Source organism: Vigna radiata, chromosome 7 (assembly GCF_000741045.1).
Source record: "Vigna radiata var. radiata cultivar VC1973A chromosome 7, Vradiata_ver6, whole genome shotgun sequence".
NCBI classification, from domain to species: Eukaryota; Viridiplantae; Streptophyta; class Magnoliopsida; order Fabales; family Fabaceae; genus Vigna; species Vigna radiata.
The window spans coordinates 39,037,169-39,109,257 of NC_028357.1; the positions used below are offsets into that span (position 1 = coordinate 39,037,169).

Consider the following 72,089-nt stretch of genomic DNA (forward strand, 5'->3'; position numbering starts at 1 on the left):
TGTAGCCCAGTCGACGTCACTTTTTCACGGGATCCGACATTTATTCGACATCTAAAGCTGAATCAGTTGACGTTTGATTTTCAGTCAATGACGTAGACGCCAGTGCTCTTGCTAGCCGACGTCTAAGCTCCTGGGAATTTGATGGGCANCATTAATTGCAGCCTAGTAGACGTCGGTCCCCTGAAAATCTGACGTCAATGAACTGTCTTATCACATACCTTAGGCAATTGGACGTCAGGTTGCGGCGGGTGCGACGTCTATGATGTCATAGACGTTGCCTGACATCGAAACTGACGTTTAGTTTTCCAATTTATTTACGATAATGCCACCGTACAGTAATTGACGTCGGATTTTCACGAAATCGACGTTTTAGGAGTGACGTTAAACCGCGTTTTTGCACTAGTGGGTGGAGATGAGATAAAAATTTTACACCCATAAGTATATATGATTGATGGAATTTTCTCTTAAATATGAAATAACGAAATTCGTTTCCAGTTTTATCATACTCGAAAGTTATTAAAATATTACAAAAAAAAAAATTGAATATGTGAACCTTAATCTCAATGTCATTGTGTTATTATTTTATTTAGTATTTACTCATTTTTTATAATTATATTTTTATTATTTTTAGTTTGTTTCAAAACTCAAACTAAAAATTTGATAATATATAGTTTTAGTATACTTATATATAAATGGATTCCTTTACACATTTTCTTTTCGATCTTAGTTTTTAAGTGATTGTTATTTTAAACTAAAATAATTATGTTTCTATTGAATTGTTTTAATTATTTTTTAGATTTAAATAATTATTTTATTATTTTATTCTTTTAAATTATTTTTAAAAAATTAAATAAACTATTTACAATAAGAAAATACGACACCTTCCACTTGTAATTATAAAAAACATAATGTTTAATTTAAAAAGTATATATATGTCAACTTGATATTTTTTGTATAGAGAATACTCCTTCACAATTTTCTCACGTTATACTCCTTCACATCTCTTAGCTAATTAATCTCAATTTTCTTTTAATTTTATGTTTTTGTATTTTTCTACTTTGTTTAATATCTTCATTTATTGTAGTCATTCTTATCAATACTATGTAAGCATGTTTTTACTTCATTTTGTCAAGCTTCTTTAATTTAATAGAATTGTCTACTTTTCATAATAAAGGATTGTCATGTTTTATATACTACTCTTTTATAAATGTCAAATCAGAAAACTAATTTAAATTCCAATATTTAGAAAATTTTCAGTAAGATAATTAATAAATTTTGCTTTGTATTCAAATTAACTAATAGTTTACTTGATAATAAATAGGTTAACTGATTTTTGAGGTTTTTTATTTTTTTAAGTTTCAAATCAATTTTTTACTTATTTGTTATTTTAATATTACTCATTTGTAAAAAATTGATGTAATTGGAAATTGGTTAAACAACATTAAAAATATGTTTATGTGGGATGCTGATATAATTTTTTTAAACTATGTGGCATTGGCATGGAATTTCTCATTTTTAAAAAAAAAAAGATTTGAAAAAAAAATTTGTTGAACTCTTAATCTGTTGCTTCTTTCTTTCATGTTTGTTTGCACATTATAAACTCGGTAAAATTTGACTTTTTCAATTTTTCTTTCTATGTTGTACATAAGCCCTAAAAGAATGACTAGTGGTTTCGTTGAGAAAAGTTTACTAGTGTAGAAACACTATATAACGTCGGTTAATTTGGACTTTTTACGTCACTTTCACATCCGACGTCTATACGGGTGACGTCTATAGGACGTCGCAATTCCTCAGAACCGAAATCCATATAAACGTTTGCTTATAATCACACTGACGTCTAATTACTCTATATAGACGTCCACCTTTGCTTAAACCGACGTCAACATGAATATACATTGAGGTTGAAAATGACACTAACCGACGTTTATGTTCTTATAGACGTCGGACCAGGCACTAACCGACGTCTAACAACGGCGTTATGTTTTAGTGCAGTTTTGATCCAGACTTTCGATAGCATTGTGTAACACTCTCTTCTCGCTAGTTTCGAATCTTCTAAGACATTCAACCCAAAACCGAACCTGGGTCCATGACTACTTCCCATTATTCAACCGCAAAAGAAAAAAATTGCGGTGACACGAGAACTAGACAAGGACCCAAGTTCCATTTTGGGTCGGAAGCCTTAGAAAACTCAAAAGATTGTCATTCTTCTTGTGAGGAAACCAGCAAAGGGAGAATGTTGCACTATGTTACCCAAAGAGAGGATCAAAACTGCACTAAAACACAACACAAAGAAAGCAAATTTTAATCAGTTGAACGAAGAGATAATCGATAAAAAACTAAAGAAAGTTTAAACGGTAAGCATAAAAATAAATCACGCACCTGGGATGCAAGAGAGAAAAAGGAGAGGACGAAGACAATGATGTTATGAGAAACGACAATGCAATGCCGCAAGAGATAAAAAGTAGAGGTGCGCAAGGGAGTAAAAGAAGAGGAGAAGCAGAGAAAAAGGAGAAGAGATGAAGACACGATCAGAAACTGAATGGCGAGAAGAGTCTGCGGTCTATTTAAAATGAAATGGGGCGTCGGTTGCTCCAGAAACCGACGTCTATATACGTCGGTGTTTCAGGGGATCCGACGTCTATAGACGTCGGTGTCTCAGGGGATCCGACGACTATTCTACGTCAAGAAGCTGAAAAGATTGACGTTTAATTTCCTGTCAGGGGTAGTTCACGTTAGTGCCCCTCCTAGCCGACGTCTAAAACCTCCGAATTTGGTGAAAATAATCAATTACAGGAACTTAGACATTGCTTACGATCATAACCGACGTCTAAATTGAAGAATTTTTGTCTTCCCGCCTTCCAGACAGGCCTTAGACGTCGCCGTTTGACTATGTGACGTCTAAGCGCCTGGGAATTAGGTGAACAACATTAATTGTAGCCCAGTCGACGTCGAGTTTTCAGGGGATCCGACGTCTAAAGCTGAACCAGTTGACGTTTGATTTCCTGTCAGTGACTTGAACGTCGGTGCCCTTTTCTAGCCGACGTCGAATTGACTGTCTTATCACATACCTCAGGGTCTTTGACGTCGGTTTGCGGCAGGTGCGACGTCTATGATGTCATAGACGTCGCCTAACATCGAAACTGACGTCTAGTTTACTAATATATTTACGATAATGCCACCGTGCAGTATTAGACGTCGGTTTTTCAAGAAACCGACGTCTAATGGGTGACGTTAAACAACGTTTTTGCACTAGTGGTTATTCCTTATTAATAAACATAACCCAAAAAAACCCTAAAATGGATGCACAATCTAAATTTAACGTGTATACACAGCTGTTAACAATAAATTAAAGTATTTTGATATATGTTTTTGACATGCAAACTCATCGAAAGTATATATCTGTTGTGAATTTTAGACACTTTAAAGTCTAACTTTAAAGAATTATCATCTAACGACACATAAGGTTAGTCCTCTTCGTGTTTATGACCAAACACATTTATTTCTAACTTGAAATCAATTAATGGCATACATTCATAAAATTATCAATACCAATGAAAAAAAATCCTTAAATAATTTTCCTTACCTTTGATAAAAGTCCAAATAATTCAAAGTCCTTATAACGTCTTCAAATACACAAGGATAAACATAATCATAAAATGTCATTAAAATTATTAACCAATAGATAATCTTATAGATGACTTATAACGTCTTCAAATACACAAGCATAAACATAATCATAAAATGTCATTAAAATTATTAACCAATAGATAATCTTATAGATAACTTTAAAGAAACATGTAAATGATATTTTGCCCACATACAAAGAAAGAACCAACTTAAATTTAAAAAACGAATAGAAAACTAACTTATTCAAACTGAAAAATTGATCGATCAGAAATAAAAAGTTTACCACAACGATCATTTGAGCAGTCTTCAATCTTTAAATAGATAAGCAAAAAATTAAATAATATAAAAAGAAACTCTAAAAAAATATTTATAAAAATATGTAATTTTAAATAATGAAACCCTTTTTTTATAGAAACTCTATTATACATTAAATTTTGTAATATTAAAATAATAGATTCTCTCTATTTAAACACGGTGAAATTTAAAACTCTGATTTTTTTATATATTTTTACCATCTCAATCAAATAAGATAAATTTTAAATAAAATTACCGCAGTACTATTTTAAAAAGTGTTGTTCATAATCAAATCCATTAAAAGAATAATTAAATACATATCTAGAAAATCGATATTCTATTAAAACAGAGATTTTTAGATTCATTGAATAATTTTTCTTTAAATCTAAATGGCTTAGATTAAATTGTGATTGAAAATTTTGAAACCAATTCAAAAAGAACCGGATCAAAATTAATTATTTGAACGTTATATTTCATAAAAAAATAATATAAAAATTATTTTTTGTAAAGTTGTGACAAATGAACAATACAATATTATATGGCAGTTTTGAAGAGAAAAATGTTAAAGTAAAATAAATAAAAAAATTAGTAGAAATTAGTTTTGATATTAATATAGAAATGTGTGGAGAAAATTTCTTAAGTTATGAGAGATAAACCATAGGATTATTTAGTATTTCTACCAAAATGTATAAAAAATACAAGTCAATCACCTCTTTTATTTGTCTTTCTGGGTGTAGAAATTATGTCTTTATATTTTTTGTGTGCATGAAAAAGTTTATTATATATAAACAAATTGTTTAATAAAAAATAATTGAATTGAAATGCATTGCCAACCCTCCTAATATGTAGGCATAACTTGTTTTAGTATAGCTCCCTATAATTCTCAATTTATATTATTGTAATATAGTTATTTAAGTGTAATTGTATTGCGGATGAAAGTATAATTTATCATTATATTACATGATAAATATTATATTAATGGAGATAAAAAATATATTACAGGTTTATCTATAATTTATAAGAGAGCGTGGTGTAATATTTATTTGAATATATGAGAAAGAAGTGTGTGATATAGAAAGGTTTGCATGTTGGTGCAGCGGAGTGTGGATGATATATCTATATATATATAAGGTGGTTCACACTCTTGGTCATTCACCACAACTCAACTTCTTAAGGGCCTCATTCTTTGTCTTCCTCTTTCAGAACTAAGATGTCATCTCAATTCTGCTCTCTCTTTCTGCCGTTATCTGCGTCCTCAACCATCCTCACTTTTGATCTTTTCATCGCTGTTATGTCCCTAGTCGCCATTTTTGGCTACTGGTTGGTTCCTGGTGGTCTTGCTTGGGCTCTCTCCAAGTTCAGACAGGGAAATCCTCTCACCAACAAACCTGCCATTCCCGGACCTTCTGGTTTTCCGCTGCTGGGTCTTCTTTCTGCTTTCACAGGGCCTCTTACTCACAGAGTCCTTGCCAAGCTTGCTCACACCTTTGATGCCAAGCCTTTGATGGCATTCTCGGTGGGGTTTACTCGTTTCATAATCTCTTCTCATCCTGACACGGCCAAAGGAATCTTGAGCAGTTCAGCTTTCGCCGACCGTCCTATCAAGGAGTCTGCTTACGAGCTCCTCTTCCACCGTGCAATGGGGTTTGCCCCGTACGGTGAGTACTGGAGGAACCTGAGGAGGATTTCCGCCACTCACATGTTCTCTCCAAAGAGAATCGCCGCCTCCGGCGGGTTCCGGGCTGAAGTTGGGGCCCAGATGGTGAAAGACATCATGGAGCTGATGAGGAGAGATGGTGAGGTAGAGGTGAGAAAGGTGTTGCATTTGGGGTCCTTGAATAACGTGATGATGAGCGTGTTTGGGAAGAGTTATGTGTTTGGTGAGGGTGGTGATGGGTGTGAGCTTGAGGAGTTGGTGAGTGAGGGGTATGAATTACTTGGGATGTTTAACTGGAGTGACCACTTTCCACTTTTGGGTAGGTTGGATTTACAAGGTGTGAGGAAGAGGTGTAGGAGTTTGGTGGAGAGAGTTAATGTTTTTGTGGGAAAAATCATAGCGGAGCACAGGGAGAAGAGGGCTGCTGCAGGTGAGGATAAGGCGAAGGATAGTGAGAGCTCCGGCGACTTTGTTGACGTGCTTTTGGATTTGGAGGAAGAGAACAGGCTTCAACACTCTGATATGGTTGCTGTTTTGTGGGTAAGTTTTAGCGATTTAAATGTTTGTGATGTTGTTGTTGTTGTTTGGATTGAAAAGACGAAGCTTGGTTGCATTTCAGGAAATGATATTTAGGGGGACTGATACAGTGGCAATACTGGTAGAATGGATTCTTGCGAGGATGGTTATACACCCTGAAATCCAAGCTGAGGCTCAAAGAGAAATAGATTGTGTTGTTGGGTGTGAGCGGAGTGTGAGTGATGATGACCTTGGGAAGCTTCCTTACGTGAGGGCCATAGTGAAGGAAACTCTGAGGATGCACCCACCGGGTCCTCTACTGTCATGGGCGAGGTATTCCATCCATGACACAGAAATTGGGAAGCACTTTGTTCCAGCTGGAACCACAGCTATGGTTAACATGTGGGCCATCAGTCATGACAAAGAAGTGTGGTCTGAACCGGAAGAGTTCAAACCGGAGCGTTTTCTGAGGGAGGAGGTGCAAATGATGGGGTCTGATATGAGGTTGGCACCTTTCGGGTCTGGGAGAAGGGTTTGCCCTGGGAAAGCCATGGGTGTGGCGACCGTTGAGCTTTGGGTTGCCATGTTGCTACAAAAGCTTAAATGGATGGCTTCTGACTCTGGTGTGGATCTCTCTGAATGCTTGGAACTGTCTATGAAAATGAAATGCTCTCTCATCACCAAAGTTTTTCCAAGACCTCCTTCTTTAACCCATTCTCCTTCATCAATCAATCAATCAATCAACCCAACCTAAACCCTTGGATTGGAGTATCCCACAGTTTTACTCCTCTTAATAATTACCACTTCTTTCCCATCCATCAAAAACATGTCATAAAATACAAACGCTCATCTTATAAATGCAACTTGTCTATTATTCTTCTCAAATTTACATCATACATAATAAATTATCTACATTATTATTAAATCTATTGCATATTATCAAGGATGCAATACTACTAAGTACATATCATATCATTTTTAAGTCAAGAGTTCTTCAAATTTCTTTGTTTCCATTCATTTTGCATTCACAGATGCAATATCGCATTAATTATATTTCTTTATTAATTATATCCTTCTGAATTTTCTAATCCTTAATTAATTTATACACAGAGACTAACTCATTGAAATAAGGAATTATAAATTGGATTATTAGAATGAACAGAGTTTATTGTATTTGTTATTCTTGTAAATAATCTTGAAAAAAAAATTATATAATATTTAAAATTTATATTGATTAAGACAATATTTATAAAACAAGTTTAATTATCATCAAGGCAAGTTTAAAAAAAACAAGTAAACAAAAATTTATACAAAAATTTATTTTCCTTTGTTTCTTAGTTAGATTTCGTTTAGAAAATTCTTTATATATTGGTTTCTTTTCAATTGTGTGACTTGTTCAATGCTTACAGAGTTCATTTAGATTTTTAATGGCATTGCATTTTTCCTTTTAACACAAATTTAAACATATATTTTTTCTTTTTATGATTTTAAAAAAACACAAATATTAATTTCATTCAGTCAAATAATTTACAATACAGTTTATATTATTTATTTTTTCACATGAATATTATTATCAATTTTAAATGTTCTGTCGTATCATGATATTTATACAACTATTTCTTCATATGATACAAAGATAGTGTATTTTTAAATATTAAATATTTGATAATATTATTTTTTTTTAATATTTTTATTTCTTTACAAAAAGATATTTGATCAATATTTAAAACAATAAAAATAAGATATAAGATATACAACATCAAAGAATTGGAAAATACATACAAAATGGTTATGATATATGAACAAGACCAGTTTAAAAGTATATAAATAAATTAAATTTAATTTAAAAAAAAAGTTATGTTTAAATTCTATTTCATAATATAGCATTAAAACTTATTTTAATTAGATTTTTTATTTGTTGGTGTAGTATATATGTGGCAGAAATAAATTAAAGTTTGTTAGATTTTTTATTAATGCGATAAGAATTAGAAATTAAAGAAATAGAAAAAGCATAAAAATTATAAATGGAGTTGGTCACTTCTAAAAGTTAATTATGAATAGAATAGAGAGAGAGAAAGTTGGCCAGCAATCTAGCATGCGTGATGAAGGTTACATAATTGCTATCAAATCACTGAATTCCGTATACATCATCATGGCTGCATCATTTTTTCCCCTCACTTTTTATAAGTGTAGTCAATTGTGGGGATACTATATTATCTGTTTTTTTTTTTAAAATTTATCTTCAGTTAATTTATATCTTTCAAAACTTTAATTAAAATTAATAATTTTGTTAATAAGTATGCTAAGAATTTCAGCTTTTTCCCCTAGTTTATCGTGATCTCGCAGAAGCTTTAAAATGATTGAGGAATAAGAAGCTAAGAATTATATATGTAAAAGCTTTGCTCCTTTTCCACCCATAAAGAAAAATATGCAAATAGGATTTGAATATCCAAAGAAATTAATAATATCTCTTTCTATATGCATCAAATCTAAGTGTTTTAGTCTTTCCTTCATTTTTTTATTAACTGATTCTCTCTCTTGATAGTACTCTATATTCCTTTCTGCCTTCTCAAATCACACCCATCATCAACACATTCCGTACTCCACCAAAAATGCTACATATATATATATTCCCTTAAAGTTATGCTACCATGTGTTGTTTTAAAGTCATCTATGGTATAAAAAAAAGTAATGCTATGGTAGAAATTACATGAACTAGCCTAAGAATGACTAGATTTTGGTAAATACTAGAAATATAACATTTGTTTTTCTTAAATCTTGTAGGGTTTAAGAAAATTACTCAAACGTTGAGGGACGGTGACATCATAGTCCAGTGACAAAGTAACTTACAACAAGCTTTAACTTAGCATTTTAGAACATTGCGTACACCTAGCACTATGCTGACGTTTTGACTTTAATTCGTGCTTTTTTTTTATTTTATTTTTTATGAAATCTAAGATGAGAGAACAAGCAAAAACCGTACAACAGATCACTTGTCAATGTTGGTAAGAATGCTGCAAATTCTGTAAAACTTTATAGGCATAACAAATATTGGAAGTTATTAGACAGTCATATTTTGGGTAGTAATTAAGCTTCTTAGTAAGATGTATGTCCAAAAGAAAATGTTGAGATTATGAAATAAAGTTTCAGTTGAAGATGCCGCGAAAAGGTAGATGGAGATCTGGCAGTGGCATAAAATTGTGAAAGAAGATTGAGTGGATCGAATTAGAATGAAGATTATCTAAGCCTTTAAGTAGAAAATTAAAGTTAAATCCTGGAAGTAATTGCTTTGTGATTCAGTGAGTCGAAAAGCAAAAAAGAAATAAAAGAAGATGAATTTAAAATCCTGCGCCGCCTCCTCAACTAGGAAAAACATAAGGTTTTAAAAGCATATGAACGAATCATCATCCTCCACCACCCATCCAACCTACATAACAATAAAAAACAACACCAATGGATAAATTCTATGTTTCTTATATATCACACAAGAGATTGTAAAGAACCTAATTCTCAATTCTCATGCCATTGCATGCATATATATACATGTGGATCATTTATTAATAAATGTGTAACAATCATACTTGCCTGTTGGATGCTTCTCCAACATATGCTTTAAGATCTTAAAGAAACATTTAGAGCAAAAGCACATTCTTTCCAATGTGCTCTCCCTAATTTATGCACCACACAAATAATTGGTTTGGTTTTGAGTATAATAAAAACAAAAATATACTTTTACATATACGTTATGTTGAAAATTTAAATACGAGTCTAAATTCTACTTTGAATAATAGTAAGAAAAAAACAGAACTATATATAAAGATAAAGATGTATTAACCAATTACTTTTTAAGATTTTGGATAAAGAATCGTGTTAATATTTTATATATAAAGTGTATAATATAGACCAACAATTCAACGAAAATTCTAAGATGAGTGGTCAGTTAACTCATCTAAACCTTAGAACTATAAAAGACTGATCGGTCACCAAACACGTTGATGACCGATCGGTCTCTTACATATCAAAATAATATGATTAATTAGGCAAAACTTGTTTATGAAATATTGGACCGGACCAACCTTAACCAAAAACTTATTTCGAAATTTTCAAATACAGAGATAAGGTAAGAAGGTAGGTGAATTACATTTATTGAGTATTTAACTTAGTTGTGATAATCGATCGATACTGAACCCTAACTTGAACGTCAGAGTGTTTTTAGCAGGTATCTCCGCTCAAATTTAAACTCTACTAAAGATGATTCGACAAGACATAAGAAAATAAAATAAAATTATAACAAATGATTAAATCAAATTATAAAGGTATAATCATCGAATTACAAAAATAATAAAGTTGAGATGTTATTGATATTGTAGAATGCACGTTCTCCCTTGATAAATCTAACACATTATTTTATATTCATTTTAGAATATCATTATTATGACATGAAGAATTTGGCTAACCAATAATTGTGTGAATGGGGACAAGTGTTGGGATATCGGGTAGGGCAAAAGCCGCAAATTGAGTGACTACTTTAATGGCTAAAGGCATTATTTTAGTTGTTTTGACTGTCTTAAAGCTTCATACTTAGTTAATAGAAATCTTGTATTGTACACAGAAAATGAGAGGCTAGTTCTGTAGGATTTGTGCTAAGTGCAACTACAATGATCGTGACATGTTGGAGACCTTAATCACGCATCATCACCTGCTTCACAGGGTTATGTTGCCTCTTTAATTTTACTTTTTTTCTTCCATTTTATAATTTATATATAAAAAAAAATCTTAAATATAGAGAAAAAATTAATAGAAAGAATAGTTAGATAGATAGATATAATCAAATACTTAAAATGTAAGTTAGGTATATTGATTGTAAAACACGGTTGCGACGGGACAAGTGTATGCATATAGATCATTGATATGTATTAGACTTAATTAAATTCCTCATTACTCACATAAATAAACGATTGAAAAAAAATCTCTATGCGCCCATGTTGCTTAATTACGCATGCTTATATTTATCCACTAATGGTAGCCCAAAAATTCGACACGTTAGTCTAATTTATATTCATATTTTAATTTAATATAATTTTTAATTTGTTATTAACTCCAAAGTTATTATAAACTTTTTGGTTTAGTTAAGTTTTAAATTTATGATAAGTTTGGTTACATTAGATGAGTTCTTAATCGTTTTTTTTTTGTGTGATCACATTTTTAGGGAATGCAGAGATAAAAGTGAAGGATTTCAAGATAAATTTGTAAATGATTTGATGAATGTCATAGATAAAAAAAATTTAATAAATGAATTTGTTAGATTACAGTTTTATATATTTATAGTTGAAATTAATATAAAATAAAATATAAGAATAATAATTATTGTTATTATTAGTTTTAGTATTATTATTAGTTTTAGTATTATACGTTTCCCTTAATTAGTTAAGAAATTAGAGTTTTAAAATATCTGTAATCACTGAACCAGCCAACAGTGTAGATTAGGGTTAATTGGGATAGAATCATAGTTAAACTAATACTAACAATAATGAAAGATAAGATAAGTAATACGTAAAATTGTATTAAAAATAATCTCATAATTTTATATTACCTCAAACAAAAATTAAAACATCATTTTATAAGTTGTAACACTCAAGAAATATATAAAATTTTAAATTAAATATACCATGATAATAATTATACCTAACTTTTACAATATACAAAAACGTGGACAAATATGAATAAATTTATAGCTATAATGTAAAATAATTTCAAGTTGAAAAAATTAAAATGCCATCACATACATATTTTCAATTTATTATTTTCGTCTTTTGTATGGGCACACCCATTTCTCATTCTTTTCCTTTAATTTTTTTTCTTGTTATAGTCTTCTTTTTCCTCCACCATCATCTTTAATCAAACAACATCTGATTCTAATTCTCACGTGTTTCAATCATATCCTATTTTAGGTTTAAACCATTAAGTTGTCACTATTTTTGGGAAGTTTTCTCATTTTGATCTCCGTCTTATTCAAATTCCCAATTGAGTCCCCATAAGTACTAATTTCAATCAATTAAGCTCCCACCCTTAAATTTAGTTAACGAGATTAATTTTTTTACACAACTGGGAGGATGACCTGTTAATTTCTATAAATGTGGCCTATTTAGAGTTGAAACGTGGCATGAATTGAGTCCCATAAGTGCTAATTTCAATCAATTTCAACTCTAATTCATGTCACGTTTCAACTCTAAATAGGTCACTTTCACAGAAATTAACAGGTCATCCTTCCAGCTGTACAAAAAAGTTAACTCCGTTAATTAAATTTAACTGCAGGAGCTTAATCGATTGAAATTAGCACTTATAGGAACTCAATTGGGGATTCTAATAAGACGAGGATCAAAATGGGAAAACTTCCCAAAAATAGAGACAACTAAATTGTTTAAACCCGTATTTTATATAGGTAGCTGACGTATTTTACAGAGTTTTAAGTAATTAAATTTTATTTCCGAGTAAATATTTTTTTATAATTTTTTATTTATTTATTACCCATTTGAATTTATTATTTGATTTAATTAATATTATCACGACTTGGTAATATTTTAATAGTTTTTCTACATGAATTGATAATGATTTATTGATATTAAGTCACTGTTGCAAAATAAGTTGGTTTAAGTCATTATTGTAAAATATTTTCAACTTATAAAGCCTACACAATATAGTTTTGCAAAGGTTGTTCTTCCCTTCATCTCTTCAAGTACTCCTGAACTTCTTCACTATTTTCATTTATTTCAAAAATATTTTATATCTTTCTACTATTTTTTTTTATTCCAAAAATATTCTACACTCCATTATCCTCAACAAAAAATAAAAAATATAGAAAAAAAGAGCGAAGATGAGAAAAATACAAAAATGTAGAAAAAAAAGAGTGAAGAGGTTTTTTCATGCATTCTCATAATTTATAGTCATACATACCCCATAGTTTTAAAACCACCTTTGTATTCTTTTTAAAAATAATTTTGGATTACTTATTATGGAAATATATTTTGGAAAAAGATGTCATGGTATAACAGGAGGGTATTTTAGTCCTTTAAATATTAGTACAGTGTGCAGTTAGTAATCATGGACGTGCATGAAGATATAAGCTTGGTGAGAGAAGTAAGAGGGTTGGGTGTAGATAGGAATATTTTATGCAGAGTTCTGCATTGGGGCTTCAACTTTAAACGGGCTTCAACTTCTTCTTCTCAGACTTCTTTCATTTTCGTTCATTTCCTTTGTTTGTTCATTTTCGTGATTTTCGTTCATGTACACATATTATATTCGTTTTGGTTGGTTATACTTTTGTTTTCATTTTCGTTGGAAATTTGATTCTAATTTTTATTAAATTTTACATATATATCATATTTTGAAATTCAGTTTGTAAAAATATTGGGTGAATAGTGTCAATAATAACTAGATTTCAAATTTATCTTCTTTTATAAATGAAATGTATAACTTTATAATTCATCATATTTTTTCCACAGTGATGAGTTATTTTAGAGGATTTGATTAATTGTTTTTTGTCTTGATTTTGTTGTTGTTATTATAAGATTTGATAAAGTTAATGGTTAACTTGAAAAAAAAGTATATATTATTAAGATGGAAAAGGGGTGAAAAACACATGAAATACAAATATGATGTTTTCAATCTAGTATATTAGATATAAAAAAATGCGATTGTCCTTTTAAATTGAAACGCAAACCAATTTCTAACGAATAATCAGAGTATTAAAAATAATGTGTAAATATCATAACTATAGTTTGTTAGATACTTTAATTATATTTTTCCTACACTATAAGAAAATAACAAGATCAAATTGACAACAATCAAACAAGAATATAATACACAGAATACATTTACAAATAATTATTATTCAAAGTTTAAAAACTGAATCATAACAAGTTATGATGATGTTAGAATGTAATAGATTTTTATATATTAATAAATATGAGATGTTAAGTAATCTATTTTAGAGACATCTTGCTTTAATATTATTTTTTATTAGTAATATCTACAAAACTAACAAATATCACTTTGAAATAATTACAATTAAGTCAACAAGGTTGAGACCGTTACCTTTGTATTCTTTATGAAAAATAATTAAAATTATAATGTACAAATTAAGGTAATGTAATGATTTTGATAAGGTTGTCTGTTTATTAACATTATTGAAATAGCATATATTAAGCATTTGCTTATGTCATCATCCACATACTTTTCTTCATCAATTAGATCATAATTTTTGCGTCGTAGTGAATTAAAGTCCATTACAATTAATTACCTTATCTGCCCCAAAGTGACTCTTATGTCTTAACTCTTCAGCAAAGTTCCACCTAAGTGGTCGATGTTTTTTTCGCAGATGTGAATTCAACGTTTATAGTAATTCACAAATCATATAAACCAATTGAATTAATACTTTCCATTATATGGATATTCCTATTAAATAATCCGCCGGGATAAAATATATTATGATATTAAATGGATATGCATGTTTAGTTATTTGTTGGTAATAGTTATTAATAATTTTCATTTAATTATGTTTTTTGAATAATCAAGTAATCAAAATATATAGCTATCAGTAAAAAGTTATTGAATTTAAAAATCATATTTATTTATATTAGTATTCTAGTGAGTAATTTAATTTGATTTGTACAGTTAAATTATATTTTTTATTTAAATTTATATTTTAAAGTATTTTGAAATAATTTCATTTAAAATTTTAAAAATATACAACTTAAAAACATCTACAAGTATTAATAATAAAATAAATTCAAAATTATCATTTTATAAATATATCAAATCCCATCACTGCCTTGCATATGAATTAGTCTTTGAAGTTTTGGAACAAAAGAAAATCAATTCTAATATTTAAAATTTTCTTTAATAATTTTTTTATAACATACCACATATCATATTTATTGATATGTTTGAATTTATATTTAAAAAAATATTCAACATAAATTAATTATAAATTATTATATATGCGTTCTTAAAAAATAGTTATTAAATAAATTTTTTTTAAAGAAAAAATAAAGGCGGCAAACATTCTAAGAGGAAGGGGAAAGTGTCGTGTCTTTACTCTCTTCAAGGTTGTCTTCCTTTTCGCATCCTACTCCTGCTTTCTCTTCACGTTTCATTCTTCCAATACTACCCCTATCCAATTTTAAAATCCTTCATTCACTGCATTACTTTCTATACAATATCTGCATATTACTTCCCTTTCATTCCTCTGTCCGCAACATTGCTGCCGAGAATGAAATAACTTTATTTTTTATTCACAACATGCAGTGCTTTTGGTTTTATGGAGAAACTAAAACACATTGATGTTTGTTAAATTTTAAAACTAAAAAAGGATTATTGAAATGAAGAACCATATTTTGCGGAAGCAAATGCATATTGCTGGTACTCAGAAATTAAAGAAATGAAGGGTGATATGATGATAATAATGACAGCACTAAAAAAGCTGAAGTCTTTGGTAATTTTACTTTTGAAAAGAGAGAGAGAGACAGAGAGAGTACGATAATGTCACTCGCAAGGGTGTCTTTGATACTTGTTGGCAACTGAAACTGTGTTTCAGATACAAGGGTGTTTTTCAAGTTGAACACAGACTCAAAAGCCTTAACCTTGTTAAAGGGTGGTGGCTGGCTGTCTTCAGTTCTTGCTTCATTTCCATTGTGAAAGAAACTCTGCGCCGGAAGAAATGGAGTCTGTGTGGTTCTCCACCACTGGATCTGCTGACCCCCGTGGTGGCTTCTTGGCTGTCTTACTGCTGTCACTGCTCTTGTGCTCAACATTCTCTTCTACGGGTATTGTTTTGCTTTCGTCCTCACTCGTATCAACTTTACTTCTTAGGAATATTATCATACTTCACAGTTTCTTTCAATAGAGTTGCCATGAAGATTCAGGAGCATTCCCATTTTCTTTAAAGCAAAAAGATGCAAAAACAATAACTGTCTTGTTCGGACTTCTGTCATTCTTTCTCTCGACCGTTTTTAGTGTTTTCTTTTAGGTTCTTATCTAGTCTTTCTTTAAAGTTTCCTAGACAATTGTTCTGTGCTCTTATCGATGGTTGAGGATGATATTTGCCGTGCACTTTTGTTTTTAATGACGAAATGACTACCGTGTCGGGTATTGTTGTCTACTAGCTCTCTTTGTAGAACTACAGACAAACCTAGTTATACTCTTCTTAAATTAACGGTTATTTGGTGATTATACGAGGACGTGACATGATAAGTACCTTTTCAACATCTTTTGAATGAAGAGGGGAAAATGGGAAAAACTTTCTGTTTATATTCTAGCTTGAAGAAAGTGTGATTTTGCCATAGAAAGGATACAAACTACTTTTTTGGAGGCTTCTGTAATATATACCTGTGAGATATATGGATCTTTGATCTGTAAAATTGATTGCTTTAAGTAATCTTACCCAGAAGTTAAATTCCTAAACTTTTCATGGTTGTTCAATCATATACAGAAGCCTATGATGCACTTGATCCAACTGGCAACATTACAATCAAATGGGATGTCATAAGCTGGACACCAGACGGCTATATTGTAAGTGATCGCTTCTTTCATAATGTGAGAAAATACTTGGAAAGCATCATACTGTGAGTTTTGGCATTTAACCTTAAAATTATTTTGGAGTAAGAAATTAGAGCTATATAGTACTGGATTCGTATTAGGCTTGGTGGATCTTCTCGGTTGTATCCATGTTTCAGCTTGATCTCTAGGGTGTGGTTTGATCAAACTTTAACATGGTTAATGTTAATTGGTTACTATTTTTTGACTTATTGTAAGTTACAATTATTTAGAACCAGAGAGTAGATGTGTATAGGTTGTATCAATTTTTTTAGTACCTTCAAATTCATGTACAAATCAGTATTAGGTCCTGTATTGTCTGTTTCTTTAACATAATAAATCCTATTGTACAGGCTGTAGTTACAATGTACAACTTTCAACAGTATCGGCATATTCAGGCTCCTGGATGGATACTAGGGTGGACATGGGCAAAGAAGGAAGTAATTTGGAATGTAGTGGGAGGCCAAACCACAGAGCAAGGGGACTGTTCAAGGTTCAAAGGGAACATTCCTCATTGTTGTAAGAAAGATCCAACCGTCGTGGATTTACTGCCTGGAACTCCTTACAACCAGCAGATTGCCAATTGTTGCACTGGGGGAGTCCTAACTTCATGGGCCCAGGACCCTGAACATGCTATAAGCTCATTTCAACTCAGTGTTGGTTCTGCAGGAACAACTAACAAAACGGTCAAACTGCCAAGAAATTTTACCCTTAAAGCACCAGGGCCTGGTTATACTTGTGGACCTGCAAAGATTGTGAAACCAACTAAATTTATTACCAAAGACAAGAGGAGAACCACTCAAGCATTGAGTAAGTTACTTCCGAAATGCACTGGCTTGTAACTTTACATGTTTCTTGTGTTAGAATTTATGAAGCACATGTCAATAATTAAGAGCAATAAACTCTTATAAAATAGAGCAGTTTCCAATTTCCTTTAGAACAGAAAACGGGAGCTACCTAAAGGATTGATCATTGAAAACAATTACTAATCAACCTTTAATTGGTCAATGATCTTTCCTATGTAGAGCACTTTAGGTTTCCTCTGTATTTTCTCCTCTAACGGGATGAAGAGAAAGAAAAAGGAAATATGTGCGTGTTCACATATGGAAACAGATAGTGAATAGGCTAGTATTATTGATTAATTCTGTAGGTAAAGGAGTGCACCTATCTTATAGAAACAGATAGTGAATAGGCTAGTATTATTGAATTATCAACAAGAGAACCCAATTTTACTTCATAGCAATATCTGTCTTCATTGATGAGATGGATTATTAACTTTTAGTCAAACAAATAAGAAGCAATGAGGTATCTAGACCTAATTACTTATGCTTTATACATTGATCACAAAAGCTATGAAAAGCAGGTTTTAGTTTCTCAGATTTGGTTTAAACCTAATCTGAATATATTTTTGGCAGTGACCTGGAATGTTACGTGCACGTATTCTCAATTCCTAGCTCAGAAGACTCCAACGTGTTGTGTTTCTCTTTCATCCTTCTACAACAGTACAATAGTAAACTGCCCTACCTGCACTTGTGGTTGCCAAAACAAAACAGAACCTGGAAGCTGTGTAGAGTAAGTAATTAATTTATCATTCCTGAGTAGATACCAAAGTGTCCTCTGATATATTTTTCTGAACATTTCTTGCAGTCCTAATTCCCCACATTTAGCTTCAGTTGTATCACCCCCAGGCAAAGCTATAAATACACCTCTGGTCCGATGCACCAATCACATGTGTCCTATTCGAGTGCATTGGCACGTGAAACTTCAATATAAAGAGTACTGGAGGATCAAGATCACAATCACAAATTTCAATTACATGGTGAACTATTCACAATGGAACCTTGTTGTCCAGCACCCAAACTTTGACAATGTAACTCAGGTTTTCAGCTTTAACTACAAGCCGATAACACCTTATGTGGGCTTAAGTAAGTTTTGTATTGCACTATCATATAGTCTGAGATAAATTTTTGAGCAAAATATTCCAACTCTTGTATGATTGGTTTGGAATCTGGTTTTTGCAGATGATACTGGTATGCTGTGGGGAGTCAAGTTCTACAATGATTTACTTACTTCAGCAGGACCCCTTGGGAATGTGCAGTCTGAGCTCTTATTCCGAAAGGACAAATCAACCTTCACATTTGATAAGGGATGGGCTTTCCCTCGAAGAATTTATTTCAACGGAGATAACTGTGTAATGCCACCTCCTGACGCCTATCCATGGCTGCCAAATGCAAGTTCAAGACTAGTTTTCTCTTTACTAAGCACAGTTTTTGGCACTTTATACTATGTGGTAATGTTATTGACTTAACCATGTTGGAGAATCTATATATGTGGAACATAAAAGGCGTTATCTTCTCTTTTGAAGTTACGTAAGTTATCTGCACATGATTTGCTGAAACTGAAGTTATTCACACCGGTGCAAGGAAAACAAGAACTCTGTTCTGTTATTTACTTAGAATGGTGGATTTTACTCCCACGTGTATTTTGTAGCTTTTGCGTTGTAAAATAATTTAGTTGTTGCTTTTTGTTTGTTTGTTTTTCGCTCTTTAGAGTAGACAACTGATCTCCCAGCATTTTGATGAATTCAACCATTAAATTTAACCAGCACCGTTCTACACCTTTCTAGAGTTGTTTTCTCTTCATTTTTTGTACGTATAAATTATCTGTGCTCATTCTGGCTTCAGTGTTTTATCATTTGTACGTGCATGGCCATTATTTGATATTGCTAGCTTATCATAGTTCACGCTCGTTCATACTCGCCATGTCTATTGTTTTCATTAGCAAATAGTTTAATTATCATAATAACTTTATTAAAATATGATGAACCTATGGTTTAATCATAATTAAACCATATGTTTCAAAAACATTGGTAGTATCATCCTTGTATGGTGTACGAGGTCGTGGAAGAAGAGGAGTATTTGAAGGTTTGCGTCTAATGCATGAAAATGGTTGATGACATGAATACATAGTGTAACACCTAGACTGTGACATTGGTACGTGCTTCAAGCGTTGAATTTAGTGACGCGCTTCTCAACGAGATTAATGAGTTGGTCTGGCATGTCCTTATTCCAGTTCCCTGGTTCATGATTATGAATTTCCCTGTCCCATCAACGTGGTGTAAAGTTACTTTTTCAAAATATGTATAAAAATATATCTCTGCTCTGCCTTACCACATTCCAACAAGAACAGGCTGGCTTCCACAGTCTTAAATCATCCAACTCTGCCATGTTGTTCCTCAGCTTTATATTCTGATTAAACTCTATTTTTAATTGAATAATAGTAAGACACGAAAGATGTCACACCTAGAGTTTGTCACTATCATTACAATACCAGTGCAGGATTAATATTTCAGTACGACAAAAAATGTCATTGCCAAAGTTGGCACGAAATCGAACGTCAATTCCAGTAAACAGTTGTCCTGGTTTGAAATGTTTAGGCCATGACAAGCATATTTTCATACATCTAAGGCTTTTGTTTATTACATCCAGATGGATATATTACACTTGGGACAATTGCGTCCTAACTAATATCACATAGATGTAGCCTCTGACGTGTTTAGTACATCAGTTATTCTGCAGACAAGTTCTTGAACCGAATCAGCACAAGCAAACTACATTAAAGAGTTAGCAACAGATGAAAATAGCACCATTTGAAGATTCAATTTCACTGTGGCCTACGTTTTCTAAGATGACCCTCGCATGATGCACGACCCTTTTCCTGCATTAAATAAAAAAATCAAATTTTCATCCTCTAGATTCCGTTTATGTTGAATCACTTGATGCCTAATTAATCATTACACAACAAAGAGTATCATGCAAGTGAGATGGAGTTTAATTTTATGCATTATCAGTGTAAATTTGTTCTATACTTCAATTCAATAATATATTGATAATGTCACAAGAATTAATGAGTTTGACAATGCAAGATGTTATTGATGTCACAATACATCGATTTTACAGATTTTACGCCTATGTTAAAGATCAACAATTTAGTAAAAAAAATTGAATAAGAAAACGTTTCTTTCACTGATGGTGTTAGTTCAAATAATTTAATTACTCATTTTAAAATAGAGCCCCAGATTTATTTTTCCATTTTCCTCGAAAGTAGAGGAATGGAAGAAGCATGTATAGAGCTAGTGCATGGTGTGTGTAGTGTTAACCACAAGTTTACCTTCAGCAAAGTGCCCACGTAATCTGCATAATGAAATTGGATCACCAAATTTTCACAAAAACAGGAAAACGTACCTCTTGCAAAGTATTTTATGTAATCCGCAGTGTGCAAGAAGAATCATTCTCCTGCTTCACCTGCAAGGATTGCCTCTCATGCTCAACTCGCTGAAGCTGTGATGACAATTGTAGCAAGTCTATGGTTGCACCATCTTCGCAGGGAAGTCGATCCTTAACATTCATGAATTCTGAACCATGGAATATACCATCTGCCATATCAAAGTTTACAATATCATTATGGTCTGATATTAACACAGGACTGAGATGACTTCCATCTGCATGATTTAGTTCTGAAGGAAAACTATCTGACACTCGGCTTGAAGAAGTCTGTGAGCTTATTCCTATCTTTTCAGAGACCTGACTCATGTTGTAGTGATGGCCATGACCGCTTGGAATAACCATGGAGTGAGCCAAGGGAATTCCTGATGATTGGCTTGAAGAGTTCTGGGATTGAGATGACAGAAGAGAGAGAGCACAACAAGAGTCTGAAATCCCCGATAATCCTTGAACAGTTGATGCTGTATCAAAAACATTGAAGTCCTCATTTCCTATGGTATCCTGGAATAGTGGTCTTAACCCAGAATTTTGTGCCCCAAGGGCAGGTGGATAGTGGCTATTGCTCTCACAGAAGATGCTTCCTGTGGTGGACGTTGCACAATTTTCATGAAGAAAAGGAAATTGTTTTCCGTTATATGATGGGAACAAAGATCTTGACTGAGGATGTCCATTGGATACAGGCATAGAAGAAAGATGCCTAAAACCAGTCCCGTGTTCAGCTTTGATAGGTCGCCAGAAGCTACTCACACCATATTTCTCAGAACACATGACCCCACTAGGAAGCATCTCTGGGCGGATAAAGGATGATGTTAGCATGGATCCCTGGAATCTGCTATCTGCAACCACATGATCCTTATCAAATTCAAACAACTTTAATAATATCAAATGACTATAATAAAAGTAGACAAAACTGGCCTAAGGGAATCAGTTCTTGCAAGAGTCGTGATCCCATCTAATATTAACTATTACGAGTAAACGAAACAGTTCAAAGTACGATTAAGGAACAAGAATAGCTTTAGAATTTAGGCACGTCCCATTTTAAAGAGCAATTCAAGAGTTTCTGAATATTAAAACTAGAAATTTTGTAACACACCTATGATGTTCTAGCACCAATGAGTGGAAGAGGTTTGTTTCATTCCATGAAGCAATTAAAAAAAAGTTAAAACAATAACGTACAAAAATTCTCTCATTGCTTCATCTCTTCTTCACCCTTTTTAATTAGAAGCAGAACATGAGTGGCAACAGTTGAGCTATATCATAGAATATTAAGGTTAGTATATGGGATAAAAACTCAAAAGTTATTTCCGATTGATTGGGCTTCATGTTGTTTACAATCAGACATGTTAATGACTAATAAGAAGTTTAGATTGTATGGTTTCTAGTCACGTGAAGGAGGAGAGGTGGACCAAGGACATAGGAGAATTTGTCAACAGAGATCTCATGGTAAATAACATCTACGGAACTTTGGTTTCAAAGTCTAAAGACATTGAGTGGTCCATATACTCAACCTCACCTAGTTGAAGGACATTTCCCCTTAAGAGATAAGACCAATCTTTTGTTGAACAAGTCACTTAACATTTGCTAACAAAAGAGTCCAAATTAAAACTAGTTTAGATAACGTACCCCAAAAATAAAAGAAGTTAGTTTACAAAAGGTCAAAACCGAAAATAAACGAAGAATAAACATTTTGAAACAAATGGGACTATGAGATGGCACATCATATCTTATGAATATATATTTATCAGGTAAATCAACATTTGAAAATTCACATTTATTCAGTTGGGTGGGTGACAATGCGAGATACCAATTAACAGATTACCTCTAGAATATAATATAAGTTGGACCACATTACATGTTTTGAAGTGTGGCCGTTTGAACACAAAGAGTTAATAATGACACTGACATCAGAATGAAACCTGACAGAAAACTGTATGACAAATGTACCACAGTATGGAGGGGAATCAAAGTTGAGAAGTAAAACAGAAAGGCGAACAAAAACTTTGAATCATTTCTGAGGCTGTATGGACGATTACATGAAGCCTTTGAAAAGGTATAAATGGACAAGGAAAAGAAACCACCTTTTCAAAGGCGTGCTTCTATATTTTTTAGTGCCAACAGAGTTATAATTAATCAGCCAATCACATGAAATTTAATCAATGAAGAATGCGAGGTTGAATGTGCATGTGACCAAAAGTAAGATGGAAATTTAAGAGAAAAGGGAAGTGCAGGAGAGAGGAGAGTTATATCATGAACTATTTTAAGAATATATATCATTACCCCCACATGGCTGAAGCAACCTCCCAGACTTTCCGGGGTGAATCCCCATTTGTGGCTTTCTTCTACGCTCATTATGACCTGCAAGGCGTTTACGGCAGCTTCGCTTACCATCATCAAATTCAGCCAGCAAATGAAACCTGGATCATATACTAAACATTACAACAAAACTATATATCTCAACAACACAGGTTCTCATTTCAAACTTGTCCATTATGAAGTAGCCAAACTGGTAACCTTGACCATATCTAAAGGGGAAAAAGAAAATGATGCAAGCCATAGCTGATAAAGCCTCTAAAACGAATATGACATACAATTGAGTTGGTAAAGAGTCATGTTCGGTATTCAAATGGGCACCAAAAAGAGACAAGTCATAGTAATAGATATTTAGCAGCTTGGAATTGTAAGATGAAAGGTGGAAAACTTGACCAACCTACTACATTGCTGGCAAAACCTTTGCTCAATACCATTGACTATAACGGTAGCAGTCTTGGAGTGAACCTCACACACTTTGTGCCTCTTGTGGTAATCTTTGCAGGAGCTGAGATCCTTGTTACAGCCATAGACTTGGCAATAAGCAGTCTGCGAGTGAACCCCCGAAACTCTCACTCTCTTGGGAGGCGTTGATGACTCGGAAGAAGACAAAACTTTGGAAAACCCCGCATCAATGGCATCTCCATGGTCAGCAAATCGACCCAGTTTCAAATCAATGAGGGAATTTGAGTTTGAAAGCTTGGAATTTGAGTCCCCTCTTTGAGAAAAGCCACTTGGGGCATCCACAACAGTTCCAGTGATTCTGTCACTGTGTTGGTGCTGTTGATGTCTACCAGCATCCACCTTTCTGCTTGAAACACTAGCAATTAGATCATCGGACAAGTGTTTGCCCAACATTTCAGGAAAACCCAATTCTTCAAAACCTTGATTCTCAATGGGGTGCTGACCCAAACCCAACATGTCGTTGGAAAAACCACATGGGGTTTTTAGTTCCCAGCCCAAGAAAGAATTTATGGTCCTCCCGAGAGTGTTGGGAGGGGATAGTGCCTCATTGGAGACACTCTCCTTTTCTTCAGGGACAAAGCTCCAAGATTCCATCACATGCAAAAGAACAAGGGTAGGTGCAAGACAATTAGACAGGACCAAACAACAATTGACTCTTAAATAGTATCCGAACAGTGTTCCTAATTGGCTATGGCCAGGCAGAGCTGGAATTTGGGGTCATGTTGCCGGAGTTGAGCAGAAAGGTAGCCACTGAAAAAGCATTATTTTACATTACCCAACAAAGAAAGACAATGAATTTACTCTCCTAAAGACATGAAGGTCTTGGATTTTGGAGAAACCAAAGGGATTAAAGAAGGAAAGAAGAAGCCGCGAGAGAAGAAGCAGAAAGGGACAAGGTGTGAGAAGAGCACGTGAAAAGAAGAGGGAAAGAAACGTAGAAGAAAACAAATAGGTGAATATGGTGAAGACAAAGAGGGTGTGAGGTTGCTGAAGCAGAGTTGAAGGAGGGAAAAATAGAGAATCGGGAAAAGTATACTGAAAGAGAAAGAGGGAGCGAGAAAAGGAAAGGCAGTGTTTGAGAGAGAGAGAGTTTGCAAACAGTGGAAGATGGAAGTAAAGTGGAGTGAAGTGAAGGAGAAAGATGATTTACTCAACTGGAATAGAAAATTCAAGAGATTGGAATTCTGAGTTGCTATTTTTGGAGAAAGACAATGAGAGTGGACAGCTTTCCACCATGCTAGCTAGCAGCCATTCACACATACCTAAGTTCAGAGAAAGAGAGACATTCTTCTCCTCTCCCCTTTTATTTAAACATATATTACATTTTTTCTTTTTCACTTTTAAATTTCTTCTTTTTCTATTCTATCAAAATGCAAACCAAATTCAATCATTTCTACCATTAAATCAATCACATTCATTTCTATTCTTCAATTCAATCCACTATCAAGGATTTCCAGTCATTCAACCCATAGAGCTAATTACAGTTTTTTTTAACTGGTTTTTAGTTTTGTTTCATGTGTTAAGGCTCACTGAATCAAGGAAAATTACTTAAATAAAACAATTAAATTCTTAACACATTTCTTTCAAAGTACAAAACAGTACCAAAAGTTCAACAGTAACTGTTCCTGAGATTTTATCATTTAGAATTTAGATAGTTAAAGCATAATTTTGGTACATTAATTAAAAAACTTTTAAAATGTTCAAAAATAAGAAACAACACTGTTTCTCCGAAAGCCTTCACCAGTTTTGAATCAGTTCTATATCCAGCCTTCATTTATTTCACACGTTTGACTGAGTATATCCAGTTCACGGTTTATTTATTACTCACTTTGAAACTTTACAAAAAAAAAAAAAGGATATATTTTTGTGATCATTACCATTACTGTTTGAAGCTAGATATTCATATTGAAACAATTTAAAATACAAATGTTGTAAGTTTAACATGAACAATTGTGCAATAAAAGAAATATAGAAGAAAATGATAAGAAGTTGGGAGAGAAAGAAAGATAGAAGGTGTGGATGCAGTGTGAATGGCCACTCAGCATGGAGTTAATATGTTGGGATCTATTAGACAGGACCCATTTTTCTCATTTACCCCTTTTCTGACACGTGTTTCTTTCATTCATTATCTTTAACTTGTTGCGCGCGTGGCAGTACGCTCTTGGGATGAGAGTGACATACGAAGCAGGCTCCACCACGGAATGGGAACGGAACACAACACTTCCTATCCCTTGTCCCGTTCCCTCTCCTCAAACGGAAAACGGAAAATTACATGTCTTTATGTTTCACTAATTTTCTTTCACGCCTCTTAGCTACCTACTATCTTCAGCTCCCATATAAGGAAAACATAAATCAACTCATCAAGAACACGTACATTACAAGACATCCTTAAATTAAAAAAAGAAAAAAAAAACACTAGTTTTCCGCTAAATTTGAGTCAGTTAATATATCATCACTGTAGTCAATCATACACAATTGTCAATGATGATCCAAGAAGTGCGTAAGCAATGAGTTGTTCATTCATCTGTTCTCTTTTTATTTTATTTTTCTTTTTTAGTTTCTGATAGGAACAAGTTGTCTGTCGGTGATGATATTTCTCTTATTTTTAAGCTTAATATACCATTTCTTATTCACAAAAATTACATGCAAATTCACCTTCAAAATTACTCGATAATATATAAAAGTTATATTCAAATTCATTCTGTGTAAAAAGGGATGTAGTGAGTATATGGGTAACCGTGATCGATGTTTTCCCCTCTTAATTTCGTAAGTTTCTTATGCCATTTAATATTCTTTCGTTGTTTCACCCCTCCTTACTATACTACTTTTTCAGACCTTTTAACTCATTCAAAAGCAGTTACCATCATTGTTATCGTGTCTTAGATGGTATTATTTATGTAGTTGGAAATCCGAGTTTCTCAAAACTTACGACAATTTTATCATTAAATAGGTCTTTAAATATGCAATCACATCATTATAGTTTTACATTTGTAAGTGATGATAGGACTTAGTTTAAAACATGTCAATATCAAGTAGATAGAGTACACCACTCTGTACATGCAACACAGGGGTTTTGTTCTGTTCTGTTCTGTTCTGTTCTCATTCTACAGAACACAAATTTGTAGTATTCTTTTGAAACAACAATGATTAACACACCATTGATTTCTGATTAAAAAGACGAAGAAAGAAAAAACACAATGATTTAGTAATTAAATTTTGATGGAAGAGATTTAGGTATAAGAAGAATGAATTTGATAAAAGATGGTGTTGGTAGGAGTAGTATATTATAGAGTGATAATAAATATCTGAAGTGGTTGGGTTGAGTTGAGTTTATGGGTTAGATGAAAATACATAAATGTTTGAGACGACATCTCTATCAAGTTGCTAGTGGGCATGTTGGGGACACTGTCTTGGTAACCTACAAAGAATTGAAATCCATGGATTGGTTGGTGTTTGATGGCATGGCATGGCATGGCATGACATGGGATAGAAAACAAAGAAAAAGACAAAGTTGATTGTGGGGAGAAAATGGAGGCTAAATTTGGAACCCAAACACCATACTTTTTGGTGACATGTGGAACATTATCATATATAAATATGCCCAAGTTTCTACGTGGTCTGATATCTAACAATACTATGGTGGGGGCTTGGTGAGGGAACCTACTGCACCAACTCTGGAATTAATCCATGTTCATGATCATCACACCATCAAAACTATGTCATACACATCCCAATTCCATGGCTTTCTGCCTAGAAAGTTGTTCTCAATCCTACCACTCATCTATCTGTGGTCCCTCTTTTTCTTTTTTCTTTTTTTTTTTTTTCTTTTCTACCATTTCATGCATACGTTCACACACAACTGTCGTTTTTGTTTTCCCTTTCTACCACAATTCCAATGCATACGTTCCCTTTCTGTGCGTTAAACTGGTCAAGCAATCACCAACCCAACTTAGCCCATTTTTCTTAATAAACTCTTACTTTGCTTTAAAATACCATCTCCTCTATTATGCTACTCTTTCTTTCTTTCCACTTCTGGATTTACTTACCCAAATCACGTTTACCAGTTAACTCTGCAAAACTAAGTTTGTCTGTCAAAATTAAATTCTCGGATTATTTCATTTCAACCTTTATGGGTTTTTTTTTCCTCCTTAAGTGTTAAGTACTTGACTTTAAAATGTTGAATTCCATCCACAAAATCGAGCACCTCCATTTCTTGCTCCTCCATAAATAAAGTTGTAGCATCATTATTTGACTTTGTTAGAAAAGAAACCCACCACAAACAAGGCATCTTCCTTTCTTACTCTTCAACCTACCACTTTTTCTTTATTTTCCTATCCGTTTAACATATATCTTCGTATATTTGAAACGGATTAATAATGACTGTCAAAAAATGTTGTTAAAGATATATTTTTCATAAAAACTCGTTACGTCATTAGTACAGAAACACTGTTTAACGTCGGTTAATTTGGACTTTTAACGTCACTTACATAACAAACGTCTATAAGGGTGATGTTCATGGGACGTCGAAAATCCTCTTAACCAACGTTAATATAAACGTCGGTTAACGATATCCACCGACGTCCATATAGACGTCTACTTATATCCACCGACGTCTAATTTTTTTATATAGATGTCCACCTATACATAAAATCGACGTTTACATAAATATATAGAGGTTTAAAATGACACTAACCAACATCTATGTTCCTTATAGACGTCGGACCTGACACTAACCTACGTCTAACAAAGATAAAGATAAAGATTTTATTATAAAAGTTATCTAAATTTTAATATATCAAACCTATATTTTCACATGCAACAATCAATTTAATTTTATATGAAGTCTTTTTATAGAAATAAAAACTTAATTAATCCAGAAATAAATATAATAACCAAAATGAATGAGCTAAAATCAGATTATCCCCTAATTTTAACTTGTTAATTCTATATCCGAAACCATTTCAGCTTTTTGTGCGTGATACTTGTATAGTTTCTTTTTTTTTTCAAGAATTTGTATACTCCTGACAGAATAAGAATGCTATTTACGGTGTATTTGAATGGAAAATTATTAAAGAATATTTTGTTTATATTAAAGAGAATCTTAAATGTTTTAAAACACCATCTTAGATAACTTTAAGAAAACTAACATTTAAAAAAATGGTAAGAGGAATTTAATTCATTAAAATTATAGAAACTTAAACGTAGTTTTTGAAAAATAAGAATTTAGAATTTTGGACACTCTATTTATTTTTCACAGTTATATTTTTTATATTTTCTTTTTAATTTAATTTCAACTTCGATTGTCATACCATTAATTTAACCACAATTTAACAATATTGGTTTCATCAAAATCGAGACATTGTCGTTTGACTTCGACAGTAAAACCATTTACGTGATTAAGATTGGGAAATAGTTAAATTGACATTATTTTTTATTTAACATCCACAAATATTTCCTCAAAGTCAAGGTCAACTGCGATTATTCTCTTAGAAACATTACCAACAATACTTTTTAATAATGTAATATTAATTTTTGGTAATTATTAGTCATGGTTTTCTCTTTTGGAAACGAACAATTGTTTTAACCAGTGTTAAATACTTTTTTTTTCACTGGCACCTATTAAAGTTATTTTTCTAACATCAATCAAGTTTATTTATTAACTGATATTAATAAAAAATTTCTTAACCATTTATAATAGATAAGATTTTTTTTTTTCCCAACATTAACTAGAATTCTCTCGTCTCAAATCATTTTTTAATGGTTGCAAAAGTAACTTTCTTTATCAACATTCTTAATATTAAATTTTGTCCAATAAGTTTTATTTTTAATATTGACTGTAAAACTTCCAATAAACCTTGAGTGGTATTTATTTATGTTTAATGTCAAATGTTAATAAAAATGTGATTGATAATACTTAGTTAATATCAATAAATAAATACTCTTTTTTAACATTAATTGAAAAATATAATAAGAATCTCATCTAAAAAATAATCTTCCCCAATATCAATAGAAAGAATCAGCTACTGCTATTTTAAACCTATTAAATATTATTTAAGACTAATATAATTTTTTTATATTTTACAATAAGTGATATATTATATTTGAACAACAAAATTAAACTTTTTATGTTTCTACTTTAGAATTCTTGAGATAGAATATCTGAGTTATTCATTACAATTACATTTTAAGTCATTACTTCTGAAGTTCACTTCAAAAGTAATCCTTTCATATTAATTAAAAGTTCAGGTTGATAGAAATTTAAGTACATGTTTCTTTTTAACCTTTCAACATATTTATTAAATTGAAAAGTGAAATATGTTTCTTTCATATTGAAATTAGTTTAAGTTTAATAGTTTAGTTTAACTTATTCAAAAAAATCGGTTATCTCAATCTATGAAAGAAGTACATTTTCAATTGTAAGAACAAAAAGGATATTACTCGACAATTTTGAACGAAGCTTGAATTAAGTATTACTAAGTTGATTGTAATATTCTAATTTTTCAATTGCTAAAATTTATAATTAACATAAAATTACATAATTTAGAATAAAACTTCGTTTTTGTTTTATTGAAAACCTTAATTCTAAACCTACTGAAAAGAAAAAAAATATATTAAAGCACTGTTTTAAAAGTCTCCTAACTTTTATTTTTAGAAGAGTGTATATTTCTCTGACAACTCCCATATAAAAATAAAAATGATGATAGCAATTGAAAATCACTAAATAAAATGAATGAACTAATGTGAAACAAAAACATTTTCTTTAAAAAATAAAGTATTTTCAATAATTATTTTCTTTAATAAACCAATAAAATAAATAAATAAATTATTTTCACAAAGATACACACATAACACTTTCAAAGTGTAGTTTCTTCCAATTAAAAGTTAAACGAATAATCTACCAAGCTAAAAATTAATTATATCATCCTCACACAACAATCTTTTCGACTAAAAGTGTAACATATCACTCTCACACGAGAGTCTCTCAAACCAAAAGTATAATATATCATTTTCACATGATAGTCTCCTCGATCAAAAATGAAACATATTGTCCTCACACAGTAGTATTTTCAGTCAAAAGTTGAACACATCATCCTCACAAACATTCACTAATAACAAAAACATGTTTACCTTTACGAAACTCATTCTTTAAACCCATACACCCAAATATTCATGCAATTTCATAAAATATCATCATAATTTTAAACACTGAATTGAAAATAGTCATCAAACTTCAAAATATCATCATTGTTCTTCATACATAAAAAAACAATACAAAAACTAAAAAAAATGTACGCTTTCCTTCTCTCTTTCTATTTACTTCTTCTTTCTTTATCTTTAAAACTTAACCTTTATTGTTTTTTCTGTGTTCGAATCTTACTTTTATTTTTTCCTTAATTATATTCAATAGCATTCTTTTTCATTCAAGTGTAACACTCACTTACATTTAGTATATATATTTATGAATTTCATTGTCACCCTTAAATTATATACATTTAAAAGTTTTTAGATGTTCCTTCCAATAACAATAAAATATAAAATATTATTATTTTTATACATTTTTATTTTCGTTTTTAAAAAAAAATCTCTTATTTATAACGAAAATTACAACTTGATAAATATGTTTAAACAATAACCCTCTCAATACAACTTGCTTATATTATAATAATTACTTCATATATCTTTTTACATAAAAAATAATAAATTATCCTCAATACATATTTTTAATTATTATAATTTTCAGATTATTATCCTGATTCTAGATTATATAACACTTAGATTATCTACTATAATCAATTAAGACTTCAAGGGTCTCAAACAAAACTTCACTTGTGAAAAATAAGTAAAAAGAGTACACTCGTTCAAAATCGTTAGATTTAATTATAAGAAAAGGTTAATTTGGTTTTTGTTGTTTTTTCCAAATGGATGATCGTGCTATAGTTGTTTAAAGACCGAGGTTTATACATATATCTTACAATATATTATGAGGAAATAAAAGATCTTAGTTAGAGTATTAGCATAAAATAAACTAATTAATTAACTAATTAGTAGTCCAAGCGAACGAGATGGAAAAGGAAAGAAATTCGATATCCGATAAAAAGGAAAGAGGGGTCGTTCTTTGGCCCAAGCATTTGCACACACAACACAATAACATACGACAAGGTTTTAATTAATGTTGAGCCCATAGGTTTGGTGAACCGGTTGGAACATTATTACCAACTTCAAATTTTTAATGTTTAACTTGTGCATTGTAAGTGGTAGGTACATGCTCTCTCATTTCACCAACCCCTCTCCTTCCCATTTTAATTCATCTAAATTTAAAATATCTTTCTAAGAAAATATTATACAATTTAATAATAATGTAACTCCTAACATTTTCTCTAACTTCTTTAGTTATATGTTTATTAAGTTATGAAAAATGATATTTACACAATATTTTTTTATAACATTTAAACATTATTTACATATTATTATGTAATTAATTTAAAATTATTTTACAATCAATAATAATAATAATCGTAAACACCATCATAGACCAATCATAGAATAATACATAAATAATATTAAAATGTTATACTATGTGCTACTTATTCCGCTCTATAAACTGTGGACATAATATTTATTGAACTTTGTAAGAAACACTTGTCCCACGGACCCTTCAGCGTGTTGTCAGTCGTCCAATTACCTTCAGATTGGATGCTTCCAGTGTCTTAATTAAACAGTGTCGCAGGTGACGTGTTACACATGAATCGGATTGCGTCACGTTATTTCGGCAACTAAACCTGTTCATGTGTGAATTTCTTGTTTCAATTTAATTTATATTTTGTTAGTATTTTAGTTTATCAATCATTTTTTTTTTAAACTCATAGTTATATATCTCAATTTAGTTTTCATCTTAGCTTGATTCAAGCTACCAGAGTAAAAGTATGGGCTTGAAAGACCATCATGGTTAGCTAGGATACTGTATGAGATTAATAGTTTAATAAAAATGAAAATATTAGATTATTAGTTTAAAGTTTGAATACTGTTTTCATTTCTATTTTTGTCCATTTTCTTTAATTGGTTTTTATCTTTATCAGTTATTTAATATGATTTTATTTTGATAAATTTTGTTTATTTTGAACTTATTTTTTTAACACTTTCTAAATTATTAACCGAAGATAACTGTGTATGTAATTTGTTAGTTCATGATTCTTAAATTTTATATATTTTTCTAATTTTTTATTATTAATTTTTTCTTAATTTAAACAAATTATTCACGTATCAAGTTAATAGACAATACTAATGTTACGTCTCAAGTTAATAACAAAGTGTACGTGTCAAGTTAGTAGCAGAGTGTACATGTCAAGTCAATATTAATGTTATTTGTCAAGTCAATATTAGTAATATATATTTTTTTTTTATTCAATTCAGTTTCAATTTTATTATTTTTCCTCAATTTAGTTTCAAATTTTGTTTAATATATTAATAATTTTAAATTTTAGAAAGAAATTTTTTTATTATTTTTAAAATTAGATAAAAGAAATTATTCATTAATTTTAAAATCAGAAAAATAATTATTCATTATTTTTAAAATTATAAGAAAAATTATTCATTATTATTAAAATTAGAAATAAATTTCTTCATTACTTTTAAAATTAGAAGAAAATTGTTCATTATTTTTAAAATTGGAAAGAAAGTTGTTCATTATTTTTAATATTAGAAGAAAATTTCTTCATTATTTTAAAAATTATAAGGAAATTTTTTTTATTATTTTTAAAATTAAAAGAACATTTCTAATTTATTTTTAAAATTAGAAGGAAAATTTTTTATTGTTTTTAAAATTAGAAAAAATCGTCATTATTTTTAAACAAAATCCAACCATATTTTTAATATGTAGAAAAAATCAAATGTAAACATAATAATTATATTCTAATAATATAGTTATATTTGATTTAAAAATAATGAGAAATATTTAATAAAAATGTGACTTTTAATAAATATTAAATTTGGTTGTTAAATATAATGAAAATTATATATTGGAATTAATCCCTTGTGTTAAATACACACATAGGGTTCTCTATTTATAATAGAAGAAATATGGGCTAAGCCCAAATACAAATGAATAGGTAAGAATAAAATAAAATAAAATAAGAGCAATGTTTCCCTAATAAACATATAGGGACTATATTTTTCTAATTAACATAAACACAATATAAACTAAATATAATATCTGTAACACTCCCCCTCAAGATGGAGCATACAAATTGTATGGACCAAGCTTGGAATAAATAAACTCAATTTGAAATATGTGATATGTCTTCAAGAGTGTGCGGCAAACAAATGTGCAATCATATGTCGACGAACAACTAACAGCAATTTATGGACAGTAGTGGACAATTGCAAAACTTCAAATAGCACCATGAAACTTCAAGTGAGATGACTTTGACAAAGGAGAACAATGATAAACTCCAGGGACTAGATTGCCATCAAGTAAGGATGGGGCTTGCATCAAAACTACAGGGACTACCATCACTGACTGATGGGGCTTGTAGTGGCTAAAAGCGACAAAACTACAGGGACTGCCATCACTGACTGATGGGGCCTGTATACAGGGACTGCCATCATGATGGGGCTGTAGTGGCTAGAAGCGATAAAACTGCAAGGACTGCCATCATTGACTAGTGGAGTCTGAAAGCCTAAAACCTGGCTGGAAACATACTCCCCCTCACGACGAACGGCGGAAATGACAGCGCGTCGATGACAGACCGTGAAAGTGGAAGATCATAATGAGCTCTTATTCATCAAAGCACCCAAAAACAAATCTGACAGATTTGACAAAGGGTTGGTGAAATTGTTTCAACCCATAATTTTAGTGTTGAAATTTCTTGATGTTAACCACTGATTGTCCTTGAAGACCTTTCAAAATAGAGAAGAAGATAGCGGAAGCAGTAGAGGTAGGACTAGGTGTTGGTGCATCAGTGGCACAAGTGGCGGAGACGACGGCCGGAGACGGTGGCTGGAGACGGTGGCCGGAGACGATGGCTGGAGACGGTGGCCGGAGACGACAGCCAGAGACGGTGGTCAGAGACGACGGCCGGAGACGACGGCCGGAGACGGTGCCGGAGACGGTTGCCAGAGACGGTGGCCGGAGAAGGTGGCCGGAGACAACGGACAGGTTGCAGGTGGTGGCTGGTGGCGAGCGGCAACGGGCAGTGGTGGACAACAACATCGGACAGATGCGAGACAAAAACCAGAGATTGCCCATTGAAGTATAAAGGCACAGGTTGAGAAAGAAACTTTTACGGGGGACCGCTGATGGCGGCGGCCACCGACGGCAACAAAGACAAAGTAGAAAATGATCATAAAACCTGCTCTAATACCATGTTAAATATAGTGAAAATTATATATTGGAATTAATCCCTTGTGTTAAATACACAGATAGGGTTCTCTGTTTATAATAGAAGAAATATGGGCTAAGCCCAAATACAAATGAATATGTAAGAATAAAATAAAATAAGAACAATGTTTCCCTAATAAACATATAGGGACTATATTTCCCTAATTAACATAAACACAATATAAACTAAATATAATATCTATAATAGTCTAAATTTAGAGGGACAAAATTGAGACTAAAGTAAAATTTTTAAAAAAATTAGAACTAAATTAATGAAAATTAAAACTAAATTGAATATAGAACACTGACACGTAGCATAGGTACTAATACTGGAATGTCTCATTGATACTTAATTGACACGTAATACTGACTTGACATGTGACGTAAGGTTACCTGAACAACTTTTTTTTAACACGTGAAACACAATGTTCAAATAAAGATCAAATTAAACGAAGTGGACAAAAATAAAAACAAAAGTGATATTTAAATTTTATGAGGACGTGGAGAGTATTTGCGATTATTTTGAAATACATTATTTTAAAATTTTTATGAAAAGATGTATGAGTTATTTTTTTAAGGATAAAAAAGTATATTTAGTTAGATTCCATTCATCTTGATAATTATGATCGAAATTAAAAACTAAATTAATAAGTTTTCTTAGAGATTAAATTAATAATATCTAAATTGTAATATCAAGTTAGTAACTAAATGGATTAATAGTATAAAGACTAATAATTATAGTTTAATTACTTTGGAGATTAATTTGATAAGTTAACACTAAGCTGTTTCATGAGTAATGTTAGTTGATGTAATTTTAGATGATTAAATATGATTGGAAGTTTATTAAAGAGGAAATTTGAGGTAAACTAGAGGCCCAACCCAACAGCCAACAATAAAATATTTGTTTGACAAAACTTGGCCTAACAAAGTGCAATGTTGGTCAAGGAAATTCAATCTCATCAACATTCTCTGCTGTTTTTATGTAATTCAAATTATATATATATAACGATAAAGGATATAATTGTTGATAACCTTTTGAAATACAAAAAACCTTTAATAATATGAAGAATTTACTTGAAACTAATATTTATGATAAACTATTTTAATGTGCGAAACAAAAATAAATATTTCTGCTTTTGCAAGAAGGAAAAATTGGTATTTGTGTGTTACATATGTAACTCTTATTTCATATTCTTAGCATAATGAAGAAAACAACTTTTCTTTATGATTAGAAGCCACAACATATTTTTGTTATAAAATTTATTGTTTTAGGTAGATATCATATCATATAGCAGCAGCTTTAAAATTGAAACTACTCTCAACCAAAATATTTTCTGGTTTTTCGTCTTCATATATTTATATTTAGTTGATAATAATAATTTATTTGATGACAATAATTATATAATTTAATAATAAAATATTCATTTACAAATTTAGAATACCCATTTGTATTTGACTCTATGTATGGATTCAAAATTAAGTGGACAACGTAGTAATTAGGACAGAGGTCTCTAATAATAATATTTCTTAACATTCCAATAACATGAAATAGTATTATTTTGCTGTAAAAATCATTAATAAATAATACTATATGGGTTTTTTTTTTTCTCGTACTGTAAAACATTAATTTCATTATGAATTACTTAAGAAAAAAAAAACATTTCTTCATTCCGTGTTAGTTATGTTTTAATTTTATTGTCGAGTGCAAACTCACAGAGTTACATTTATAACCATTCTTAAAAATAATTATTAAATTTAAAAATATTTAATTTCTATATAGTGCCTTAAGTATCTGAAACTAAAATACATAATACATGACTTGTCAAATAGTTTTATGTAAATTAAAAAAATATATTTTATTCTTTAAATTTTTTAATTGATATCATAAAATAATATTAATTATTAGAAAATCTAATTTTATTTAGACGATAACATCCGTATATCATCAGTATAACACATGTTTTAATATAATATCATCCGTATGGTTTAATATCCATGAACATTATAACACATATCTTAATCTATTCAAAGGATTATTATTCTATTTGTAAAAATATAAGATTAAATATGTTTTTAGTTTTAAATTATTAAATGATTTTGATTTTAATTTTAATTTTTCTTTCGATCTTTAATCTAATCAGGTTTCTTCTTTTAAAATTCATAAATTTAGTCTTTCAAGATCAATAACTTTATTTTTCAGATAACAAGTTTAATAATAAATTAAATTTAAAATGAAGTAATGATCTAATATTCTATTCATCATCAAAATAGAGACTAAATTAATCCATAAATATATAATTAATAATATATATATAAAGATGATACATAAATTTGTACGCAAAATATCTAAGTAAATTTTGTAATAAAATATTCTTAAACATACATATGAATAAAGTATTAATATTTAATTATTTGCTTGATTGATACATGTCTGTATACTAGTAAATTTTATTTAATTTAAAAAAATTTGAAATAAAATTATTAGTGAGAGAAATATTAATAATTAAAAATCTGTTTCAAATTTGACTTCATATATTTTTATTTTCTCATTTAAATATATTATATTGAAGTTATTTAAGAAGAATAGTTTTTAGAAATCTATATATAGTTAGTTATACTAAAATATATATATTTTAGTATGAGTAATTTAAATTTATTTTTAGAAATACAAAATTTATTTGTATCAATATTTTAGTATGAAAATTTATTTAAACTATACTTTAAAATTAATTAATTTAGTTCATATTAAAAATACTTGAGTTCTTATGTAATTGAAATGTAAATTTTTTATATAGTTGATTTGAGTTTTTATTTGATGAATGTTCTCCTTAATATATGGAATGAGAAGACATTTTGTGGTGGCAGCAGTGCTTACAAAGAATATTGGATTGATGAGTAGCATTGAATTAAAAGTGGAAATGTGAACTAGTTTTAATTTATGAACTGGATGGATGGTGACACGCATTAAACATTTAAGAAATAAGTCATTGGGAGTATATTACTTTGTAAAATGCTACATATGTATAGCTGCAATTCACTTTTAAATGTAAATGCGGTTAAGCTATCTTTGTTCATGTCGTTGCGTATTTACTTAAAACACGTCTCTTTTCACACATCATAACCCAAAACTTGCTTTTCTGGATCGGAAAAAATTTTTTTAACAACTATTTCTTTTGATAACTTTTTGACAATACATACGTTTCAATTTGTAATTGGTCTGTTTCTAATATTTTTTTAAAATAAATTTAAACAGACCAATAAAATAATAATACGTATTCTGTTATAAAAAAGTTGTTAAAAAAAAGTTGTTAAAATATCATTATCCTTCTGAATGTGATTTCTTCTACATTGACATTGTCAAAATCCAAGTTGTTGTCTTATTATATATCACACTGTCATCTTTTCACACCACAAATATAAGTTTCAAGACACTTCAAACCCATAAATATGTTATCCAACATTAGATTGGCATTAACAGAAAATAATTATCCAAATATTGTTGATTTGAATATGGAGAGACGGATTCAAAATAATATTTGAAAATTTCATGATGTTTTGGGATGATTCTTTTCTGAAAACGATGTTGCTAAAACGGAATTACAATGAAGTTATAATTAAAGTACAACTTAAAGTATAAATGTAAGTCATCCTCTAATATGTTACATAACTTAAAAAATCACATAAATGTTACTTTCAGAACAACATGGTTGTGTTGAGTCTCACATCAAATTGTGTTGGACAAGTTTAATTTAGATGTTGATTGATTTTATTTTTTTAGTTAATTTTCTTTACAATTTTACAATATTCTTTCTCAACTTATATTGTTTATCTAATATGATAAAAAAAAAAAAATTCTACTATGCTAGTCAAAGAATAACATTTTTCAATTAACTTGAGCAAAATAACATCAAAACAAGATTTATAAGTCGTAACTTAAAGAAATAGCATATGCAAATAAAATTATCATCACTATCGTTATGCTTATTATCATTTTCATTTTCGTCACCATAATTATTATTGTCATGACCAGAGCCTTCATCATCACTATATATGTTTACCACAATAAACATCTTCATGGTTGTAGTTATTACTATCATAATCACCATTACCATTATCAATACTACCATAATTGTCATAAATGATGATAATGACATTAGGATGTGATTTATTGTGATACCAGAGAGATTATCATCACAATTAAGATCACAAAAATAATTGTACCTATATATATATATATATATATATATATATATATATTTGTAGATAAAATAGTTGTACATGCAAGTATTTATTATTCACAAAAAATTAAAATTAAAATTTAATTATATTTTATTAAAATAACTTTAATCAAAATTAAAATTAATTTATATTTTATTAAAATTATTTTTTCATTTATATTTAATTTAATTTATATTATATTTTTTTCTAAAATTTTATTTATATTTTATTTTAAAAATTTATAAAATAAATATTTTTTAAATGTTCGTAGATATTAATGAGTATATGTGAATTTTAAAATATTTACAAATTTTTTAAATGAGTATATAAATAATGAGATGAGTATCCCATAATTCTAATAAGGTTAGTAATTAACGTGCATTTTTTTTACGTATGTAAGTTTGATTTAAATATATAACTTTTATTGTTGTGTAAAAGTAAGTAGTATATTAGTATAACTTAAATTTTTGGATGATAGTTATTTGAAATTTCTATTTTTTTTTGGTATAAATACTTAATACATATTTTTAGTTTGAACGTTTTGAATACGTATCTTAAACATGTTAAAAATTTATGATGGATTACTTGTTGAGTGTGACTGCATTTAAGATCAAAGAGTTAATTGTCAATTTATTAAAGCTGTGAGTTTTCTTCATGTGCTAAAGTCATATTTAAAAATATTAAGAAATTATATTTTAACACGTATAAATTTTTTACACTGTTTTTATATTATTTATTTTTCTTTCATAAAAAGATAAAATATTTATTTTTTAAAATTATTTTATTTTTGTAATATATATATGTCAAATAAATATAAATATATGTTATTTTATCATTATTTAAAAATATATTCGGAATATTGGTATTGGAAATATAATCTTTGATCCTTTTGGAACGTTGCCATAGACTGTGCTTGGTCTATTGAATTTGAAGATGTTGGAATTGTAAATCTTTAAGCTGGAATCTGTGTCACTTCTGGTTATGCACTGTTATTATTACCTGTTTTGTTTAAAAAAGTTCGATCCATTATTTGAAAAAATATTCATAATTTATTTTTATATTTGTGAATATTCATAAATATCTATGAATGTTTGATGTTTTATTTTCTTAAATTTGAAATTATATATTATTTAAAGATAAATATTTAAAATAAAAACTTAAATAAAAAACAATTTTTAAATACAATTCAAATTAAATATAAATAAATTTAGTAAATTATGTAAAAAATATAAATTGTAAAAAACAATTTTAAAATACAATTCAATGCAAATAAATATAAATTGTAAAAAATTAACATTTTACAAAAATAAATTTAGTAAATTATGGTTTAATATTTAAGGTCTAAATAAAAATAAATAAAAAATACGAAACTAAATTTTAAATTATATTAATTTAAAAAAGATAATCAAATAAAATTAACTAACAATTATTAATGGATAACACTATTGATTAAGGTTTTTGTTACAAAAGTGACGAGTCTCCACCAAAATTATCATCAAAGTCATCGTTAAATCAACACACATATAATACTTTAACAACATAACGATATTTCAAAAAAGTATTAAAAAAATGTTTTTTTTTTTATAAGCAAACTATTAAAAAATGTATTTACTATTTCATTTTTACATTTTTATAAATATGGTAAGCTATAATAATTATTCAATGCATTGTACTAAATATTCTATCAACGGCGGCGGTAACATACATACGAATCGATTCATTTCCTTTTGTCGTGCAATAGATAAGACATTATGATGATAAAGTTTCTTTGCACGTGAGTTTACCCAAATAATTGAAATTTTTTGTTAGAGCATTGTGCATACTGGAAGCTAGTCGAGAAACTGAGTAACTAAGAAGAAAGATTAATTTATGGTACAACTATTTTGGATCACGATCAATGACACATGAAGCATTTAACAGATTGAATAAATATTAAACAGTACAAAGAAAGCATGTGTGGGCGAGGGAAAACATGAAAGACAAGGGAATAATCTGTGTTATCCTTTGAGGATAAATACTATAAATGTAAAACATGTTTTGTTTGATTTTAGTGTTTTTTGTTTTTCACGACAACTCGAGTATAATTATCGTTAAGAAATAGATTTTAAGTTTAAGTTAACTCTACAAAATCTTTATAAAATAAAGTTTATATCTATTTATATATTATGAATTTTATCTTTTATCAATCAAATAAATTTTCAAATGTATTTTAAATTAAAAAATATGTAATTTGGAGATCCAATGTCTTGAAAAGCAAAACAATTTTGCTTATCATGAGTTGTCTTTCACCATTGTGGTGAATACTATGTTTTATAAGATGTAGAAGCAATGAGATGTTACTGCATTGGTAGTGTATTAAAGTGTTGGTGAAGTGAAGAAAAGGTTAAAAAGAAGAGAGAGAGAGAAGTATTTATTGATGTGGAAGTGGATGAGATGATTAATTATTGAATGGATAGAAGTGATGCATTATGCATATTGCATATTTGAAGATGATGAAAAATTGGAAAAGTTGACATGGCCGACCCAGATTGCGACAGTGACAATAAGTGTAGCCTTATAAATCCCTTTCTTGTCATAAAAAGCACAAGAATTGCTTTATTTCTTATTGGCATTAGCTGTAGGGGACCCCAGTTCTGAAGGTCGTAGATGAAATGTCTATTCCATACGTAAGATTGTTTCAAGTCATTTTTAATCTATTTTTTAAAGGAAAATGTTTCTTTAACAACTCTGTTTTGATAAATTTTTGACAACGTATATGTGACAGTTTGTGATTAGTCCGTTTCAAATATTTTTTTAAAATAAATTCAAACAAACCAATAGAATTATAACACCTGTCCTGTTGTAAAAAATGTTAAAATATCATTGTCTCTTTTTAAAACTTACCTTCGTCTTTCTGTTCTAAGTTGAAACCAAGATCAGCACTTACGTGTCAGAGCTGATGAGTTCACATGGGTAGACTTTAGTCATCAGTGCATTCCAAAACCTCAAACACAAGATTCAGACTTTGGTGAAGTCAATTTCCAACCTGAAATGGTAGAGTCGAGTCCGAGAGCTATAAGGCTTAAACTATATCTCCATCTTAGTACAACTAAATCTTCATCATTCTCCAAATATCAAGCTACCAAAGAATGAACTTGAACTGAATCTCGCATCCGCTCTAGGAGAACATTCAAACAAAATGCTACACAGTGGCTTATTTTCATTTTTACAAGTAGTTTTCCTTTTACCACTTTTAAAAAATGAATATATTTTGTTATTCTTCACTAAGTGTTTAAAAAAAACAAAGATTAAGACTAAAAAATAATTTATCATAATCTAATACAAAATTAAAAGATATATAATTACTTAAAGAAAAGATTATGATAATCAAACCACAATTAAATACCGCTATTGAAAAAACACATAGTACATAATTTTTCTTTTATGTTCATAAAAATTAAAATGCAAAAGTTTCATGAGATAAAAAAAATGCTAACTATTAAACTAATATTTTACTATGCATTAAGATAAGAAAGTTATTTTTTTTCTCTTTAATAATATAAGAAAAAAAAAAGAGAAATGAAAGGAAAAATAATGAGTATGTGCTCTTTTCTCTTTAAAAAAAAAACGACACGTGAGAGTGAGAAGTGAGTACAATGTTATGGACAACAAGAAAAAAATATTTATTTATTAATATCAAATATTGTATTTTATAAAAGAAATAAAAACTTAGCAAATTTAATTTTGATCAATTTTTAATATATACTACATATAATTTTAAAGAAAATAAAAAAATTATGGGAACCATGGCAACCCAATGCCACAATATATCCAATAGAGTAAAGAAGAACATGAAAAAAAAACGTTCTTAACATCTCATGTTTCAAGGGAATTGCAACTTCCCAAAGTTGCAAATTGTTACGTTATTTCAGAGGTATATTTTTTTTCCATGATAACATTTTATCTTTCGATATGAAACTACAAGTAGGGTTGAGCAAAAAATACTGAACTCTACTATATTATATGATGTGTGAGTAAAATGTAATTGCATTCATATCTTGGTTCAGGTCATTTGCATATGTAACTACATTAATTGAATGATTTAATCATGCGTTATCTTTGTTTCAGATCATACATTGAGATTTTGTGTTTTTCTTGTAGATTGGTGAATCTAAGTGTAAAAATCACAACTTGGGATGAATTGATGTAAAAGATACAAAGATGAAGCAGAGAGTTCAACAACCTAGTTGTGGACACAACCTAGTTGTGGACAGTCTCACAACCTGTGGATTTTGCTTCAAAATGCAGATGCAAAACAGAGAGTTCAACAACTGAGCTGTGAAAGTTTTCACGACATGTGGAGTTAGCTCAAGAAATAAAAAACAAAACAGAGAGCTTCACAAGTGGGTTGTGGTTTTTACCACAAACTGTGGATTTACGTCAGAATAGCAGAATTGAAACAGAGAAGAACACAAGCAGATTGAATAGCAAAATTGAAACAGAGAAGAACAAAGGCAAATTGGGGATTTTTCCATGGGCTATGAAATTTTCACTAATCTCTTTTATGACTGATTTAAAGAGATTAAAATTAAAAGAGAAATTGAAGGAAGTTATTGTGAGGGAGTAACCACTCTCCTAAAAAGGAGAAATTAGTGGAAAAGAAGAGAGGAAAATTTAAAACGTGGAGATGGAGACATAAAGGGGGTTGGACGTTCATGGAGAGGATCATCTTCAAACTCTTCTTCTTCTGCTGCTCTTTCTTACTTTTCTTTTAGGACTTCTTTTACATTATGCAGAACTAATTTTCCTTTTGTTAGAGGATTGATGTAGTACTTTTGATTATACTTTCTGAACCTTTTCAATTGATGTTTGGTTAATTTTAATTATCCCAGTGTTCTATTTATGTTCTAATGTCTATTCTATGAACAGTTTCACAATTGAGAAATTGGTAATTGCTTGCGTTTATAAATAGAACAGCTTAAATGTTGTCACAATTGGAAAATTGGGCACAACTAGTTAGTTTGAAATTACTGGTCTAAGGGATTGGGGGTTCAAATTCAATGGATAAGTTTGCCTATCTAATGGATTAGGGATAAACAAGCTCGTAATAAACTCAAGTGGATAATTATAATTTACACATCGATTGAAAAGGGGAAGAATTTATATGAAAAGGTATGAAATCAACTCTCTAACATTGTTTATATCATTTGAATTTCAATCATTTGTTTATGTTCATAATTTTACTTGATATTTTTGTTGCTCAAAATTAAGTAAGTTAGTAAATTAGTACTCAACTCATTCAATCCCTGAGGACGATATTTTGTTACTACAATAACGATTGGTACATTTGCCAAACGTTCATCACTCTAGTTAATTGTATTATATTATACTAAAAAGAACTCAACCATTCATACTATAACTTAAATATACTGTTTTATGATAGTTTGGTTTTTAAAAACTGAACTTAATAAATTTTCGATTCACTTAACTACAGTTAACTATATTGTCTTTGTGGTCATGTTAGTTTGTTTGTTAGGTTGAGAGAATGGTTCTACCTTTTTTTTATATATTAATTTTTTATACATTATTAAAATCACAGTATTTTTTTCTTAAAATACCTTCAATTATATCTTCAGTTTTTATAAATTATATTTTTATTTAGATCTAAAAAATTTAAAGTTATTTTATAAAATATTAATTTTTTAAAATATATATTTTGATACAATTTATTTAAATTTTTATTTTAGAAAGATCAAATTAATTTTTTTCATCAAAATTTATATATTACAGATTTAATTTTAAATTAATATTTTAATTTTTTAAAAATAATGTATAAATATTTCTAGATATTTATAAATATTCACGTATAAAAAGACTACAAATATCTTTTTACAGATTTTTAACAAATAATCAAATAAATAATAAATATTAATAAATGAATTGTGTAATATATATATATATATATATATATATATATATATATATATATATAATATAAATATTACTTTTAAGTACACTTATTTTTAAATACATTTAGCTAATAGTTTTTCACAACTTATTTCATTTGGAACATTACTATCTTTTAAAATAATTTATGTCATCTATTTATATATATATATATATATATATATATATATATATATATATATATATATATATTTATATATATATATATATATATAATTTATGGTTAAAAAGATTAATGAGATGTAAAAGAACCAGTAAAATACACAACATATATGTCCAAGGTTTCATGAGAGGGAATATTTACAATTCATTTAAAAGATTTACGTATATATTGTAATTTAGTACAATTTACAATTTAGTTAGTAGTTCAGTTCAATTTATATTATAGTTTACTATAATTTACAATTCAGTTAGTAGTTCAGTTCGGTTTATATTATAGTTTAGTATACTACAATTTAGTTCAGTTTGATAAAACAAAAAACAGTTCAATTTGTCTGAATTATTTTATAGTTCAATTTAAACAGATTAGTTTTTAGTTCAATACAGTTTTTAGCAGTACAGTATAATTTCATTTGCCCACTTCTAACTACAAGTATTTCTAACAACCCAACTTATTCCAGTTTAGATTACAACCAATGGAAAATTAACTACCACATTTGGATAGATTACAACCCAAAATGTTTTTTGCATGTGAAGTTTTCTTAGCAAAAAACACAACATCGTGTGTTTGTTCAAGTGTTGCACCCAGGCGTATCCTCGGATGAACCTTCTAGAATACCCTCTAAAACCATAATTTGTTTAATATTCATTGTTTTAGGTTAGTCCAAAAGTGATTGAACTTCTCTTCACCCCTTTATATCCTTGTCTAGAGAGTTTATGGTCCAAAATGAACATTTGAAAAGTTCATTAAATAATTTATGATGTCGTAGGATTTGCTACACATTCCCTCAAAATACCTTGGATCATATCATTCATCAAACTTTGAATGGCAATCAAGCCAAATGATATAACTAGTGGTTCATTATGACTTTGGGGAGTCCTAATTAAAGGTAACTTTATATATATCTTCTTCCCTGACCAATATCAAACCTAAGATTCATCTTAGAAAAATTGAAATGACATTTAATGTCTCATATGAACAAATCAATCAACAACTTTTAATGTCATTTAATGTCTTATTTATATATTCAATTTCAACACCAAAATTAATTAGTTTTTAAAATAATATATAGTTATTAATCCCAAATCTAAATTAATATATGAATATAGTTGGATTCATTTTAAAATAGATGTTATAGGTATTATAATATTGTACTATGTAGCTGTTATTATTTTTATTTAATAATTGAATTTATGAAGATATATAAAAAATATATTTAATTTAGGTGTAAAAGGTTTGGTTTAGGCGAGGCAATTTGTGATAACCTACCATAAAGTCAGAAAAAACCTCATGTTTCATGGTCTTGTATGCAATGTGTAACGCGAAGATGTCAAAAGTGTAAACGTGAATTTACTTTGTAATCACGTGGATCAGATTTTGTTACACGTGACCCAACTACTTTGCTCCTAACCTTTTTCCTCCTAATATTGCACTAAACAGACATTATGTCGGAGTTAAGCGACTGCAGTTACATTTAATGATAAGTAATTTAATAATTGAAAGCTTTTTTAATCCATAATTTGAGGATATACTTATATATATATAAAATAAAAAATTATTAATATATTTCGGAAAATGGATGGAACGAAAACATGCATGCCAATAAGAAAAATCAGACTCTTGATTGTAAATGAATTTAACTGTTCGAACAGTCATAATCAAAATCTCAATATATATATATATATATATATATATATATATATATATATATATATATATATATATATATATTTCAATTCGTATATATTCCTCTCCAATTAATCATTATTGTACAGTACTACCGTAGGAGCATACAAAGTTTTGTTGACGAAATATGTAATATTAAAATAATTATAAATTGTATAATATTTTATAGAGTTTCCAGGTGATGTTTAATTCAAAGACGTGTATAGAAGTAGTTTTTAAATACGTAGGAACGGAATAAGTTGAACGTCTCGACTGTATTTATTTACTTAAAGAAAACTTAAATATGCTAGTTAACATAATTACATATCACATTCTTTACTTTTTATTATTTTTGTAATTTTTTTTCAAAATAATAGAAAAATATTTGTTTTGACTTTTTTATTCTACACGTGTACAAATAAGTGCCAACAATACTAAAGTTATCTTTGGTGACCCTTTTGATAAATGTTTGTTTACCGTCTCTTTTTTTTTTTCACAAACTTAGTAAGTATTTTTACTTTACTTTTTATTTATTTTTTTTATGACACTTTTCGTTTTCTCCCAAAAGATATATTCATCTTCAAGGTATAAAGACTAATATTTTCTAAATCATCGTTAGAAAATTGCAAGTAAGTCCAGTTTAGCTAATCAACTCAAATGCAGGTAAAAAGAAAAAAATGATTTAATTGAATAAAAAGAAAACTTTTTTATTCTACTAGAATTAAAAAAAAAAAAAAAACTCTTTGATTCGCATAAAACATTTCAAACTAATAATTATTAATTTTGCACTTGATAATCGAATATGAGATAGTTTTTCTTCCTCTGCTAAGAAAAAGAAAAGCATATGTGGAATCGCAAAAAGCTAAATTGAAGCGACGAAAAGTGATGGACAAAAATGGAAAAAGGGAAAAAATACATTTGGGGGTTGTGAAAAGTAAATAATGGAGAAAGATGTTTCCTCGGAGAACAATACAATGTTGTGTTCCTTAAAAAGGTCTTGTGAACCTTCGGTTTATAATGCGCCTCGTTATTGACACGTGTCCATGACGCTGTACGCGTGTCTGTCTTGTCGCAAGAGCCGTTTATAACGTACGGTCATGCTCGCATACTCTGTGTGACTGCAACATATTGGAGACTGCCCACTCCAAAGTCGACACGTCTCATCCACTGTCACTTTGCAATGACAGTTTCAAGATGCTATCTAATTGGACCCATTAACTCATGCATTTTTAATCTTATTCACAATGTTTATGTATATTCATTTTTTAATAAATTAATATTTTTACTCATTCATAGACAAAATTAATTCACCAACAAAATATTATTTCTTATTAGTTTTAGAAAGAAAAGAAAATGTTACCAACCCCAAAAGTTCTACACAACCCTTTGATGAGATTGGTTTTAAAAAGCATTTAATAAAAGATAAACTTGTAACTAATGATGTAAAGAAAAAAAAACTATTATATAATAGTATTGAGAGTTAATAAGTAGGCATAAAAGAAAATTGGGGTCTCAAATGTCTCAAGTTTTTTTAGTTTTAAAAGCAAATAAATTAAATACGGTAACAAAAAATTTCAACATATAAATTTATCTTTTAAATTAAAAAATTTCACAAAATTTGCTTTAAATGTACTTTTTATATATATAAAATTGTGTTAGACATAGTTATTAAAATTTAACATTTCAATTAAATTGATATTAAATTTTCATCAAACTCAAACTACATGAAAATTCTATAAAAACGGGAAAAAGTAAACAAACAATATAAGAAATATAATCGAATTTTACCTAAAGAAAAAATAATGTCCAAAAACTAACAAAACCTAAATTCTAAAAGGCCTAAACGGCTCTATAAATATGAAATGAATGCTGTCAAAATAAAAACCTTCTGTATGGTCATCGACCTCATAGCAAAATTCAATCCTATCTTTTTAGATTTTTATTTTCAACTTAATTAAAATAATATTATATGGTGTGAATAAAAAGTCAAATTACCATTAAACTTAATAAAAAAAATCGCTGAATTTGGCTTTAGTATGATTTTCACATTGATTAAGACCAGCTAAATAAATGTTTGCAGTGATTTTAGAATCTTCTTTATTGGAGTTTTATCAGGTCATATTTGGGTAGAAATATTAGATAATTATCACATTACTTTTTTACATGGTTATCATGAATACACACACACTTGAAAAATTATGTATTCAAATTATAATTAATTTTGATTTCCTAATAAAAAATTTAAGTGTATTTCATTCTCTAATTTAAATTGTATCTCTTACTTATAAGATAGGACCGTGATAGTTAAACTTTCAACGTAATTTTGAATAATCTCATGTGAATCTAACTATATATACTTAATTCCATGTTTGAAATAATAGATTTATTTCTTCCTGATTTCAATTCCATGCTAAAAAGTTTAAATAATAAATAGCTGTTTTCACTCTTCTTTTCTTTGTTAAAATGTGATTTTGGAAGTCTGAATAGATTTTGACAGTGTTTAGAATCAACCAGACATAATTTTTGTTTGTAAAATGCTGATATGTTTGGCTGCCTCTAATTGCTATATATATATATATATATATATATATATATATATATATATATATATATATATATATATATATATATATATAGATAACGAATCAACTAAAACCCTAAAGTTCTTTATGATCTGCCCCTAATAAAGAAGAATGTTGTTTTGGTAATAAAAAAGAAGAATGATGTTCTTAACCTGCCTGCCAGCTTTATCGTAAATGTGCCAAACATTAAAACTGGTTGGTAATGAAAGTGAAGATAACCTAGTAACTCAATATACATTTCCTATTCAAGCATAACCAAAGTTGAATGAAGTAGTAAATATGTCTAGCATTTAGACAAAATTTTGGGGTGTGGAATTGTGGTAAGTTAGTGAGCTAGAGATTTTTTGTGGCTACCTAGGCGACACTATATAGTTAGTGGCCTAACAATGGACAAACAAGGATTAAGTTGAACTTTTTGGGTACTAAGATAAGGTACAAACAAGATATATCAGAAAGTATGTCAAATTAGTATGCAAGCATAAAAGTTTGTCATTCTATATTGTTTAGCTGATTAAACATATTATGGAGGGTATACGGAAGGGAGATGAAAAACAAACATAAGGGAACCTTTTTCAGGTTTCCTCTTTTATTTCCTCTCTTGCACTATTGTTTTATCCCTTTTGGTACCCTAAGCAAAGAGTCGATTTAAGAAAGCACACTCATCTGTTAACCATTACAGGAAAGGGAGTTTCCAGAGCGAGAAAGAGTGTGTTTTTAAGAGAGGTAGAGAGAGAAAAGAGAGATGGGAAGAGGGAGGGTTGAACTGAAGAGGATAGAGAACAAAATCAACAGGCAAGTCACATTTGCCAAGAGAAGAAATGGCTTGCTCAAGAAGGCCTATGAGCTCTCAGTCCTTTGTGATGCTGAGGTTGCCCTTATCATCTTTTCCAACCGTGGCAAGCTCTATGAGTTCAGCAGCACCTCAAGGTATATATCTACATACATAAATAAACTCTTTATGCTTATGTCTCTCTCATGTTTGATTGTTTGAATGAGAACACAAGTGCCAACATGTCACCAATGACTTCCATTTTTGTGCACCAATAACGTTCCTGTTAATTTGGAGCACTTTTTGTGCAAGATCTGTGCTTCAGTGCTGCTTCTCCTCACCCTAGCTACTTCCTGATTGATTCAAACACCTTATGATTAAGTTTTCAGCAGCTCACACCCAAAATCAAAGACCCTTTTTACCTCACATCTTTCTTCTTTTTTTCTTTTTCCTTACTTGTGGCAAGTGTAAAGTTCCGATCTTTCCTCTCTGTTCGCTTTCCATAATTTTATATTCAACAAACCAAGTTGTTTTATTAAATTCCTATACTTTTAAGTGTAAAGATCTGAAATTCTATCTTTTAACCTCCTCTATATGAGGAATGAAGGAGTGTCAAAGGTGGGAAAATTTTGGTTTTGGTCTCTTTCAGATGTTCTTTTGGAAAACTTTGCTGCTTCTATTTCATCTGGGATACACATACCCTCTTGAACTAGGGCAAGCTCATTTCTGGAACAGACGAGTGTACAAAGTGGTTAATCTTTTGTTTTATTTTGGTAAAAGAACTTACAAAATAGTGTGACTTTCTCTTCTAACAGTCTTCTTAGTCTTTTTGCCGAAATTTGAAGCTTTTTTTTTTTTTTTTTTTTTTTTTTTTTTTTTAATACTTGGGTGATCATGAATATAAACCATGAACTGGCCCTGATACTAAACACTTGAATTTTTTTTAATATTTCTGATTAGAGATGGAGTCTTAACAGTTCAATCGAGGGTTTACTGTTATGATTTGGTGTCAGAGATGGGATGTTTGATGCGAAAACTTGTTTTACTTTGCATTACAATTTAAGGATTGCGCAGACTCAGAGAGGGAGAGAGACAGAAAAAGGGTGTCCTTTAGCTTCTAAGCCTGTGAATCTACGTCTATCCTCAAAACCGTTGTGGAATAGCTTGTTTGATCTACAAAAACTAAAAGACAAAAACACTTTTCTCACTACTTGCAGAAACAATTATAGAGAGCAATTATTTTCCTTTTTCACATATTGAAATGAAAGAATGGAAGATCAGAATTTGAGCAAGTGAGCAGTAATCTAACAAAAACTCTTTTATCTGTCATGATCCCTTCCAGTTCTCCGTTAATCTATATCTTCTTCCTTTCACTTTCTCTTCTCTTCATTCAGTCACATTATACATCGAACTTTCTTCTAATAGAAGTCTCTCTTGTGCACTGGAATGTGTTTGGTGCTGTTATTGTAGTAAACTTTGCTTGATTGTTGAAAAACTGTGTTATGCTTCATGACTTTGAATATATATGAATGCTGGTGTCGGTGTTCTATCAAGAAGTGTCATTGGTTTCAGCTTTTTCATAATGATATTAATATAACGCCTCCAAACGTTAGTGTATTATGGTTATTGTCATTGTTGTATAACCATTGGATCATTGTATGTCACTCAAAAACGTAATCTTTGACGGGTTACCTGCTGGTTATAATTAAAAAATGGTTCCATTTATGAACTCTTCTGCATTTGGGTCACAATGCCCAGTTAAAAATATTTTTGCTTCAAAATCTACTTTGTAAAAGGTTTTGCTTTTATTTTAATTTTTTGTTTCATTTGTTTGACCTTAAGGTCATTTGGTTAGTTATTACTTTCGTTTTGCTTAATTTAATTTTTCACTGTTTTGATAGTGTTTTATATTATCATCAAATTACCACAACGTGAGATTAATATATTTATAAAACTAAGTGTTTGATATCAAACTTAATGACGTAATTAATAGCTTAGGATTGGGTGAAAGTGTTCTTAATAAAGATAAAACAAAACACATTTTATAATATACCCACAGGCTGAATGAGTTGGATGTTGCCATTTTATGCATTTTAGATGTTCAAGGTGGAAAAAAAAAATGAAAATACCTGAAGCATATATAGAAGTTTGTAATGTGATCAATAATTCAGCTTAACTCAATGTCTGGACACAAATCAAGATAAATAATAAAAAAATTGTCGGCTAAGATGATTCCTCTCTCCTTGTCCACATGTCATTAACAATGTTTGAAGAATCCTATAACAGACTCAATATATAAAGAATAGGAAATGCATCAAAAGTGATGTTTTAACTCCTAAAAGTGACACAATACAATACTTATCTTTTCAAATAATCATCTTCCATATAAATCTAAGCAAAGGGAACACCAAAGTTCAAACTTTAAGATATTTTAAGTTGCTAAAGTCACAGCCTTAAACATTTAGTTACTTGTACTAATCCATGAAAGTTATGTAGGAATGATATATATACAGGGTTTACCATGGTATAACATCCACAATCGTGCTTACCATGTTGTGCCCTTCTATGAAAACCATCATGATGGTGCAATTTTAGGGCACTTAACAGAGCAAAACCTTTTGATTTTCTGATGATTAAATCCCAAACATTGATAATTCCCAGTTATGAACATACATAAACTTGCTGAATTTCTACCCCTTAACAATGTTGCAGAACATGCATAGACACGTATATATAAGCATGCATTTTTCTTTTTCTAGGGTTTGGGGTGTACGCTTTTCTCACTAAAAATTGCAACTTTAAACCTGATCATTTTTCAATTCTTTGTTCAAAAGTTTTCCTCGTTTACAAAATGATCCCACAGTTTTATTGAATGATTTTTTTGTAACACAGTATGATGAAAACACTGGAGAAGTACCAGAAGTACAGTTACAGTGCACTGGAGACCACCCGACCAATTAACGACATTCAGGTAAATCTTCTTGTATTAAAAGAAACAATTTTCTTGATTTAAACAAAGGTTTCGTGGACTTTTGAATTCTCTCCTTATACAAAATAATCTTTTGCTGAAAAAGATGAGCACCAGTGTCTAGTAACTTCTTTATGTTAACTTGTTGCCATGCCTTGGATGAAGTTGGGGTGTTATTCCTTCTTACTAATTTTGTTAACAAAATGAAAATAACTACTTGGTGATAGATATATGAAGTATCTAACAAGAAATATGTCATTTGACAGAACTACCAGGAATATTTGAGATTAAAAGCAAGGGTAGAAGTCTTGCAACGTTCACAAAGGTAATTAACATGAGAAGAGATTCCATGACATTATTTTTTTCTTCTTTACTTTATATGAAAATTTTGCTGTCATTGATTCTAAATGATGCAGGAACCTACTCGGGGAAGATCTTGCCCAAATGAATACAACTGATCTTGAGCAGCTAGAGAATCAACTAGAGGTAGCACTGAAGAATATTAGGTCAACAAAGGTAATAACATATAGGACATCTTCAATTTCACTTATAGTATTATCAACTTGTTTCTACTTCTTAATTTTTCGCATATCCTTTCACTTCTTTTGTGTTTTACCTTAAGATTTCTTGGATATTGTAACATATGTTTCACAATTTTTTCAGACTCAATTCATGCTTGACCAGCTTGCTGATCTTCACCACCGGGTATGCTTCCGTTTTTTCATCTGACAGTCTTATTCTTTGGTGTAACCTTGGCTTTCACAAATTGAATGCAGGAAACATTGCTTGTTGAAACTAACAATGTGTTAAGGAGTAAGGTAACAACTATTTCCAATTCAAATGCTATTTTTTTATTTATTTGAAGTTCTGAAGTTATATATATATATATAGGTGATCTGATGAAACTCTAATTATTTGATGAAGCATTGTCAATGTTCCATAGTAAATATGAGGAAATGGGAAGATTTCTATCCATATACTGATATTACAGCTAAAGGTTCAAGTTAAGTTAGGGTTTAAAATGATTTGTGTTGAAATTGAAACAGTTGGAAGAAAGTAATAACTCACAAGCTCCAGTGAGTCTGGCTTTGGAAGCTGGAGGACCTAACATCCATTACACAAACTTTCCTCCTCAATCAGAGGGATTCTTCCAACCAGTAGGAGTGAATCCCAACTTGCAAATTGGGTAAAGTCATTCCCAGAAAAAATTCTCAAACACATTTTGGTATATACATATAGAAATATATATTTACTTCCAAGTCTGTTTGTTGATAACAGATTCAACCAGATTGGTGGTGATGATGCAAACCTTGGAGCTTCATCCTTGAGTATGCATGGATTCGCTTCTGGGTGGATGCTTTGATCACATTGAATTTGCATATAACAAGGAAACGCGTCATGGATGTGTAGAACACACCCATAGTTATATATATCATATCGTTTTTTTTATGCATTATTTGTCAATGTTTAAATGAATAAAAAGGTTGCGAGTAGTATTGTCATAAACATTTTATGAACCTAAAACGCTGTATATTTGCATTAAAGTTTAAACTTTAAGCTTTTATTATAATTAGCTGCACATCTATGATTGGTTTTTCAGATTATTTAAGATAAATTAAATTTTAAGCTTAAGAAGTGTCAATAAAATTTATTTTAAGACTGCTGATATATATGGATTGATGAAATTTTCTTGTAATGAAAATTGTTAGGAAAGTGGTTTTACTATTAAGTTTGCACTTAATGTGATTAAAAAAAAAATGTTTAACACTCACTAATAATAATCCGGAATAGCAAAAAGCCAATGATAAAAAGTAACAACATAACTAGATGGACATTGGCCCAATAAATTATGGACAATGAAAATAGTCCCCATCTTTGTATTTGGGCTGACCTTTGTTATAGAGTTCTGAACCCAAAGCAAAAAGTTCATTTTAAAACTGAAATGCCTGTAATATATAATTAAATCATAATCCTTACTGAAAAATGTACGGTTTTTGTTATGTATTTTCTTTTTTCAAGTTTTAAGTATTTTTTAAACTCCGATGAAAAATTAAATCAGTATTTATATCTAATTAATTATTTTATTGACTGCAGTTTTTTATTTTCTTAGTTTCTCCAATTAACACTAGACAGAATAAATTCAGTAATTGATATTAAATTTATTTTCCATCAGTTAAATTGCTTATAAGAATTTTAAAGGTAAACATATATTTTTGCATTTTTATTATTGACAAGATTAAAACAACAATCTATCGTTTAAGATTATGATGATCAATTAAATTGGACTCTTAAATAAAAGAAAAATGAGAAAATAATTCATGAATTTATAAATCATCTCAATTTAATCAAGTTATTATTAATTAAAAAGGCCTAATTGATATTGGTGTATATATAAATTGTCAATTAGTGATGGCTAGATGAATTTAAAATCTAGTAAGAAGGGATGAGACAAGTACTGAGTGAAGAAGAGTTTTATTATTCTGTTTTTCTTAAAAAAAAATTATGATTATCTTGGTATTGATATCTGTGTGACATCTCAATAATATACCACATGCATATATATTAAAATTTAATTTTTACAATTTATTACTAATAATTACTTTTTAAGTTTTTTATTACAAAAATTGACACGAACACGTAGTCTTTGAATGATCCAACTAGATCCGTCAATTTAATCCTAATTATATAGTTTGATCATGATTGGTAGAAAAACCTACAAAACCAAAAATTCCCTGTAGAAAATATCCACGAACCAAAATATCTACAAAAACATATTTATTTTGAATACAAAAGTTTATAGCATATAAAACTATTAAATTATTACATAAATTAAACAGATATTAAATTATCATCATGTTATAAAATTATAACATATTAAACTATATATTTATGTCCGTTTATAAACAAATTTAAGATTTTATTTATATTTATTTTTATTAATTAAATATAGTATTATTGTTAAATATAGTTTATTACCTCAAAGTTCATGTGAAAATAATACAATAGTTAGGAATCAGTTACATATGTATATCATATTTAATTTACAGATTTTTTTACTGCATTTGTTCAGGTGAGTTTCTAATTTAATTAATAGAGCGAGATAATTTTTAAAAAAAATGGAGTTTATACAAAGTACATATAGTAGTATTCACTCAGCTTATTATTCAATGAAAATAGTTTATTTCATTTTCTTTTAAACATTCAATATGATCTTTTTTTTCACAAATTGATAGAAGAGTTGGTGGTGACATTTTTACTATAATGATGGCACTAGGGGTGGACAAATCGAACTGAACTGTACTGCACTGCTAAAAACTGAACTGAACTATAAAACCGTTCGGACAACTGTTTTTTTGTTCTATCAAACTGAACTATACTAAATTGTACTAAATTACAGTATGAACTGAACTGAACTATTAACTGAATTGTAAACTACACTAACTGAACTATTAACTGAACTATAAAGTGCACTAACTGAATTGTAAATTGCACTAACTGAACTATTAACTAAATTGTAAACAACACTAATTTTAACTAAACTACAATATAAACTGAACTGAACTACTAACTATATTAATTTTAAACTCAATTGTACTAATTTTTAAACTAAATAGTATAACAATACATGTTTTTTTTAATTGAAATTTATTTTAATATTTGTTTTATTTTATTCATAAGTGTCTAATAAATTGATTTTTAATTATTTAATATTATTATTTTCTATTTTATTTTATTAATAAAAAATATAAAAAATAACATAATACTCTGATAATATATATATATATATATATATATATATATATATATATATATTTATTTATATATATAACTTAAAAAATGTTAAAATATAAATTACATTTTTTATTTTTATTGATAAAAAATATAAATTTTGTGATAAAAGAATTGTCTTAAAAAATTAATTATTATTTTTTTATGTGAACAATTTTTTTATTAATATTTTATTATTAAATAAAGTCTTTTTGACGAGAAGAACTGAACTAGAGAAAGATGTAAAAGTAGATACAGTTCTCACAGTTAACTGAACTGTTACTGTTATAACTTCAGTTTTTAAAAACTGAACCATAAAATAGTACACTGAACTGTTAGTAAAAATTGATCAGTTACTTTTAGTATAATATAGTACAGTTAACTGCAGTACAGTACAATTCAGTTCAGTTATTTTTGCCCAGCCCTGTATGGCACCAGTTTTGAATATTGAATATGGATGTTTAATGATTACTTTATAAATTATATATTAAACACTTTTTCAGTTAAAAACTATTCCGGACTTCAAACTCTAGTGCATTTTTATTTTCTTGACTTTTCTTTCAGGGAGTGTTGAACAACTGATTGATAAATTAAAACAAAATTATTGGACATTACTAATTGTTGTATAACTGAATTTATTTGTTTATGAAAAATATTTTTTACAATATTTATATAGATTTTCTAAAGACATAGTAATAGTGTATAAATTTTATTAAAAAATTTAGTATAGTATCATATTAAATATTTTTTAATAAGATTAATATTATTTTTTTATTAAAATTGTTCTGAAAAAAGTTAAAATTTCACTTCTTTAATGAAAAAATGTTTCTGATAAATCACATAACAAAATCATTAAATACTTTTTAAAAAACATATAAATCACATAAATAAAAATATATATTTAATTATTCTTACAAAATATAGAAAATACTAAATTTTGTAGTGAAGTTTTGATTAAACCTACTTAATCCTGACTCTAACTCACTTGAAAAAGAGTTTTAGAGGTTGGAACTTTTTTTTGATTCCTATTTAAAAGGTTTCCAAGAACTTTTGTAGGAGTGGGTTAGGGTTGGCCCATGTACCATGGGTTAACTCTAGATCCAATCAAAATACGTACTTTTAGACACTAACACTTAAGTTAATTGGTGTATTTTAAATAATTGGATTATTTGAATTTGTGTCAAAGACGTTTTATCCAATAATTAGTTATTAGTATATATTATTTACTGTTTGGCCCTTGTCTTATTGGGCTTCTCAACTTTATTTTAAGAATGTAATTATACTTAATAGAAAGTTTAAATGTTGCAATGAATATCATGTAGTAACTTATTGAGGTGTTATTATCCAAATGAGTTGATTAATCTGACTTGATCACTATTAAGTATGATGGTTGTAATAATAAGACAAAATGATCCTTATCTTACACATTACGAGTAAATTGTAGTATTTTTTAGAAGCCAAATTTCTACTTTCCATTATTGATCATCAAGTTATTGATAGATTGTAAAAATTCTCTATTTTTTTAAATTAGTAAAAGTAAGATCTATATTTAGACACTTTTTTATTCTCCAATTAAAGATGAAAAGAACAAGGTTTTGTATTTAAAACCTATTTTCATCCACATATTATGCAAAACATTCTAATCTCAAATTTCTTGACCTCAAATTGTTTGAATCAATTATTACATTTGAGGTATTATTTATTTTAAAGATTAAAGTTATGTCGTGACTTTATTTTTAAAAAACACTTTAAATGGTTGAAAGAAAATGTATTTAAATTTCTTTTGATATCAACTCCTAAACAATTTAAGATTATTAGATATTTTATAATAAGTCCAAATTCACTAGTTGAGGTATAAAGAAAATGAAGATTCATCTTTAGAATCATCTTTTCATCAAAAATCATTTTGTGTACGGGAACAAGCATCCTAGTCAAAGAAAAAGGGGAATGAAAGTTCATCTTTAAAACTAATTTTTCATTATTACCCCTAGTTTAAGGTTCAGAAAATATGGGTTTCAATTCTCTTTAACAAGGTTTGATTTCAAGTCTACAAAAATAACGTTGTCAACATCAATCACTCATTTTAAAGTATTAACCACTTTAGAGGTTGAAACTTTATGAAAATTTTGTCCTTAAAACCAATAGTCTCACTTTAAGAGTTAAAAAGTCAAATATAATTTAAATATATGTTGTTCATTAAACCCTTCTACACATTTTTTTAAAATAAAGTCGTAACATAATCGTGAACTAAATAATGCTATAATAAATTATAAGATTATAATCTTTAATGAACTCAAATTTAGAACCTAATTGGCCCAACAAACTTAATTTCAGTAACTTTTAAATAATGATTTAAAACTGAAAAAAAATTATCAATTAAATTTAAATAGTTAATATTAAATTAAATTATTGTTTTTAATAAAATAAAATAAAATATAAGACATCAACTAAATCAATGATTAAACAAACAATTTTACCCAGTGTTGCCACTTTCTCAGTTTTCTCATATTACCTTCTTTTAACACATTTTTTTTATTTTGTTTATCTGACCTTTTTAAAATTTCAAAATAATAGAATTTTTTAGTATTCCAACGTCTCTGAAAATTATTTAAAAACAAAATACTGAAAAAAAAAATACAGTAAATAATTTAGTTAAAATCATAACCAAACAAAACAGAAGAGTCTGAACAGAAAGAAAGATGGTATATGTAAGGTGTGTGGCAGCGCTAAGAAGAAAGGGTGGGACCAGACTACAGAGACAGGACAGTGGGTCTGACCAATCGCAAGTAGACAACGTATTTGTGGAAACCACTCAGGTTTTGAAAACCACGTTGTAGATCCGATCAGCAGTTTGGCTTTTCTTGTGTTTCCCCAATAGTTTATTCCTGTGAAGAAGAATGATACTTTGACAACTCTTTTTTAACAATATTTTGATAATACAATACGTGTCATTATTTTATTAGTATGTTTGAATTTATTTTTAAAAAAATATTTCAAACGGACTAATCATAAACTGCCACATATACATTGTTAAAAAGTTATAAAAAAAGAGTTTTTAAAAAAACTATTTTTTTTATCTATTTATAGGAAAAAGTTCTTTTAACAACACTTTTTTAATAACTGACAACGCATACCTAACAGCTTGTAATTAATCTGTTTTAAATATTTTTTAAAAAATAAATTCAAATAGACCACACCGTTGAAAACAAAAGTGTGGTTGATCCCTATTTATAATAGTAAATAGCAAATACCCACCAAAAGATATTTCCGTTTTATAATAAAGAATGTAGAAGTTGCAGTATTTATTTGGATGTACCTTTTCCTTCTTCTGTCTCGTTTGTCCTTCTCACATTCTTCCTCCTCCCATTGAATTGGTAGCAGTGAAGCAATCGTGGAGAAGCTTCGAGAATTTCTGAATGGGAAGGGGAAGAGTGGAGTTGAAAAGGATCGAAAACAAGATCAACAGGCAAGTCACCTTCTCAAAGAGAAGATCTGGTTTGATCAAGAAAGCCCGCGAGATCTCTGTGCTTTGCGATGCTGATGTGGCTCTCATAGTCTTCTCTACTAAAGGCAAGCTTTTGGAATACTCTAACCACCCTTCGTACGTTAGTCCCTCTCTCTCTCTATATATACATGTGTCTCTCTCTTCTACCTTTTCTGTGTAATTCATATATATTTTTTCTCTACCACTGCACTCTTATTCATCATCCTCTGTTTGTATGTGTTTTCTTCCTACATATATACTTTGATTCTGTCTTATTTGATTTTTTTCAAGATTATTAGCGTTAGATATCTTGTTCAGTTATACTTAAATTTTTGAAAGTAAGAAAGAAAAGAAAAGAAACCGAACTTCTGCACCTCGATGGGCAAAGGAATTGTTAGAAATAGAAAGTTCACCTTCGCCATTATATGTCTGCATTTTCTACTGATTTTAATATCACACTTATTGTAGAATTAGTTTGGTTGTGATGATTTAGAAATTCAACCCCACATTATTTTAGATTTAAAGCTTCTTATTAATCTTATAATGGAATGACCTAGTTATTATTAATTTCTTCCCCTTTTACAAAACGTAAATAATAATAATAATGTAAAATACATGATCGTTTATTATTAAAACAAACAAAGACAAGATTATAATAATATAAGTTATACATACTAATTTTATACAACTGATTCTTAAAACATAAAATAAAACCTTGAGTTATCTTAAACTTGTGTAGTCGTGCTTGATATTTTTTTTTTCTTTTGAGAGTGCTAGTTTGAGTGTTTGTTGTTGGAAAAGTCGCTCATCATGTTTTTAAAAGAAGAATTGAATCCGCAATAATTGAACTCTATAACAACTTTTAAATTTAAAAGTACTTAAATAATCATAGACAGGTAATAATTTTGTTATCTACCCAAGACAAGTTAAATGTAACCAAACATATAGTAATGTGATTTTCCTTTTGGAGGCCATCTTCATATCTATCATACATAGCCACACCTAACTTTAAGTAAAGAAACGAAAATATATTTGGATATTTCAAACACTCGATGAGAGATGAAACTAGGTTTGATGATGTAATAAAAAAAGTGAAAGAGACTCAATGTCTTAGCCCCATTCAAAATATGGAATATTTAAATGCTATTTGGTTCCTTTCTATAACCGTTGTCTTTTAAGGAAGAGCCTAGAATGTTTGAATGTTTATCAATGAACTGTCTGTGGTGGGTGTCTTTAAAATTATTACTTACTGAAGTTGAATGGCTTTTTTTAAGCATGAAAATTGAATTTCGATCTCTAAATCTATAAAATAGTGATTTTACACATTGGGATTTCGGTTTAAATTTAATATAGCTAATATTTCCACACAAGTTAATATGTCTAATATATTTCAAACTAATTTGGTAGAACTAAATTTAACATATCTAAACAATCATTTATTTTATATCTTCAGAAGTTAAAAGAGTGCTCACAACACTTGAAAGAAAAGTAAATTACAAATAGGAGAATGTTAGAAATACAATGGCTAAAAAGTATGCAATGACTAGATGTATCCAAAGCTTAACCACATAATAAAGGTAGAAACGGGTTTTACTTTTTTTTTGGTGCTGACGTTCTCCTTTATGTTTAAAATATATTAATTTTGATATATTAAAGAAGTTTTTAATATATTTTAAAATTGTAAAATCAATATATATTATATTTTGAAATTACAACATTAAAAACTCAAGTAAAAGAAAACCACAACCCAAGACTTAATCACTTAACAAAATAAAGTGGGCTTAATCATCCAAAAAGATAAAAAGAAGAAAATTTTTCCCTTGTGCAGATTTCCTAGTTGATGGATTTAGTTGTGCAGATTTGTAAGATTTTACTCGTTTTGAAGGATTTGCTAGAAATAGAAAATTTGGATTTTGGGAGTCATCTAAATTGGTGGTTTATCATAATATCCTGTAGGTGTGAGTGAGTATGCGATTTCATGGTGTGAGTGAATATGAGATGAAATCGGTTCTATGGTGTGGGTGTGTGGGATGGAATCGATTCCATGGTGTGTTTGAAGGGATGGAATCGGTTTTATGAAGTGTATATGGAAGATGGAATCGACTCCAATTATGATATGGGTTTGTGTTTGGTTCCTTTATTCATTAAACTTATATATATATATATATATATATATATATATATATATATAATATTATTACTATAATAAATAATACTATTATTATTTATGAAAATAATATTTTTTAAAGCTTATTTAAATATTTTTTATAAAATAAATCTAATTCATTTAAATATCATTTTATATGACTTTGGTATTTAATTTGATAATCTTATTTTTTTATTAAATATTTTTTATCTATAAAACCACTCAAATAATTCACAATTTTTTATAAATTTTATTTTTAAATTCCCTCAATTTTATTTCAAAATCCCTTAAAAAAGACAAGATAACTTTTAGTATCAAATTCATCTGAATGTATTGGGTCACTCTTGGTCAAATCAATCTTGTCAGCAGAACCTTATTCCTCAATCGTCAATCTTCCAGAGCTTGGTACGTATCCACTCGAGAAAAGCTAAACACAATATCTCATCGTTTAAATATCATGACAGAAGCTTAAAGTAAGGACCGCTATAGAGGGAAACGTCCAATAAGTTACAGTACAGTATAATAGATCTTTCAAGGAAAAACATTTCCTATTAACAAAATCTTCTAGGGTCAGGGTGGAAATTGATAATTATAAATTTCCCTTATATTATTAATTGATTGATTTTCTAAACTTTTACATTAGTTTCATTGTATTTAAATGGTTATTATAAAAGAAATTAGAAATTGTTAGTTTGTACTACGTTTCTTTTTTATTACTTCTCTCTCTTATTAAATTAATAATGGAAATAATTTTGTTAACCACTTAAACGCACAAAAGGATTGAATTAAAAAAATATAGTAAAAAAACAAGTAGAGAAAGCAAATGACTTAATTATTTGAAAGCCTTTAGCCTGCTATATTTGAAGTATGAATTAAAAGCTATTTGCTTTCCAATGCAGTTGTTGTGTTTGTTTGTAGGCTTTAAGGTGATGCAATGAGCATATAAAATTTTGCTCACTGCAACTTTTAATTTCCTGAGTTAACAGTATGGAAAGAATTCTTGAACGGTATGAGAGGCATTCGTATGCGGAGAAGCAAGAAGGTGCAGGTGATCAACCACCAAATGTAAGTCTTTAATTTCCTCTTAATCAACTTTTAACTCTTATTTTCATATCACTTTCGTGAGAATGCAATACTTTTCATTGTTTGTCTAAACTTTTAGCTGTCAACTAATTAAAGATTATTATTAGTATCGTTTTAGTATAGTTTGATACTAAATTGTTAATTAAGATATTGGAATGATGATTACTCAGCATATCAACCCTTTCATCACATCCTGATGGACCCAATCTTCTTCCTTTCTTTCCAAACAAATAATCTTAAATACATGAACCCAAACTCATATGTTATATATACATTCAATCCTATTTCTAAATGGCACGGATCTTCAAGAAATATTCCCTTACAATCATTAAGATAATTAATTGTTAGCTGTTACTGTTACAATAAATTAAAAGCCTTAGAATACTGGTTTAATTATCTGCTTGCATTGCTAGGAAAACTGGGCTATAGAACACGAAAAATTGAAGGCTAGGGTGGAGGTACTACAGCGACATCAAAGGTATTGAAATTTTGTGAACAAGAGGAACATGTGTTTGTTCTGTAACAAAACATGCAGTGACTGTTTTAGTGCTTCCTTTCAGGAATTTCATGGGAGAAGAGCTTGATAACATAAATCTTAGAGGACTTCAGAGTTTAGAACAACAACTTGATTCCGCCCTCAAACACATTAGATCACGAAAGGTGAAACAAAACTATATATATATATATATATACACACACACACACATGAAACCTACATATCCACAGATGCATAACTACATATCATTATCCGTGTGTTAATGTGCAGAACCAAGCCATGCATGAATCTATTTCAGAGCTTCAGAAAAAGGTAAGTTTTTTTTTGGGGTATAATATTGAATGTAGTAAACCACCGGGTTGTCATAACATGAAACGTAGTGACATATTATACTATTCTATCATGCAGGATAAGGCTCTTCGGGAACGTAACAACTTGCTCGCCAAGAAGGTTATATATTGTTGGTTTATAACAGCTTGTGTACTAGTTTGTGAAATTTGGATTTGAAATCTTAAACATACATGGTTTGAGTGCACAACAGATAAAAGAAAAAGAGAAGGCACTGGAGTCCCTGAGTATTGGGTTAGTATATATCTTTCCTCTCAATCTATTTCATGTTTTTTACATCGTTTATCATATTTCTTTCATTCTCTCTCTTTCCCTTTACCTGCATTCTCAAAATAAGTTGCATGCAATTAGGGATAAGAATTGCATTTGTAACTAATGATACTAATTAAGTGACTTGGGAGACTTGATATAGAGGTTCCCCAGAAGCGAGATGTAATGAAAGAACTCCAACATCAACTCAACCTAAAACCATAATTCCTCCTTGGATGATGACTCTTCCTACACATGAATAGAAGAAGCTTGTTAGGATCATTCCACTTGTATATAAAGTTCACATGAAGACATTTGCTGCTGTCTATACCGCTTCGGTTGTAACTTGTATGTGAGCTGTGTGACTGCATTTTAATGTTGCTAAGTACATCAAAGGTTCTGCATATAATAATACTAATAAAATTGTGTTTCAACAAAAAGGGTTCAAGTTTACAACATATCCAATATAAAATTCTTCATAACTTTACCTATAGTGCCGAAGCTTTTTTTATAGGCAATGAATATATTAAAAGGAGTATTTTATTCACATGCACAAAAAACCGACAAACTTACGATGATGACTATATATGTTATATTGTAGTAGTCAACAAATATTAAATAATCACCTTTGTGACCCTGTGCAGAAAGAATCGGCAGTCCAATCGGTGTATTGTTGCAATACCAAAAACTAGAGCTGTCAAAATGGGTAACCCGGCTCGACCCGATCCGGCCCACCACGGGTTAGTCGCTTAGTGAGCCAACCCAACCCGGCTCATTTATTTGCGAGCTAGAAAAACTTGAACCCGACCCAACCCACCACGGGTTGGTGGGTAAACGGGTTGGCTCACTAGCCCATTTAATTAATTTTTTTTAAATAAAAAAATACAAACTTTCTGTAATTTAAATTTAAGCAATTTTCACTCCCAAAAAATTATGTTAAAGACAATTCAAAATAATAATAAAAAATACAATATAATCCAAATGTCATTAAAAAACAAACACAAAAACATACAAATAAGTTTCTTATATTCATCATTTTTTGTTCTTGTTGTAACCTTTGACCTTGTTGTCCCCAAATTCACTAATAAAGATTTTCCTAATATCAGAACAATTCCGACAATCAATAAAAAAAATATTCGTAAAAAGAAAGAGAACCCGTACTAAACAACAACAACAAAAAATTAATAGTTTAATCTNTAACATAATTTCCCAAATTCAAAGATATCAAAAAGAGCTTGTTCAAATAATGTATACTCAAATTGTTTAAATAAAATGAACAAAATCTAATACAAGCATGTTAGAACATGAAAAAATCATTTCATGTCTTCAAAACCCCCAGAACAAAAAACAAATTCGCAAATCCCTATTTTTGTCATTAAAGGGTTTTTGAAAAAAAAAGAAAGAAAGAGAAGTGAGAAAACAAAAATGTGGATAAAAGAGAAGAAAAAAGGAAGGGTGTTTTACACGCTCCTTGAAGAATTTCAGTGAAGTGAGAGTGAGAGCACCATCAAATGAGAGCAAATATGTGAGAGCAGATATTGCTTTTTTGGTATAATAAGTGAAGAAAGTATTTTATTTTTAGGGTTTCATAAATAAAATAATAAATTAAAAAAATAAAATTAGGTAGGTGGGTTGGTGGACCAACCCGGCTCACCACGGGTTCAACCCGCATGAGCCGGGTCTAAATGAACCGGGTTGAAATCTGACCCGCATATAAGTGGGTTGTATTTTTCAAACCCAACCCGGCCCGAACCCGTGACGGGCCGGGTTGGCTCGCGGGTTGTAACCCATTTTGACGGCTCTACCAAAAACCATGGAGGTAATTACGTAATAGCTTTTGTCATGTCTACCCGAGTAACCTTTTATCTTTGCTCTTAAATTTAAATCTCAAAGATGATTGATCTCCTTTTTGTTTTTTTTTTTAATTCTTGTTTTTTTTTTAGATTACATCTAGGTTCTATTAACACATAATTTTCTTTGAATGATAATTAAAAAAATAAATTACATAGGTTCTTTTATCCTCGCACCATTTTCTTCTTCTGCATTACTCAATATACTAGCTTGTGGGACAGTATATCCACTGTTGTTCAAGCGAATTATTGGTCTTCAACGTCCTTTCTCATCCTTCCGGCTCAAGGAACTGCCAACATGTGTGACTTGGCCTTCTTTCTTATCGAGACCATACAATTTGATGTCGCTTTGTTACTCCACATGGTCTTATGTGTTTGTTTATGGGTCTAGATTGGTCATTGTCACTTCCAATATCTTGATCTTTCTAGGAGGTACGTAGGATTTAAATTTTAACCCTGTCATGTAACACTCCTAAGCAGTCTTATGGTTTGTGTGGATTGTTCATATCATTTCTATATTAGAATGAAATTTCATCACCAGGTGAGGCATGGTGACAATTGCACCAAAAGGTTCAGACATGGTCGTCCAATTAGCACATTATATGAGATGTTCATTTTCACCAGCACATACCTCACCCTCTCTGATGGTCAATTTTAACATATATCTAGAGGTGACCCATCCAGATCAACTCCTTTATCTTGTCACAGAGGATTGTGCACTATTCTGTTATATGTCCCAAATTTTGATGATATTGACAATGTTTCTTACCATCGACATTTCTCGGGGTAGAGTTCTTCTTCACAGGTGTGAGGATGTATGCACTCAATGCCTTCTCTAAGATTTTTGCCCTTGGCACGTTCAAAGGTGTATATTGATAAAAATTTGACCTCTAAGGAAGATCTTTGCATCGGGAGTTGTTCCCCTTATCTCCACTAGTCGACTTCTTTTCTTCTTTCTTCTCGTCGCTCGCTAAGCAATTTCATCCTTTTTCAAATTAAGATCAAATCTAAGTTTTATATAGATGTACAATGGTATTTTTATTAAAATTTAAATTTTATATAAATGTTCATTAAAATTTAACTTTTCATTTTGATACGGTCCTTTTTGATAGACCAATATCAAACTAGAGTTAAACGGGTCTTATTTTACTACCTCTAATAAATGTTATAATTGTTATAATAATATTTTTATTAATATTTTTAATAAGATTAAATTTATTTAAATTAAAATTTTATTTTGAATTTTATTTAAATTTTATTTTTAAATTTTAAATATATTTATTTTAAATTGTTATAAAACTATTTTAAAATTTTATATTTAAATTTATGATATTGTTATTTTTAAATCAACACTAACATTTGTATAGAAATTATTAATATATAAATATTTGAAACAAAATTTAAATAAAGTTTAATTTAATAAAAATATCAGTTATACATTTATATAAAATTATATAAAAGTTAGATTTAGTCTTAGAAAAGAATAAAATTACTCCAATTTTTAAAAAATATATAATTAAACTGAAACAAAATATAAATATAAAAACTAAATTGAAATTTTTTACACTGACATTTCTTGGTGAATGACCCAATACAGTTTCACTTTTATATTATAGTATCTCTATTACATGACAAAAGTAAAAAATTAAAAAAATCACCAAGTACTACGTGGCACTGAGTTACTGTACAATAACATTCATATTATTTAATTTTGTACATTTTTCAGAATTTTCTAAGTTTGAAATAAATTCAAGAATGCTAATTGCCAAACTGTTGACATAAGCGCATAGATGTTGTTTAGGGCAATGATGTGGCAGTCACGCCACTAAAAAATAATTGTGGTACCTTTGTAATTAACACAAGGTTAAAAGCTTTTTTTGTCCCAGTTTTGGTTGGAAAAATTTAAAATGGTCCCTGTGTTGATTTTGTGTTCAATTTCGTCCCAAAGAACGAATTTTATGTTCAATTTGGTCCTTTTCAGTAACTCCGTTAAAATTGTTAACTGCAACGTGTCCACATGGGCAACGGGTAAGTGATGTGTCAGTTTTTTTGCTGACTGAAAGTCTTTTTTAACCGTTAGAATTTTTAAAATTGAATTTCATAATTAGGGTTTATCTTTTGGGAATAAATTGAAGAGGGTGATTCTAAATTAGGGTTTTTATTTCCTTAGTTATCTTCTGGCAATGAATAATTTGACTGCTACTGTGATTCCATCTTTGAATCTTTGTTATGAAACAAGATAAGTGATGATGACACCAAAATTCAAACCTTTTTCATTGTATGGAGCTTTGATACCCTTTTACGCACAACAACAAAACTTCATCTTGGGTTTTCTCAGAGCAGATAAAAAGATCTACTTTTGCAATTTGAAGATCTCGACAAGGTATAATAAAATGTAATGAAATAAACTGACAAAGGTGTGATGTCACTCTGGTCTGAAGTGGTGAGAGGTGAAAAGGAATGGAAGACTAGAATGGGAATCGAAGAAGGCGCTTACATGCTTTGAGGATCTTAATCTTCATCCTCACTCCCTTCTCCTCCTTGGATCTTGTTGTACCTTCAACTTCATCATCGTCATCATCTTCAATCGGCGATGCTACTGCTGTGTCATGGATCTTGCAGTACCTCTCTGAAACCGATGAAGATCTTCCCATTGAGAATGCCCTTTTCATTGTAACCTCAAACGCCCCTGATGCAGAAGAAAAACTGGTTGAAANAGAAGCACTCCTACCCAGTATCACTCCGAATATCTCTCCCTTCCCATCTTCCACCCTCCTCGAACTCTCGCTGGTTGTTGTTGGTGGATTCAATTTAGAATCACCCTCTTCAGTTTATTCCCAAAAGATAAACCCTAATTATGAAATTCAATTTTAAAAATTCTAACGACTAAAAAGGACTCTCAGTCAGCAAAAAACTGACACATCACTTACCCGTTGCCCATGTGGACACGTTGCCGTTAACAATTTTAACGAAGTTACTGAAAAAGACCAAATTGAACATAAAATTCGTTCTTTGGGACGAAATTGAACACAAAATCAACACAGAGACCATTTTGAATTTTTCCAACCAAAACTGGGACCAAAAAAAGCTTTTAACCTTAACACAAAATGAATTGTCGTCGAAGACTTTAAGAATAAACGTAAAACTTAAAAAGTGATTACTATAATTTCAATATATTTGTCTAAATTGTTGAATCGTGTAATATTGAGATCAATTTTTTTTGGGTAATTGGTTTTGTGATATGTATTATGAAAAATTACCATGATTCGGTAGAGGAACTATGATACTATAAATATATAAATAGGAATTGCTTAAGTTTATTTGTATTGAATATGAAATATGAAATTATTTAATCCTAATTTTATTTTGATTTTTTTTAATGCTTTTGAACTCCATGACCCCTCCTTTTTTGGGCTACAGAACTCAAGAGTCCAAACCATTGAATGTGGGCCAAAAATTTTAACAAAGACTTAATTGAAAGTTTTTACTTCATTGTACCTTATATTATTATGGTTATATATAAGTCAAATAATGGCAATTAATGCTATTATTTTATTTCATTCTATTTGATGCTGTTTCATCCTTTTAAATATAAACCGAGGTTAACGTTACGCTCTTTTAAATAAATAATAGAGAATGAGGTGGATATAATTTGTAAAGAATTAACCAGAAACACCAACTATTTCTATTTAGATCTTCTGTTTATAAACTAGTGTGGATTAGATTTGACACAATGATTTAATCGTAAGAAAAGGAACATGTTTAATCATATCTTTGGGAGCTTAATTGTCATAATTTCCTTTTACATGGAACATCCTCCCATCCAATAATCGAAGGATGTTTTGTGAGTTCGGTGATGAAGGAATCTGTGAATGATTGAGATTACGTGAGTCCATGTTTCGATAGCTTAAAATTCTAAATCAACGTGATCTCCATGACTCCACAAACTGATATAAATGCTTTTATTTTTTGTTTAATGATTAATGCGCACAATTCTAAAGTTAATAATTTTATATTGGTGGGTGTTGTGTCGAGAATTATTCTTCCACGCGTGTGGAAACCATTAAGGATTGAAGAATTGATGTCAACATTGTCAACTCCGGTTCATCGTGCAAACTATTGGTGATGGTTGGCACGTCCAAGATTAGGCCCACATCGAAGACATCAGACGGAAACAGACGAAGAAACCATTAATTGGCATTTGAAGGAGAGGCAGAAAAGAACAAAGAGGTTCAAAGTCAAAGAAGCTGTCCTTCATTAATTTAGTTGCTGTTATTGTGTGTATATAAGGATAGAGTTTGAGTGTTTTGGGACCAAAACAACATGGGAAAACCACGTATCGGACTGTGCTTTGGTCACGCCACGCCTCGTGTTCGAGCCTGTTCTGCGTCTACTTTTCGCTCCAAGTCCCCCTCCTCTGCTTCCACCAAATATGCAAACAGAACTGAGTTTTCAGGCGACCACTCTAACGGGGCGGAAGCAGGCAACAAGATAATGGTGGTTGTGGATTCTAGCTTTGAAGCTAAAGGGGCTCTTGATTGGGCACTTTCTCACACTGTTCAAAGCCAAGACACTCTTGTTCTTGTTCATGTCACCAGACCCAAAATGGAAGGTGAGAAGTGATATATATTCTGTTATTTTGTGATTCTACCTTATTCAAATAAAAGTATTAACAAAAGCAGTGAGTGTGTTTGTATTGACAGATAGGGAATCTGGTGGGAAGTTTAATGTGAAGGCTTATCAACTTCTCCTTGATATGAAAAGTATGTGCGAAAGGAAGAGAGCAGGGGTGATGGTGAATGTAGTGATGTTGGAAGGAGAGGAAAAGGGTGTTGCCATAGTGGAAGAGGCAAAGCAACAAAGGGTGTCATTATTGGTTGTGGGACAAAGAAAACGGTCCTTCTTACGATGCATCTTGCGAACATGGATACGAAAAGGAACAAGACCTGGATTCGTGGAGTATTGTATACAGAACTCACCCTGCATCACAATTGCCATCAGGAGGAAGAATAAGAAACATGGAGGCTACTTGATTACTACCAAACGTCACAAAAATTTTTGGCTTTTGGCTTAGTTTTCTCTCTCTCAATTTCCTCCTTCTTCCTATTGTTTCCTCAAACTTTTACTCTACTTGAAATTAAATTATAAATATACCTTTACTTGTGCATTTTACAAATACTCCTTTAAAAACTTGCAAGTGAAATGCATGACGTTTAATACTACTATAAAGCATAAAGC

The 72,089-nt window shown here is 29.8% G+C and overlaps 7 protein-coding genes across 8 annotated transcripts in view; 5 read left to right on the forward strand and 2 right to left on the reverse strand.

The window, feature by feature from the left end:
- Window positions 1-5,055: 5,055 nt before the first annotated feature.
- Window positions 5,056-6,978, forward strand: LOC106768222 (cytochrome P450 78A5-like). Its single transcript, XM_014653224.2, has 2 exons — window positions 5,056-6,118; window positions 6,198-6,978. Exons 1-2 carry the CDS (start codon window positions 5,132-5,134, stop codon window positions 6,846-6,848), a joined length of 1,638 nt encoding a protein of 545 aa, XP_014508710.1. The 5' UTR covers window positions 5,056-5,131; the 3' UTR covers window positions 6,849-6,978.
- An 8,251-nt stretch (window positions 6,979-15,229) lies between these two features.
- Window positions 15,230-19,325, forward strand: LOC106768223 (protein COBRA). The gene is made up of 6 exons (XM_022783641.1): window positions 15,230-15,918; window positions 16,584-16,663; window positions 17,041-17,497; window positions 18,103-18,259; window positions 18,335-18,612; window positions 18,709-19,325. Exons 1-6 carry the CDS (start codon window positions 15,813-15,815, stop codon window positions 18,993-18,995), a joined length of 1,365 nt encoding a protein of 454 aa, XP_022639362.1. The 5' UTR covers window positions 15,230-15,812; the 3' UTR covers window positions 18,996-19,325.
- A 708-nt stretch (window positions 19,326-20,033) lies between these two features.
- On the reverse strand, window positions 20,034-25,048 carry LOC106769314 (squamosa promoter-binding-like protein 6). Of its 2 annotated transcripts, XM_014654884.2 has the most exons (4): window positions 23,678-25,047; window positions 23,248-23,384; window positions 20,932-21,806; window positions 20,034-20,404 (listed from the first exon to the last, which is right to left on the reverse strand). In XM_014654884.2, exons 1-3 carry the CDS (start codon window positions 24,334-24,336, stop codon window positions 20,947-20,949), a joined length of 1,656 nt encoding a protein of 551 aa, XP_014510370.1. In that variant the 5' UTR covers window positions 24,337-25,047; the 3' UTR covers window positions 20,034-20,404; window positions 20,932-20,946. The 2 variants fall into 2 exon arrangements, with proteins under 2 accessions (XP_014510370.1, XP_022639361.1); XM_022783640.1 differs by having other exon boundaries at window positions 20,034-21,806; window positions 23,678-25,048.
- Window positions 25,049-50,006: 24,958 nt separating this feature from the next.
- Window positions 50,007-55,001, forward strand: LOC106766736 (MADS-box protein EJ2-like). Its single transcript, XM_014651468.2, has 8 exons — window positions 50,007-50,617; window positions 53,352-53,430; window positions 53,694-53,752; window positions 53,844-53,943; window positions 54,091-54,132; window positions 54,204-54,245; window positions 54,474-54,613; window positions 54,706-55,001. The coding sequence occupies exons 1-8, from the start codon at window positions 50,433-50,435 to the stop codon at window positions 54,788-54,790; spliced, it is 732 nt and encodes a 243-aa protein (XP_014506954.1). The 5' UTR covers window positions 50,007-50,432; the 3' UTR covers window positions 54,791-55,001.
- Window positions 55,002-60,515: 5,514 nt separating this feature from the next.
- On the forward strand, window positions 60,516-65,728 carry LOC106766734 (truncated transcription factor CAULIFLOWER A). The gene is made up of 8 exons (XM_014651467.2): window positions 60,516-60,796; window positions 63,812-63,890; window positions 64,322-64,386; window positions 64,469-64,568; window positions 64,675-64,716; window positions 64,813-64,854; window positions 64,946-64,986; window positions 65,165-65,728. The coding sequence occupies exons 1-8, from the start codon at window positions 60,612-60,614 to the stop codon at window positions 65,262-65,264; spliced, it is 654 nt and encodes a 217-aa protein (XP_014506953.1). The 5' UTR covers window positions 60,516-60,611; the 3' UTR covers window positions 65,265-65,728.
- A 3,591-nt stretch (window positions 65,729-69,319) lies between these two features.
- On the reverse strand, window positions 69,320-69,851 carry LOC106766421. Its single transcript, XM_014651151.1, has 2 exons — window positions 69,782-69,851; window positions 69,320-69,675 (listed from the first exon to the last, which is right to left on the reverse strand). The coding sequence occupies exons 1-2, from the start codon at window positions 69,849-69,851 to the stop codon at window positions 69,320-69,322; spliced, it is 426 nt and encodes a 141-aa protein (XP_014506637.1).
- Window positions 69,852-70,920: 1,069 nt separating this feature from the next.
- The window catches only part of LOC106767914, a 1,186-nt gene continuing 17 nt past the window's right edge, over window positions 70,921-72,089 (forward strand). The window contains exons 1-2 of the mRNA XM_014652881.2: window positions 70,921-71,463; window positions 71,555-72,089. The exon at window positions 71,555-72,089 is cut by the window's right edge and continues 17 nt beyond it. Of these exons, the coding sequence (XP_014508367.1) occupies window positions 71,175-71,463; window positions 71,555-71,925 (660 nt within the window). The 5' untranslated portion in view covers window positions 70,921-71,174 and the 3' untranslated portion in view covers window positions 71,926-72,089. The remainder of the gene's footprint in view (window positions 71,464-71,554) is intronic.

Bases quoted from the DNA above. Each gene is read 5' to 3' on its own strand.
- LOC106768222 (XM_014653224.2), top strand. From the start codon at position 5,132: ATGTCATCTCAATTCTGCTCTCTCTTTCTGCCGTTATCTGCGTCCTCA. The intron at 6,119-6,197 runs GTAAGTTTTAGC...GTTGCATTTCAG, and splicing joins ATATGGTTGCTGTTTTGTGG to GAAATGATATTTAGGGGGAC.
- LOC106768223 (XM_022783641.1), top strand. From the start codon at position 15,813: ATGGAGTCTGTGTGGTTCTCCACCACTGGATCTGCTGACCCCCGTGGT. The intron at 18,260-18,334 runs GTAAGTAATTAA...CATTTCTTGCAG, and splicing joins GAACCTGGAAGCTGTGTAGA to TCCTAATTCCCCACATTTAG. The intron at 18,613-18,708 runs GTAAGTTTTGTA...TGGTTTTTGCAG, and splicing joins AACACCTTATGTGGGCTTAA to ATGATACTGGTATGCTGTGG.
- LOC106769314 (XM_022783640.1), bottom strand. From the start codon at position 24,336: ATGGAATCTTGGAGCTTTGTCCCTGAAGAAAAGGAGAGTGTCTCCAAT. The intron at 23,385-23,677 runs GTTGGTCAAGTT...TATATGATCCAG, and splicing joins TTTTGCCAGCAATGTAGTAG to GTTTCATTTGCTGGCTGAAT. The intron at 21,807-23,247 runs GTAATGATATAT...ATGTGGTTGCAG, and splicing joins GTTGCTTCAGCCATGTGGGG to ATAGCAGATTCCAGGGATCC.
- LOC106766736 (XM_014651468.2), top strand. From the start codon at position 50,433: ATGGGAAGAGGGAGGGTTGAACTGAAGAGGATAGAGAACAAAATCAAC. The intron at 53,431-53,693 runs GTAAATCTTCTT...GTCATTTGACAG, and splicing joins GACCAATTAACGACATTCAG to AACTACCAGGAATATTTGAG. The intron at 54,246-54,473 runs GTAACAACTATT...AAATTGAAACAG, and splicing joins ACAATGTGTTAAGGAGTAAG to TTGGAAGAAAGTAATAACTC.
- LOC106766734 (XM_014651467.2), top strand. From the start codon at position 60,612: ATGGGAAGGGGAAGAGTGGAGTTGAAAAGGATCGAAAACAAGATCAAC. The intron at 60,797-63,811 runs GTACGTTAGTCC...CTGAGTTAACAG, and splicing joins GAATACTCTAACCACCCTTC to TATGGAAAGAATTCTTGAAC. The intron at 64,987-65,164 runs GTTAGTATATAT...GACTTGATATAG, and splicing joins CTGGAGTCCCTGAGTATTGG to AGGTTCCCCAGAAGCGAGAT.